This window comes from Macaca mulatta, chromosome 12 (assembly GCF_049350105.2).
Source record: "Macaca mulatta isolate MMU2019108-1 chromosome 12, T2T-MMU8v2.0, whole genome shotgun sequence".
Taxonomy (NCBI): domain Eukaryota; kingdom Metazoa; phylum Chordata; class Mammalia; order Primates; family Cercopithecidae; genus Macaca; species Macaca mulatta.
In genome coordinates this window covers 115,446,425-115,518,513 of record NC_133417.1, presented here as the reverse complement: position 1 = coordinate 115,518,513, position 72,089 = coordinate 115,446,425, and the positions used below count along the sequence as shown (strand labels likewise).

At 36.6% G+C, this 72,089-nt stretch overlaps 1 protein-coding gene and 1 pseudogene across 4 annotated transcripts; both read left to right on the top strand.

The window, feature by feature from the left end:
• Positions 1 to 43,790: 43,790 nt before the first annotated feature.
• MYL1 (myosin light chain 1) lies at positions 43,791 to 69,981 on the top strand. Of its 4 annotated transcripts, none has more exons than XM_015110883.3 (7): positions 43,791 to 44,323; positions 57,641 to 57,668; positions 61,599 to 61,742; positions 65,749 to 65,922; positions 66,370 to 66,447; positions 69,070 to 69,112; positions 69,668 to 69,981. In XM_015110883.3, exons 1-6 carry the CDS (start codon positions 44,198 to 44,200, stop codon positions 69,096 to 69,098), a joined length of 579 nt encoding a protein of 192 aa, XP_014966369.1. In that variant the 5' UTR covers positions 43,791 to 44,197; the 3' UTR covers positions 69,099 to 69,112; positions 69,668 to 69,981. The 4 variants fall into 4 exon arrangements, with proteins under 4 accessions (XP_014966369.1, XP_014966367.1, XP_014966370.1 ...); XM_015110881.3 differs by having other exon boundaries at positions 69,656 to 69,981; XM_015110884.3 differs by lacking the exons at positions 43,791 to 44,323; positions 57,641 to 57,668 and adding exons at positions 56,400 to 56,621; positions 57,364 to 57,388 and having other exon boundaries at positions 69,656 to 69,981.
• LOC144333469 (ATP synthase F(0) complex subunit f, mitochondrial pseudogene) lies at positions 52,411 to 52,829 on the top strand (annotated as a pseudogene).
• Positions 69,982 to 72,089: the final 2,108 nt, after the last annotated feature.

Sequence of the window (72,089 nt, the reverse complement as noted above, 5' to 3'; positions counted from 1 at the left end):
TAAGGTATTGCTGAGAAAGTAAAAATGGAAGCATATGTCATTTGCTAATGTCCTTGAATGTTCAGTGTTTAATTTTATTTTGGGAACCTCTTGATCTTGGGACAGCTGTGAAGAAAGAGCCTCCCTCTCCTAACTTCCTGGAAGAGTACTAAATGATAGCCATATTCAAACCAGAACTGAGATGAGGAGCAATCTTTGTTTCTATTTAGGATTAGGGAGAGTCAACACTATAAAGATATATGTTTCTTTCTACAAATGTCAGGGAAATAAATAGAATAGAGCTATGGAGCGCTCAACATTTTTACTTCAGAAGTTTTATAGAATTGCTAAGTGATTTTATTTCCCACAAGCATGATTCTTTCAAGTATTTTTCTTATTCAGTACTTTTTCTTTTATTTACGTATTTATTTATTCAATGAACGTATAGTAAACATTCACTATTGCCAGAGCACTGCTAAGTGCTCATCACGGTACAGTTTCACAGACGCTTAACATTCAGGAATGCTGTTAGTAGGTTTCTGCTTTCATTCACACACAAGGCAGGAATGGACATTACTGCTCCTCCCTTGCATTTTGGCTGCTAGCTCTTGTTTCTCTCTGCATTGGGCCTTGCTGTCAACAGTATGGATCTTTAATTAGTTCTCTTTAATCTGCATGAAGTGATTCAAAAGTAGTTGGCACTATACGTGAAGTAGGAGTAAGTTTTGAATCATATTTTGAGTCTCTCTCATACAGGAAAAAAATATGATTAATTTATTATGAAGAAAATTCTAAAGTACCTATAGAAATTTAATCTGGGCCAGGTGTGGTGCCTCATGCCTGTAATCCCAGCACTTTGGGAAGCAAAGGCGGGTGGATCACCTAAGACAGGAGTTCGAGACCAGCATGGTCAATATGGGGAAACCTGTCTCTACTAAAAATACAAAAATTAGCTGGGCGTGGAGGCATATGCCTGTAATTCCAGCTACTCGGGAGGCTGAGGTAGGAGAATCGCTTGCACCCGGGAGGTGGAGGTTGCAGTGAGCCAAGATCACGCCACCGCACTCCAGCGGTGGGCAACAAGAGCGAAACTCCGTCTCCAAAAAAAAAAAAAAAAAGAAATTTAATCTGCAAATATCTAAGCACTTGTGTTGTGGTAAAAGTACAGCAAGTACAACAACTAACTACATCATATACAGGAGAAAAGCTAGCCTCCCTCAGAATGTCCCTTCCCCCAGCTCTTCCTCCCTTCACTTTGCAACACTAAAAGGCACATAGAGCAGAAGTGTTTCAAATTATTGTTGAATATTTATATTTTAAAGTTAAGGCCAGGCACGGTGGCTCACGCCTGTCATCCCAACACTTTGGGAGGCCAGAGGTGGGCAGATCACTTGAGGCCGGAAGTTCGAGACCAGCCTGGCCAACATGGCAAAACCCTATCTCCATAAAAAATACAAAAATTAGCTGGATATGGTGGTAGGTACCTGTAATCCCAGCTACTTGGAAAGCTGAGGCATAAGAATCGCTCGAATCCAGGGGGCAGAGGTTGTAGTGAGCCAAGATCGTGCCACTGCACTTCAGCCTGGGCAACAGAGCAACACTCTATCTCCAAAAATAAGTAAGTAAACAAATAAATAAATAAAGATTATTGAGAATATGTGGAGGAAGCAGTTTAGAAATTTTAAAAGGTTAATTCTATCTTTTGTGAACCTGTATTTATTTCTAAGGGGCTTTATTTTTAATACCTCAATTGTTATATCTAAATCAAGCATTATAGCCAAACGGTATTGTATGCCAAAGATTACTTAATGTAACTAACTCCTTTTTACAGAAGAAAGCGAGAGAGGAATACATGCAACTTTTCACAAAGTGATCACATGAATAGAGTGAATACAATGTTGGAAGCAGTGGAATTCCATATAAAAAATTATAGAAACTCCAGTAAAATAATACTGCATAAAATGCTATTTGCACATACACTGAGTGTTGTTATACCTCTATGCCAATTGTCAGCACTTTATTTGGATTTTTAAATTTTTAAATATGCTATAAAGTATAAGTATACCTACCATTTATCACAAGAACTAAAACATTACAAATACATTTAAATCCCTCTATCTACCCATCCCAGATCCTATTTACTCTCATTCCCACTTATAAAGAAAATTTCTATCTTGAACTTTAGGTTTATCATTTTCATTTTTTTGTACTTTTATTCTGTCCATTTAGACCCTAAACAATATTGTTTTGCATATTTTAAGCTATACAAAGAGTTACTTGCTACGTATCCTTCTATAACTTGCTTATCTTTCATAATGTGTGTGAGATGCATCTGCATTGATATCTGTACTATGCTATTCATTTTTGTTCCTATAGAGTATTTAAATGCATGAATTATATCAAATTTCATAATTTGTAATAGTTTTTGTTTTTATCCATTTGTGTTTTTACCATCTATACTTTTGAAATTTTTTCACGATAACAATGCTGCAATGCATAGTTTTTGTGTTTGAGTATCCCTAATGTATATACTCAGGACTGGAATTAATGGGCCATAGGATATATATAATTTCAACTCCACTCGATATTGTCAAATTGATCTACAAAGTACTTATCATCCCCAAAATATATACTTCCACAAACACTAGATGAGAGCATTCCTAATTTTAATTTTCTGGCAGTGCTCTAGAAATTCTTTTTAGCAAAACATAGCCATAAATCACTTAAATAAGAATCATATTGAATAACATCCTTATGATATAAAATGTTTTTTTGTGCTTTATTGCTAAAGTTGGATCTCAGAGTTTTTGAGCCTTCTAAGGAATGACAACTTAGATAGGCATTATTGGATTGTGGATAATTTGAAAATTTCAAAAGTACTTTACAAATAGGTGGAATATAAATTTAATAACAGTAATGGTATCCATAGGAATCCCCTTATAGAATAGTTTGGTGATGGATTATGACTAAGGCGAGCAGGTAGAAGATCAGATCAAAAATACTCATTCTGCATCTTAGGCATTACAGCTAATGATTGGAATAAATCACACCAAATGCAAATACATATTTTTTAACCAGGGGAGAATAAAGGGATAAAGCTATCCATGAGTGAAAAGGAAAGAATTGTCTGATTTATGTTGAGTGAATTTCAAATCCAATAAGCATCTACCCAGACTATGAAAGGTAAAAGTTAATAGCATGTTTAATTCTTTGCTATTAAAATTAATGTGCATTTCTGAAGGCTGAAAATTGTTTATGTAAGTCACAGCAAAAAGCCAACACTCAGTTTCATGAGGCAAAAAGACCAATCCCTTTATTTATTCCTTCATTCTCTCATTCAAAAAAATTACATTTGCAGAGAAACTTCTATGTATTTGGTATTTATGCTAGGCACAGTGATAAGCCCAAGATCTCCATGCATGCAGAAACTGATATTGACAAGTACAAATTATATTGTTTTCTTGCATGCAGATCTCTACTACATTGTCTCTGTGTTGTCAGGTGTCTCTTTATTTGAGCTTTGATATTGCTATTGACTGACTGACTGACAGAAACAGGATGAAAAGCTCCAGAAATCAACGGACACAACCATTTAGGGATTTGTGGAAGGCATCCACCAAAATGCCTCCTGGCATTCATACCCTTTTGTAGTTTCCTCCCACATTGACTAGGACGGACATGCATAACAAATCATATATCAAGAAGCAAATGTGGGTTGACTCCTGAAGCAAGGTCAAAAAACAACTTTGTAGCTTCAGCATGCTTTCTTAGATAACCTGCTCTGGAGGAAGCCAACTGCCATTTTGTGAAGACGGGTAAGCAGCCATATGAAGAGACCCATATGGCAAGGAACTGAGCCCTCCTGTCAATATCCAACCCCAACTTTCTAGTCTACTGAGTGGACCACCTTGAAAGTGGGTCCTCCAGCCCCAATCAAGTCTGCAGATGAGTGAAGGCCTGACATCTTGATTACAATTTCATAAGTCAGAACGACTCATGTAAGCTGGTCCTGAATTCCTGATACATAGAAACTAAGATAAAAAATGTTTATTATTGTTTTAGGCTGCTAAGATGTGAGGTAATTCACTATGCAGCAATAGATAACTAAAATAGGATTGGAAAGTCAAAATAAGAACAACTCTCTTTCTCCCTTTCTCTAAAGCTATAATGAATGTTTCTCTTTACTTTTTCTATATAAGGAATTATAACAGCTTGGTGTGGTGTCTGGTGCTATAATTCCAGTTACTTAGGAAGCTAAGGTGGGAGGATCACTTTAGGCAAGGAGTTTGAGACCAGCCTGGGCTACGTGGCAAGACCCCATCTCTAATAAAATAAAAAATTTGAAATTTGCTGGGTGTGGTGGCATGCAATTATGTTTTCAGCTACTTGAGAGGCTGAGGCCGGAGGATTGCTTGTGCCCAGGAATTTGCAGTTGCAGTAAGCTATGATCACACCACAGCCTAAATGACAGAGCAAGATCCTATCTCTAAAAAATTATATTACACTTAACGATATAATAACTCATTTTGTACCGGTATTTGATCATTTTGCCCAAATTTTAGCTAAATCACCTCAGGCCTTTATACAGGTCACTAAATTGCCTTCAAAATTAACCTTTCTATCAATGGGATAATTATAAAGTGATAATACCAAGATATTATAGTATCATAGTTTTAAGAAAATGTTTAAAGCCTATAAAGTTGAAAACAAACAGCAGTTTAAATTTACTATAGTTTACTACAGAAAACTTGACACATAGAAGAGAATACTTCTCTGGTGACAAGATCTGAAAATGCTTTTGACTGAAAATATCTAGCATTATATTGTGTGTACATCCCAAGTTGAAATGGAATAGAAGCTTGAGGCTGCCATAAGCTATGATTGCAGCACTGCACTCCAGTCTGAGCAACAAAGACAAAGCAACTCTGTCTCTAGAATAAAAAGAATAAAAAAGAATTGTAATGGTCTCCCAGAAGGGAAAGCATGTAAGTATCTATGTCACTTGCCTAAAAATAAACTTAATATAGTATCTTAGTTCATTAGTTTGTTTAATGTTCCTTATAATAGAATACCTGAAACTGGGTCATTTATAAAGAAAAGAAAACTCTTTCTTATATAGTTACAGAAACTGAGAAGTTTAAGGTCAAGGGGGTATATCTAGTGAGGGCCTTCTTGTTGGTGGGCTTTTTGCAGTATATCAAGGAGGAGCAAGGCATCACGTGGCAACAAACCTGAGTGTGCTAATATGTTAGTTCAGATCTCTCTTCCTTTTCTTATTAATCCACCAGTTCCCCTCCCATGATAACCCATTAATCCATTAAACCACTTGTCCATTACTCCATGAATGGGTTAATCCATTCATGCAGGCAGAGCCCTCATGATCCAATCATCTCTTAAATACCCCAACTCTCAATACTGCCACATTGCGGATTAAGTTTCAACATGAGTTTTGGAGGGAACATCCAACCCATAACATACAGTAAAAAGCAAATGGATCACTGATTCTTTACCTCATTCAGAAATATGCGTTGAGCACTAAGAACCACCAAAATAATGAGTAGATAATTGCACTTTGAATAGATCATTAAAAAGAAGACACTGGAATTCAACAGAGGAGTGACAGAAAATGCCTAAAGCAAGAAAGGAGAGGGAAGCGAAGCAGTCTGCTCAGCCAAGATCAGCTGGGAAATGGGAATGACTCCCCAGTGTGGGGAAAGAGTAAGTAATAGACCTGCAGTGGGCCACATTCCAACTGTGGACTCCTGCAGTCCCAGGCACGGGAGATCCCCAATCCCTATGCAAGCCCTGAAACTAATACATGGAGCTGCCTGGAGATTACACAATGAAACTGCTCCAGGGAATGAGTTTTTACTAGGTCCCCCCTTCCCCCAACTCCTAAGCATCAACAGCAAGGTGCCATTTTAAGAGCACAGCACACAACAGGCTGTGAACTATCCTGGGCCCAGCAGTAGTAGGGCTAAGTCATGAGCAAAGTGCAGGCTGCTGCTACTGCTGTGATTAAAATGCAGTGAAGGCAACGGCTGCTGCCAATGGGGCTGAGGCAAGAGCAGGGCATGTGTTCCCTAGCCACCAGCCTTGGTTGCCATCACTGAAGGTGGCCCTATCCTCCTCAGTGACAGGAATGTAGTAAGCTGCTGCCACCCCCTGCTTGAGCATTCTCCTGGAGGCCTGGGAATCTCCTCACCCCTACTTACCATAGCAAGTACCCGCACGCACCACTGTGGGGCCCTAAGTCAAGCCCGCTGAGCTAAGCTTGAACCCCCAGCATGCCAAAGCATGCAGTCCGGAGGCCTGGAGATTAACAAGCTCAGTCCACCAACATTGGCACCTGAGTATTTCTCCCATAGCCTTGAGGTTGAACCTACCCACCCTGTCACTACCACCACAGCTGGCACCTGCCTGCACATGCCATCTACGGGCACGGAGACTGGTCTGCCCAGCCCATTTCAGCCCCCATTAACAACAGCACATAGCACTTGGGATCCAGAGTGGTACCATCATGCACACCATGCCAGCTACTGCCATCATGCATGCCATGCCAGCTAGCCAGTGGACAGAGAACACACCCACCTCCCCAGACCACTGCAGTTACTATTATCATCCAAGTAAGCCATCTGGAGGCCCAAAAGTTGGCCTGCCTGGACCCACCGACACTGGTGCCAGCATACCCCACCCTGGGGACCAATGAAGGGTCCAATTAACGCACTGCTGTTACCACTGGTAAATTCTTGTCTTAAAATAAATTAACTGATTGTTTAAAGAAAGGGATGTTTACAAGTCAGAAAGTTGAGGCAAGTTGAAGATTGTGAAAGTTGTGAAAAATGTTATAAAAGGGAATGTATGCAAGAAATGTTGTATAATTTAAACGTAATTGGGCCTCCTGAATGTAAAACTACTGAAGAAACAGTTTATGTGTAAGCTATGTAAGGAAAGTAAAATACACTTTTGGTAAAAGAATTATGAGCCATAAGAATATGGATTTTTATCTACGTTAAAAGGTTAATATATATATATTGTTTTGAAGGTGTAAGCAAGTTTTGAAACACTAATTGTAAAGGAAATGTTGTGTGTAAGCATACTGACTAAAGTTAAAAAGGTATCATCCAGTTTTTCTGTGAACTGGACATTAAAATAAAAGCATGACAGGTTTTTTTAAAGCACTAACCTGCTCTTTAAGAAAAATTATAAAGGGTTAAACAGAGTCTATAAAAATCTTACCTTATGGTCAGACATTAAAACTGGATAATGTCTACAAGGTTTTATTAAAATTGAGTTGAGCATTAATAGCACACTAATATAAAGGTAAAATTTAGCTTATCTGGTATAAAATCACACAGGAAGCATTGTCAAATATAAAATGGCATTTGGCTTTATTTGGTCTAAAAACTAATAAAAATAGATGCTAAAGAAAATTCAGAAGGAAAACGGAGAAATGTTACCCAAACCCCTTATGAGGGAAATCTTGTTCCAACTGCATCAAGGGACCCATTGGGGGCCCCAAGCCATGTGTGATGCAGTCCTCAGAGTTGATGGGTGCATAGAAATTTATACCCTAGCCAAATAGGTTACAGACAGTTGCTTACTAAAAGATTACCCCTTAGAGGAAGGAGTCTAGGCTTAAGGCCATTTCAAAGTATCCAGATTGATTATACACAGATGCCTCCAATTGGTTATCTAAAGTATTTATTAGTGATAGTAGATCACCTTACTCATTGGGTAGAAGCTATTTCCTTTTCAAGTACAACTGCTAATAATGTAGTCAAGGCATTAGTTGAAAATATTATACCCAAGTTTAGATTCATAGAAAACATTGATTCAGATAATAGGACTCATTTCATTGCACATGTCATTAAGAAATTAGCCCAGATACTGGAGACAGCATGGGAATATCATACTCCCTGGCACTTCCCTTCATCAGGGAAAGTAGGAAGGCCTATTACTCTGTTGAAAGTCCAAACTGCTCCCTGAAAAGACATACACCTGTCCCTTTTTGGGATGCTTTATGGATTGCCTTATCTACATTCTACTGCTGATCTCCTACATTTGAAACAAAAGGTCAGTTTCTAAGAAATTATATACTTGGTTTATCTCCCACTTTCCCCTCCCTTAGAACTAAAGTTCTTTTAGCACAGGTGCCACCCCTAGAGTTTCCAGCACACCAACATCAGCCTGGGGACCATGTCCTTGTCAAAAGTTAGAGAGAAGGAAAAACTTGAACCGGCCTGGGAAGGACCTTGCCTAGTGCTCCTATCTACTAAAATCACAGTCCAGACAGCAGAAAAAGGATGGACCCATCACACCTGAGTCAAGAAAGTGCCACCCCCTCCAGAGTCTTGGGTCATAGTCCCAGGGGAAAACCCTACCAAACTAAAGCTAAGAAAAATTTAACTCTCTTTCACCTATACTATTACTCCTTCTTTCCTTACTCTATTGCTGACCACCTAGTTATTAATGTAACCACGCCAATTTTGCCTCAAACTATTACATTTGATGCTCGCCTGGTTATACCCTGTGGAGACTTGACAAGTCAGAGGCAACTCTCCACTTCAGAAAAGTATCTTTATCCTTCCTAGTTCTCCTCAGACTAAAAATCTGTTAACTGGGATAAGTTAGTTTGAGAAGAGTTTGACAAATATTCCAGTATAAACTGGAAATCTTGTCCTCCTAGAGCAGAGCTTCTCTGCCAAAGTTGGTCCAATGCTCTATAAAATACTAAAAAGCAAAGAGAACCTCACATGGGTCCTTTGACCCCCATGTTTACATAAACGCTGTTGGAGTTCCATGAGGAGTACCAAATGAATTTAAAGCCCGAGATCAAATAGCTGCAGGATTTAAGTCAATAATTTCGTGGGTGACAATTAATAAAAATGTAGATTAGATAAATTTTATCTATTATGATCAGCAGTAGTTTATTAATTACACCAGGGATGCTGTCAAAGGGATAGCAGAACAATTGGGGGCCACTAGCCAGATGGCCTGGAAAAACAGAATGGCCCTAGATATAATATTAGCTGCAAAAGGCAGTGTTTGTGTTATGATTAAAACTCAATGTTGTACCTTTATCCCAAACAACACTGCCCATACTAGGAGCATAACAAGGGCCTTACAAAGACTTACCTCTTTATCCAATGAATTAGCTACAATTGTGGAGTCGATAACCCTTTCTCAGGGTGGCTAGAAAGGTGGTTCAGTAAATGGAAAGAAATCATAGCCTCAGTTCTTACTTACCTTTTAGCTGTAATAGGTGTACTCATTCTTGTTAGATGTTGTGTCATACCATGCATCCGTGGGCTAGTGTAAAGACTGATAAAAACAGCACTTACTAAAACCTTCCTTAATTCTCCTCCACTTTATTCAGAGAAGCTTTTTCTTTTAGAGAATCAAGCAGAACTAAGCCAAGACATGTTAAGGAAGGTTGAAGAGAAAAACTGTAAATATTCAAGATGGGGGATTGTTAGATATAGTGAACTCCAAGTTTCTCTTCAAAGAATCAGTATGTCATTATGTTCAGCTCTCCTATTCTTTGATTCTCCAGTTCTCTTCACCCCCTTGCCTCTAGTTTCAGTAAACAACTTTCCTGCCAGTTCTAATCACTAGTTCCCCTGGTCACCTGCTTTGACCTGAGTTAACCCTGGCTACCTGCTCTGTCTTGAGTCACCCCTGGTTGCCTGCTCTGTCCTGAGTCACCCCTGGTCACCTGCTCTTACCTGAATTATCCTGGGTCACCTGTTCTGTAACCACCCTTCCCATCAAACTACTCTGGCTCGTACCCTTGCTCTCTTTAAAATAGCCAATCAAAATTAACTTAGACTGCGTGGGCCAACCCTAGCCAATAGGGGAATAACACAGCAGTAGGGGCAACCTGTGTCAGGAATAGGAAACCCTTCCCCTCCCTTGTCCAAGTGTGTTCTCACCATTACTCCATCCATGAGTTGCACTCTTCTATAGAAGTAAAAATTGCCTTGCTGAGAAAATTAAATTTATGTTTGAGTGCTATTTCTTTGCAGCACCAAGGAACACGCATTTGTTTCTAACACAGGGCAGGGGCTTCCAGGTCAATGTAGGTGAGAGACAAATGATTGCATTCTTATGAGTTTCTGATAAGCCTTTCCAAAGGAGGCAATCAGAATATGCATCTATCTCAGTGAGCAAAAGGATGATTTTTAATAGAATGGGAGGCAGATTTGCCCTGCGCAGTTCCCAGCTTGAATTTTCCCTTTTGCTCAGTGATGTGGGGGACGCAAAATATTTTCCTTTCACATCATCAAAATTACCCTTCATGAATGAAGTAGAAATATAGTATTTCCCGAATGAGTAAAAGCTGAGGGAATCCATCACCACTTGACTGGACCCTACAAGAAATGCTTAGAGTTTTATTTCTTTTTTCCAAGATGGTGGATTAGAGGCTTTCAGCATGCCTCAGCCACTTGGAAATAGCAAGACAGTACATAAAGATAAACTCTGTGAGATTTAATTCAAGAAGGAAAATGAGAACCACTGGAATCATGAAGACACCCAGATCCCAGAGAGAATGGCAGCAAATTGTCCACATTATGGCATCCAGATGATAAAAGTGAGTGAAGCCCTAGTATATTAGAGGGGCAGTCAGCCTTCCTCTGTGATTCACCTTTCCACTGGGGTTCCCACTAACCCAGGTTGAGGAAGAGCAATGGTTTCTCCCAACCCCTGGAGCTAACTTGGGGAGAGGCTTGGAGACACTGTGAGGGAAAGACACCGTGAAAAGCTGCAGACGTTTTCTCAGACCTGGGACCAGGAGCAGGATGCCATTTTTAATCTAGGTGCATAAAAAGTCAGCCATTCTTTGGTAATCCAGAAGCGTGATTCTGTGGGCATTTTCATCTCGGGCCAGAGATTAGAGCTTGCTCTGAAGTGGAGTAGCCTTTCTACAGTTCTATAGCCAGAATTGTAGAAAGCACCTCAGCAGTAGGTTCTGAATATGTGCTTTCTCCCATTGCAAGCCTAGGACAAGAGGAGAGCTGCTACAGCTGCAGTTTCTCCTGGGCAGTGAGACAGCTAGGGCCAGCTTGGTGAACTAGAACTAATCTGTGTGTGCCACTGCTGGGTACCCTAGCCTGATCCCCTGAGGTCATATACAGAAGGGCTCTCTCCACTCTATGCCCAGGCAGACCTCCAGTCATATGGAGCACTCATTCATTTGCTTCAGCAGCCTGAGCAATCCCATTCTTCCTGGGCATAGGTCATAGTGCAACAAGGCCCTCACTGTTCCACAGCCAGGCAGATCTCCAGGCATTTGAAGCACCAACCAGCTCACCTAGATTGGCAGCCTGAACTACCCTATCCTTCCTGAATAGAGATCCTGGTGCATAGAGGCCCTTTCTGTTTCACACCCAAGCAGATCTCCAGGCATTTGGAACACCAGCTTACCTACCTAGATCAGTAGCCTGAGCTGCCCCAAGCTTCCTGGACTGAGGTCTTGCTGCAGAGAGGCCCTGTCTGCTACACACCCAGACAAATAACAAGGCCTTCAGAGCATCTGCTTGCCTAGTTCAGCAGCTTGAGTCACCCCATTCCTGCTATGCAGAGATCATGGTGTAGAAGCCAGCCCAGGCAGATCTCCAGGCATCTGGAGCACCCACTGTCCTGGATTAGGAGTTTAGGCCACCCTGATTCCATGCAGAAAACATGGGGCTGTAGAGGTTTCCTAGCTCCACACCTAGGCACACCTATGGGCACTTGGTAGTTGCCAACTGGATTCTTCTTTAGCTCTGGTCCAGCTCCACCTGTCATGGCCCCTGATCCCCCAGGGCAGAACAGAAAGTTCAGAACAATGTGCATGTCCTGAATCAGCCCATTGCCTGAGGCAATAGATAGCCTCAGCCAGTAAATAAAGCATCGTGAATCAGCCCATTGCCTGAGGCAATAGATAGCTTCAGCCAGTAAATAAAGCATCAAGTATATACCTACCATGTTGGCTGCAGCCAGCTCTTACTTATAAACACCATCTACTGGCTTGTAGATTGAACTGCACAGCCCAATGTAAAATCTGCCAGGAGAAGTTCATGGGGCTATAGAAGCAAAGCAAAAGGACCTTACCTATAATTCTCTACAATCATACTCTCAAGAGAGGAGCAAAAAGGGAAAGAAAAAGAATACAACAAGAATAATACTATAGGGAAAGAAGGAAAAAGAAAATTCCTACCCACACGAAAATAATTATGAAAATTAGAAGTGCCGGTCTCCAGATGAGAAGAAACCAGTGCAAGAATTCTGACACCATGAAAAATCTGAATGTAGTAACACCCCCAAAGGATCACACTAGCAACCCAGCAATGGTCCATAACCAAAAATGGAAACCTAGAAATGACAAAGAATTCAAAAGCGTGAATGGCAAGGAAGCTCAATGAGATCTAAGACAAGATTGAAAGTCAACATGAAGAAACTTCTAAAGCAATCTAGGAAATGAAGGAGGAGATGGCCTGGCACGGTGGCTCACACCTGTAATCCCAGCACTTTGGAAGACTGAGGCAGGCAGATCACGAGGTCAAGAGATCAAGATCATCCTGGCCAACAGGATGAAAACCCCATCTCTACTAAAAATACAAAAATTAGCTAGGTGTGGTAGCACATGCCTATAGTCCCAGCTACTTGGGAGGTTGACGCAGGAGAATTGCTTGAACCCAGGATGGGGAAGTGGAGGTTGCAATGAGTTACAATCATGCCACTGCACTGCAGTCTGGTGACACAGCAAGACTCCATCTCAAAAAAAAAAAAAAAAAAGGAAATGAAGAAGGAAGATATAAGATCCTGAAAAGAAATCAATTAGAACTTCTTTTTTTAAATGAAAATATCCATAATTTATTGAGAACCTAATGAAGCTCAATGTTATCTCACTTGATTTTTTATTTATGTATTTGTTTAAGTAGCATTAGACAAATCATTGATGCAGAAAATTAACAAAGAAAACATAACTCCATCAAAAAGTGGGCAAAGGATATGAACAGACACTTTTCAAAAGAAGACATTTATGTGACCAACAAACATATGAAAAAAAATTCGTCACTGGTCATTAGAGAAGTGCAAATCAAAACCACAATGAGATACACAATGAGATAATGCCAGTTAGAATGACGATCATTAAAAAGTCAGGAAACAATGGATGCTGGCGAGGCTGCGGGGAAATAGGAATGGTTTACACTGTTGATAGGAGTGTAAATTAGTACAAACATTGTGCAAGACAGTGTGGCAATTCCTCAAGGACCTCAAACCAGAAATACCATTTGACCCAGCAATCTCATTACTGGGTATATATCCAAAGGATTATAAATCATTTTACTATAAAAACACATGCACACATATGTCTACTGCAGCACTATTTACAATAGCAAAGACATGGAACTAACCCAAATGCCCATCAATGATAGACTGTATATGGAAAATGTGGCACATATACACCATGGAACACTATGTAGCCATAAAAAAGGATGAGTTCATGTCCTTTGCAGGGACATGGATGAAGCTAGAAACCATCATTCTCAGCAAACAAACACAGGGATAGAAAACCAAACAGCATGTTCTCACTCATAAGTGGGAGCTGAATAATGAGAGCACACGGACACAGGGAGGGGAACATCATACACCAGGGCCTGTTGGGGGGTGGGGGGCAAAAGGAGGGAGAGCATTAGGACAAATGCCCAATGTATGTGGGGCTTAAAACCTAGATGACAGGTCGATAGGTGCAGCAAACCACCATGGCACAGGTATACCTATGTAACAAACCTGCATATTCTGCACATGTACCCAAAACAAAGTAAAATGTAAAAAAAAATTAAAACTGCAAATCAACTCCCAAGGGAACCTTCAAAACCATGTGAATACATAGAAATTAAATAAACTGCTCCTGAATGATCATTGGGTCAAAAGCAAAATCAACATGGAAATTAAAAAATTCTTCAAACTCAACAACAATAGTGACAAAACCTATCAAAACCTCTGGGATACAGCAAAGGTGGTGCTAAGAGGAAAGTTCATACCCCTAAATGCCTACATCAAAGAGATTAAAAAAGCACAAACTGACATTCTAAGGTTACACCTCAAGGAACCAGAGAAACAAGACCAAACCAAACCCAAACCCAGCAGAAGAAAGGAAATAGCCAAGATCAGGGAAAAACTAAACGAAATTGAAGCAAAAAACGTACAAAAGATAAATAAAACAAAAGTCTTGTTCTTTGAAAAGATAAATAAAATTGATAGATCATTAACAAAACTAACCAAGAAAAGAAGACACAATATCCAAATAACCTCAGTAAGAAATAAACAGGAGATATTAAAACCGACACCACTCAAATACAAAAGATAATTCAAGGCTACTGTGAACACCTTTATATGCATAAACTAGAAAACCTAGAAGAGATGGATAAATTCCTGAAAAATACAACCCCCCTAACTTAAATATGTAAAAATTAGATACCCTGAACAGACCAATAACAAGCAGCAAGATTGAAATCGCAATTAAAAAATTACCAACAAATAAAAGTCCAAGACCAGATAGATTCACAGCAAAATTCTACCAGACATTCAAGTAATAATTGGTACCAATCTTATTGACACTATTCCATAAGATAGAGAAATAGGGAACCCTCCTTAATTCATTCTATGAAGCCAGCATCACCCTAATACCAAAACCAGGAAAGGACATAATCAAAATGGAAAACTATAGACCAATATCCCTGATGAACGTAGATGCTAAAATCCTTAACAAAATACTAGCTAACTGAATCCAACAACATATCAAAAGGATAATCCACTATAACCAAGTGGGTTTCATACCAGCGATTAGGGATGGTTTAACATATGCAAGTCAATAAATGTGATATAACACATAAACAGAATTAAAAGCAAAAATCACCTGATCATCTCAATAGATACAGAAAAAACATTTGACAAAATCCAGCATTCCTTTTATTAAAACTCAGCAAAATTGGCATACAAGGGACATGCGTCAATGTAATAAAAGCCATCTATGACAAACCCACACCCAACATAATACTGAATGGGGAAAAATTAAAAGCATTCCCTCTGGGAATGGGAACAAGACAAGGATGCCCACTCTCACCACTCCTTTTCAACATAGTACTGGAAGTCCTAGCCAGAACAATCAGATAAGAGAAAAAAATAAAGGGCATCCAAATCAGTAAAGAGGAATCAAACTGTCACTGTTTGTTGCTGATGATTGTTTACCTTGAAAACCCTAAAGACTCCTCCAGAAAGCTCCTAGTACTGATAAAAGCATTCAGGAAAGATTCTATATACAATATTAATGTACACAAATCAGTAGCTCTTCTATACACCAACAGTGATCAAGTTGACAATCAAATCAAGAACTCAACCCCTTTTCCAATAACTGCAAAAAATAAATAAATAAAGTACTTAGGAATATCCATAACCAAGGAGTCAAAAGACTTGTACAAGGAAAACTATAAAATGCTGCTGGAAAAAATCATAGACAACACCAACAAATGGAAACACATCCCATGTTCATGGATGGGTAGAATCAATATTGTGAAAATTACCATAATGTCAAAAGCAATCTACAAATTTAATACAATCCTCATCAAAATACCATCATCATTCTTCAGAGAATTAGAAAAAAGCAATTATAGAATTTATATGGAACCAAAAAAGAGCCCACATAGCCAATGCAAGACTAAGCAAAAAACAAATCTGGAAGCATCACACTGCCTGATTTTGATTTTAAACTGTACTATAAGGCCATAGTCACCAAAACAGCATAGTACTGGTATAAAAATAGGCACATATACCAACGGAACAGAATAGAGAACACAGAAATAAACCCAAATACTTACACCCAACTGATCTTTGACAAAGCAAACAAAAATATAAAGTGGGGAAAGAACACTCTTTTCAACAAACGATGCTGGGATAATTGGCTAGCCACATGTAGGATAATGAAACCGAATCCTCATCTCTCACCTTATACAAAAATCAACTAAAGATGGATTAAGGACTTAAATCTAAAACTTGAAACTATAAACATTCTAGAAGATAACATTGGAAAAACCCTTCTAGACATTGGCTTAAGCAAGGATTTTATGACCAAGAACCCAAAGGCAAATCCAATAAAAACAAAGATAAATAGCTGGGACTTCAACTAAAGAGCTTTTATATGGCAAAAAGAAGGCAGCAAAATAAACAGACAACCCACAGAGTGGAAGAAAATCTTCACAATCTATACGTCTGACAAAGCACTAATATCCAGAATCTATTACAAACTCAAACAAATCATCAAAAAACAAACAAACAAACAAACAAAAAAAACCAGCAACCCCATCAAAAAGTGGGCTAAGGACATGAATAGACAATTCTCAAAAGAAGACATACGAATGGAATGGCCAACAAACATATAAAAACTTCTCAACATCGCTGTTAAGGAAATGCAAATCAAAACCACAATGTGATACCACCTTACTCCTGCAAGAATGGCCATAATTTAAAAATCAAAAAACAGTAGATACTGGCATGGATGGGGGGCATCAGGGAGCACTTCTACACTGCTGGTGAGAATGTAAACTAATACAACCACTACGGAAAACAGTGTGGAGATTCCTTAGAGAACTAAAATAGAACTACCATTTGATCCAGCAATCCTACTACTGGGTATCTACCCAGAGGAAAAGAAGTCATTATACGAAAAAGATACTTGCACATGCATGTTTTCAGAAGGACAATTCGCAATTACAAAATCATGGAACCAACCCAAATGGCTATCAATCAATGAGTGGATAAAGAAACTGTGGTATATATATGCAATGGAATACTACTCTGTCATAAAAAGGAATAAACAAAGAGCATTCACAGCCATCTGGATGAGATTGGAAACTATTATCCTAAGTGAGGTACCTGAAGAATGGAAAACCAAACATTGCATGATCTCACTGATATGTAGGAGCTAATTTATGAGGATGCAAAAGCATAAGAATGATACAATGGACTTTGGAAACTAAGGGGGAAGGGTGGGAGGAGGGTGAGGCATTAAAGACTACAAATAGGGTGCAGTGTATACTGACTGCTCAGGTGATGGGTGCACCAAAACCTCACAAAATTACCACTAAAGAATTTACTCATGTAACCAAACACTGCCTGTATCTCAACCTACAGAAAAATAAAATTTAAAAAAATTGAATCAGAAAGAAATTGAAACCCCGAAAAGATCCATAAGGAGTTCATAAATGGAATCAGTAATAAAAAACCTTAAAAAGCCCCTGACCAGATGGATTCACAGCAGAATTCTACCAACCATATGGAAAAGAGCTGGTACCAATTCTACTGAAACTGTTCCCAAATATCAAGGAGCAAGAACTCTTCTCTAACGCATTTTATGAAGCCAGCATTACTCTGATACCAAAACTTGGCAAAGACACACACACAAAAGAAAACTACAGGTCAATATCTCTAATGAACATAGACACAAAACTCTTTAACAAAATGAGTAAACAAAATTCAACAGGACATCAAAAAGTTAATTCACTATGATCGAGTAGGCTTCATTCCTGGGATGCAAGGTTGGTTCAACATAGGCCAATTAATAAATGTGATTTATCACATAAACAAAATTAAAAACAAAAACCATATAATCTTCTCAATAGATACAGAAAAAGCTTCCGATAAAATTCAACATCCCTTCATGATAAAAAACCCTTCAGAAATTAGGCGTTGAAGAAACATATCTCAAAATAGTAAGAGTCATCTATGACAAACCCAGAGCCAACATCCTGCTGAACCAGCAAAAACTGAAAGCCTTTCCTTTGAGAACTGGAAGAACACAAGGATGCCTACTTTCACCATTCCTATTCCACATAGTATACTGGAAATCTTAGCTAGAGCAATCAGGCAAGACAAAGATAAAAGGCATCCAAACAAGTAAAGAACTCAAAGTATGTCTCCTCATGGACCATACAGTTTTATACCTAGAAAACCCTAAAAGTCTCCTGGAACTGATAAACAACTTCAGTAAAGTCTCACAATACAATATCAATGTAGAAAATTCAGTTGCATTTCTACACACCAATATCATTCAAGCTGAGATTCAAATCAAGAATGTAATTCCATTTACAATATCAACACAAAAACACTCCTAGGAATACATTTAACCAAGAGGTGGAAGTTCTTTACCAATGAGAATTATAAAACACTGTAAAAACATCATAGAGGACAGAAACAAGTAGAAAAACAATCCATGCTTATGGACTGGAAGAATCAATATCCAGAGTCTGTAAGGAACTTAAACAATTCAACAAGCAAAAATCAAATAACCCCCCTCACTCAAAAAATGGTCAAAAGACATGAACAGACATTTCTCAAAAGGAAGCATACAAGCAACCAACAAACATTGGAAAAAATGCTCTAAATTACTAATCATAGAAAAATGCAAATTGAAATCACAGTGAGATACCATCTTACATCTGTCAGACTGACTATTATTTAAAAGTAAAACACACACACACAAACACACACATATTGGAGAGGCTATGGAGAAAAGGGAATGCTTAAACACTGTTGGTGGGAATGTAAATTAATTCAGCCACTATAGAGAGCAGTTTGGAGATTACTCACAGAACTTAAAATGGAACTACCATTTGATACAGCAACCTCAATACCTGGTATATAGTGAAAAAAAAAAACAAATTATTCTCATAAAAAGACATATGCACTCACATGTTCATTGCAGGACAATGCACAACAACAAAGACATGGAATTAAGCTAAGTTCCCATCAACAGTGGGTTGAGTAAAGAAAATGTGGTACATATACACTATGTAATATAACTTGGCTGTGTCCCCACCCAAATCTCATCTTGAATTGTTGTTCCCATATTCCCCACGTGTCATGAGAGGGATCTGATGGTAGATAATTGAATCATGTGGGTGGTTCCCCCATCCTGTTCTCATGATAGTGAGTTAGTTCTCACAAGATCTGCTGTTTTATAAGGGACTTCCCCCTGCGCTGGGCACTCATTCTTCTTCTTCCTGCTGCTGTATTTGCTTCCCCTTCCACCATCATTGTAAGTTTCCTGAGGCCTCTCCAGCCATGCTGAACTCTAAGTACATTAAACCTCTTTCCTTTATAAATTACCCAGACTTGGGTATGTCTTTATTAGCAGTGTGAGAATGGACTAATACACCATGGAATACTATGCAGCCATAACAAAGAATAAAGCTGTCCTTTGCAACTGGATGCTATTATCCTAAGTTAATTAACACAGGATCAGAAAAATCAAGTACTGTAAATTCTCACTTATAAGTTAGAGCTAACCATTGGGTACTCATTGACATAAATACAAGCAATAGACACTGGTGACTCGTAGACAGGGGAGGGAGGACAGGGGGAAAGGGTTGAAAAACTACCTATTGGGTACTATGCTTAGTACCTGGTTGACAGGAATGTTTGCACCCCAAGCTTCAGCATCATATAACATACCCAGGTAATAAACCTGCACATAAAACCCCTGCATCTAAAATAAAAGTCAGAAACAAACAAACAAAAATATCCAGAAAACAGAAATGCTTAAGGGAGTGATACACCTGAAAGTGAAAGAAAATTATCTACTATCCATAAAAACATGAAAATATAAAAACCACTGGTAGAGCAAACACAAACAAAAAAAGAGAAAAGACTCAAATATTACCATTACAGAAAACCAGCAAGCCACGATGATAAGCAGAAAAAGAGAAAGAAACAAAGGATATACAAAACAACCAGAAAACACTGAATAAAATGACGGGAATAAAGCCTCACATATCAATAATCCTCAATGTAAATGGATTAAAACTTCTCACATAAAAGATATACACTGGCTGAATGGATTTTAAAAATGTGGCCCAACTCTATGCTAGCTACCTTTAAAGACACATATAAATTGAAAGTAAAGGGATGAAAAGAGATAGTGCATGAAAAGGAAAACCAAAAGCGAGCAGGAGTAGCTGTACTTATATCAGAGAGAAAAAAAACATATTTTAAGTCAAAAACTGTAAAAAGAGACAGACAAGTTCATTATACAATGATAAAGGGATCAATTCAGCAAGGGCATATAACACTTCTAAACATAGGTGCACCCAACACCAGAGCATCCAGATATATAAATCAAATATTAGATTTAGAGGGAGAGATAGTTTCCAATACATTGAGGATTTCAATACTGCACTCTCAGCATTAGACAGATTATCTAGACAGAAAATTAACAAATTAACAAAGAAACTTTGAATTCTGCATTAGACCAAATGGACCTAATAGACATTTGCAGAGCATTTCATCTAATAGCTACAGAACACACATTCTGCTCATCAGCCCATGGAACACTCTCCAGGATACATCATTCTCCAGGACAGAAAACAACCCTCAACAAATTTTTCAAAAATCAAAATTATATTACGTATATTCTCAGACCACAATGAAATAAACGTAGACTCCATTAACAAGAGGGGTTTCTGTTGTTGCTGTTTCCAAGATTGTGGATTAGAGGCTCTTAGCATACCTCGGTCACCTGGAAGTAGCAAAATAGTGCATAAAAATCAGTTTTTTGATATTTAATTCAAGAAGGAAAATGGGAACTCACCAGAATACTAGAGGACACTCCAAGCCCGGGGAGAAGGTGGGCAATCAGACCCAGTGATAGCAATCAGCTTATAAAAGTGAGTGAAGCCCCAGTACAGGAGAGGGGCAGTCAGTCTCCCTCTGTGACTCACCTTCCACTGGCGACCTGTGTAATCAAGGCCATGAGAGAGCACAATTTTTCTCTCAAACCCTGGAACTAACTTGGGTACAGTCTGAGAGACAAAGAGAGAGAGACCAGGAAAAGCTGCAGACATTTTCCTAGATCTGAGAATGAGAGGAGGACTCCATTTATAATCCAGGCTTATACAAAGATAGTCATTGTTTGGCTACCTGGCAGCAGTAGCCATTGCAGGCACTGTGGTCTCAGCCCAGAGACTGGAGTGTCTGCTTTGGAGTGGGAGCCAGAATTGAGTGGCACACGTCACATACACTCTACCAGTAGGTGCTGGAATTAGACTCTCTCCCATTACAGGCCCACCGCAGGGGGAGGGTTGCCCAAGTTGAAGTTTCTCCTTGGTGGTAGACTTGCAGCCACAAACAGCTTTTGCGACCTGTCTGCCTGTGTCATTACTGGAACCTGTCTGCCTGTGTCATTACTGTGTGCCCCAGCCTGCTTCACTGACCAGATAGGGGAGAGTGCCTCACCAGCTCTGAAGAGTAATATGGGGGCAGTCCCCACTTCCCCAGATATCTAAACCTCAGTGCAGACAACCCCTAAGAGAGGAGAACCACCCAACAAGGCATGCCTTGGGTCAAAGGAAGCACAAGTGTGATGCCAGTCACTGCATGGGGCACCATTAATGCCTGTGAACAAATCTGGGAAGAGGGTCATCCATCACTCAACCCTCGCTCCTCTCCCCATTCACTGCTGTGAATGTGGCAGGGCTCCTCCTATTGGGTCCTAGAGGTGATAGGCTGAAAGAGGCCACTTTTCCAGCTTCTCCAGCAGCTTCACCTCTGCCAAACGGAAGTATACATTGAGGGAGGGTGTTTTTCCTCACTTCTCTGTCACCATTGCCCAGGCCAATGGCAAGCACATGCAGAGTAAGAGTCAACCTGTTGGCTCATAGTCTTTCTCAAGTGCCATCTACTGTACTGCAACCTGAATTACACCACTATATATACTATATATAATAGTATATATGGAATATATAGTACACCTAATATATAGTATACATTAAATAGTGTATACATATATAGTATATACATATTATATAGTGTATATTATATAGTATATATTATAGTATATATAATACATGTCATATATGATATATAGTATATATAATATATAGTATATGATATATATTTTATATATATCTCTCTCTCTCACCACAAGAAAGTCACTGCACAAACCTAACTGCAGCCAAAAGACCCATACAGATATTTGGTCCTCTAAAAGCACCCAGAAACAAAACCAAGTGATTATACACACATACACCAGAGTCACACCCTCGAGGGAAAAAGAATAAAAAGTCAAAAATCCCAATCCAAATGATAGCAGCTTCCAAAAAGAAGTGTCAGCTCCCTGTGTTCAGAGGGAATCAGCACATGAACTCTGGCAGTACAAAAACCCAGAGAGTTTGTCACCTCCAAAAGACTGTCCTAGCTCCCTAGCAATGAATCTTTTTTTTTTTTTTTTTTTTTTTTTGAGACAGAGTCTCGCTCTGTCACCCAGGCTGGAGTGCAGTGGCGCTATCTTGGCTCACGGCAAGCTCCGCCTCCCGGGTTCGTGCCATTCTCCTGCCTCAGCCTCCCGAGTAGCTGGGACTACAGGCGCCCGCCACCTCGCCCGGCTAGTCTTTTGTATTTTTTAGTAGAGACGGGGTTTCACCATGTTAGCCAGGATGGTCTTGATCTCCTGACCTTGTGATCCGCCCACCTCGGCCTCCCAAAGTGCTGGGATTATAGGAGTGAGCCAACGCGCGGGGCCCCCTAGCAGTGAATCTTAACCAGAATGAAATGTCTGAAATGAGAGGTGCTGAATTCAGAATCCAACACAAAGAAAACAGGAAAATGATCCAGGATCTGAAAGACAACATAGCTATATAAGAAAGAACCAAACAGAACTTCTCGAATGGCAAAATTCACTTAAGGAACTTCAAAATACAACTGAAAGCCTTAACAATAGACCAGACCAAGCAGAAGAAAGAATTTCAGAGCTCAAAGACCAGTCCTTCAAATCAGTTAAGTCAGACAAAAATAAAGAAAAAATAATTTTTTCAACATGAGCAAAGTCTTTGAGAAATACAGAATTATGTCAAGTGACCAAATCTACAACGTGTTGGCATTTCTGAGAGAGAATAAGAGAAAGTAAGAAACTTGGAAAATATATTTGAGGATATAATTCAAAAAAATTTCCCCAGTCTTGCTAGAGAGGTCAACATGCAGATACAAGAAATCCAAGTGTATTAGTTAACTTTCATGCTGTTGATAAAGACATACCCAAAACTGGAACAAAAAAGGTTTAATTGGACCTACAGTTTCACATGGCTGGGGAGGACTCAGAATCATGGTGGGAGGCAAAAGGCACTTCTTACATGGCGGCTGCAAGAGAAAAATGAGGAAGAAGCAAAAGCATAAACCCCCATGATATCCATCAGATCTCACGAGACTTATTCACTCTCATGAGAATAGCATGGGAAAGACTGGCCCACGATATTCAATTACCTCCCCTTGGGTCCCTTTCACAACATGTGGGAATTCTGGGAAATACAATTCAAGTTGTGATTTGGGTGGGGTCACAGCCAAACCATATCACCAAGGAACTCCAGTGAAACACTATAGATAATGACCATCCTGAAGGCACTTAATCATCAGACTATCCAAAGTCAACACAAGAGAAAAAATCTTAAAAGCAGTGAGAGAAAAGGACCATATTACCTATAAAAGAAAACCCATCAGACTAAGAGGCAGGTTTCTAATTTTTAACATTCTTAATGAAAAGAAATATCAGCCAACCATTTTATATCCTGGCAATCTAAGCTTCATAAATGAAGAAGAACTAGAGTCTTTCCACACAAGCAATTGGTACCAGAAATTTTTACCACCAGATGAGTCCTATAATAGATACTTAAGGGAGTTTTAACCATGGAAGTGAAAGAATGATATTCACTACCAGAAAAGCAGATGTAAAAACATAGCCCACAGATACTATAAAGCAACTATAAAATCAAGACTACAAAGCAACTAACAACACTATGATAAGAACAAAACCTCACATATCAATACTAAGCTTAAATGTGAATGGCCTAAACACTCCACTTAAAAGACAGAGTGGCAAATTGGATTTAAAAACCACCCATCCTTCTGCTGTCTTCAAGAGACCCATCTCACATGTAGTGACACTTACAGGCTCAAAGTAAGGGATGAAGAAAGTTCTATCATGTAAATGAAAAACAAAAATAATAGAAATCTTTTTTATTATTATACTTTAAGTTCTGGGATACATGTGCAGAACGTGCAGGTTTGTTACATAGGTATACACGTGCCATGGTGGTTTACTGCACCCATCGACCCATCATATACATTAGGTATTTCTCCTAATGCTATCCCTCCCCTAACCCCCCACCTGCTGAACGACCTTGGTCTGTGATGTTCCCCTCACTGTGTCCATGTGTTCTCATTGTTCCACTCCCACTTATGAGTGAGAAGACATGGTGTTTGGTTTTCTTTTCCTGTGTTAGTTTGCAGAGAATGATTTTTAGCTTCATCCATGTCCCTGCAAAGGACATGAACTTGTCCTTTTTAATAACTGCATGGTACTCCATGGTATATATGTGCCACATTTTCTTTATCCAGTCTGTCATTGATGGGCATTTGCATTGGTTCCAAGACTTTGCTATTGTGAACAGTCTTGCAGTAAACATATGTGTGTATGTGTCTTTATAGCAGAATGATTTCTAATCCTTTGGGTACACACACAGTAATGGAATTGCTGGGTCAAATGGTATTTCTGGTTCTAGATCTTTGAGGAATCGCTACACTGTCTTCCACAATGACTAATTTACACTCTCACCAACACTGTAAAAGTGTTCCTATTTTTCCACATCCTCTCCGGCATTTGTTGTTTCCTGATATTTTAATGATCGCCATTCTGACTGGCATAAGATAGTATCTCATTGTGGTTTTGATTTGCATTGCTCTAATGACCAGTGATGACGAGCTTTTTGTCATATGTTTGTTGGCTGCATAAATGTCTTTTGAGAAGTGTCTGTTCATATCCTTTGCCTACTTTTTGATGGGGTTTCTTCTTGTAAATTTGTTTAAGTTCTTTGTAGATTCTGGATGTTAGCCCTTTGTCAGATGGATAGATAGCAAAAATTTTCTCCCATTCTATAGTTGCCTGTTCAATCTGATGATAATTTCTTTTACTGTGCAGAAGCTCTTTAGATTAATTAGATCCCATTTGTCAATTTTGGCTTTTGTTGCCATTGCTTTCGGTGTTTTAGTCATGAAGTCTTTGCCCATGCCTATGTCCTAAATGGTATTACCTAGATATTCTTCTAGGGTTTTTATGGTTTTAGGTCTTATCTTTAAGTCTTTAATCTATCTTGAGTTAATTTTTGTATAAGGTGTAAGGAGGGGGTCCAGTTTCAGTTTTCTACATATGGCTACCCAGTTTTCCCAACACTATTATTAAATAGGCAATCCTTTCTCCATTGCCTGTTTTTGTTGGGTTTTCAAAGATCAGATTTTTGTAGATGTGTGACTTTATTTCTAAGGCCTCTGTTCTGTTACATTGGTCTATATATCTGTTTTGGTACCAGTACCATGCTGTTTTGGTTACTGTAACCTTGCAGTATAGTTTGAAGTCAGGCAGCGTGATGCCTCCAGCTTTGTTTCTTTGCTTAGCATTATCCTAGCTATACAGGCTCTTTTTTGGTTCCATATGAAATTTAAAGTAGTTTTTTCTAATTCTGTGAAGAAAGTCAATGGTAGTTTGATGGGGATAGCATTGAATCTATAAATTACTTTGGGCAGTATGGCCATTTTCACTATATTGATTCTTCCTATCCGTGACCATGGATTGGTTTTCCATGGTTTGGGTCCTCTCTGATTTCCTTGAGCAGTGGTTTGTAGTCCTCCTTGAAGAGGTCCTTCACATCCCTTGTAATTTTTATTCCTAGGTATTTTATCCTCTTTGTAGCAATTGTGAATGAGAGTTCACTCATGATTTGGCTGTCTGTCTATTATGGGTATATAGAAATCCTTGTGATTTTTGCACTTAATTTTGTCTCCTGAGACTTTGCTGAAGTTGCTTATCAGCTTAAGCAGATTTGGGGCTGAAACAATGGAGTTTTCTAAATATACAATCATGTCATCTGTAAACAGAGTCAATTTGACTTCCTCTCTTCCTATTTGAATACACTTTATTTATTTTTCTTGCATGATTCCCCTGGCCAGAACTTCCAATATTATGTTGACTGGGAGTGGTGAGAGAGGGCATCCTTGTCTTGTGCTGGTTTTCAAAGGGCATGCTTCCAGCTTTCTCCCATTTAGTATGATATACTGTGAGTATGTCATAAATCGTTCTTATTATTTTGAGATAGGTTCCATCAATATCAAGTTTATTGAGAGTTTTTAGCATGAAGCGGTGTTGAATTTTATTAAAGGCCTTTTCTGCCTGTACTGAGATAATCATAACTGATCCCAAAGAAATACAAACTACCATCAGAGAATACTAAAAACACCTCTATGCAAATAAATTAAAAAATCTAGAAGAAATGGATACATTCCTGGACACATACACCCTCCCAAGACTAAACCAGAAAGAAGTTGAATTCCTGAATAGACCAATAACAAGTTCTGAAATTGAGGCAGTAATTGTTAGCCTACCACCAAAAAAAACCCAGGACCAGATGGATTCACAGCCAAATTCTACCAGAGCTACAAAGAGGAGCTGGTACCATTCCTTCTGAAACTATTCCAAACAATAGAAAAAGAGGAGCTTCTCTCTAACTCATTTTATGGAGACCAGCATCATCCTGATACCAAAATCTGGCAGATAACACGACAAAAAAAATTTCAGGCCAATATCCCTAATGAATATTGATGCAAAAATCCTCAATAAAATACTGGCAAACTGAATCCAGCAGCAAATCAAAAAGCTTATCCACCATGAGAAAGTCAGCTTCATCCCTGGGATGCAAGGCTGGTACAACATACACAAATCAATAAATGCAATCCATCACATAAACAGAACTAATGACAGGAGTCACTATTCCTATGTCAGATAAAACAGACTTTAAACCAACAACAGTAAAAAAGGACAATGAAGGGCATTGTGTAATGATAAAGCATTCAACTCAACAAGCAGATTTAACTATCCTAAATATATATGTACCCAACTGGAGCACCAGATCTGTAAAACAATTACTTCTAGATCCAAGAAAAGGCTTAAATTGCCACATGATAATCGTGGAAGACTTTAATACTTCACTGATAGCATTAGACAGATCATTGATGCAGAAAACAATGAAATCCTAAACTTAAATTTAACCCTTGACGTATGAGAGTTAATCGACATCTACAAAATACTCCAACAACCACAGAATATACATTCTTCTAATCTGCACATGGAACATAAACTAAGATTGACCACATCCTGAGTCTTAAAGTAAATCTCAATAAATTCAACAAAATTGAAATCATATCAAGCATCTTCTTGGACCACAGTGGAATAAACCAGAAATCAGTACCAAGTGGAACTCTCAAAACCACACAAATATATGGAAACTAAAAAACTTGCTTCTGAATAACTCTTTGGTAAATGATAAAACTAATGCAGAAATTTAAAAATTCATTTCAACAAATGAAAATAAGACACAACATACCAAAACCTCTGGATGCAGCAAAAGTAGTGTTAAGAGGAATATTTATAGCACTAACCACCTACATCAATAATATAGAAAAATCTCAAGTTAAAAATCAAATATCACACCCAGAGGAACTAGAAAATCAAAGACAATCAAAACTCAAAGCTAGCAGAAGAAAAGAAATAATTGCAATCATTGCAGAACTTAATTAAATTGGAGACCAAAAAAAAAAAAATCACAAAGGGTCAATGAAATGAAAAGTTGGTGAAAAGATAAACAAATTGATGGACCTCTAGCTAGATTAATAAAGAAGAAAAGAAAGAAGAGATCTAAATAAGCACAATCAGGAATGACAAAGGTGATATTACAACCAATCCCACAGAAATACAAGAGATTTTCAGAGACTATTATGAACCCCTACATATATAAACAAATTAGGAAACCTAGAGGAAATACATCAATCCTGGGAAACACATAATCTCCCAAGATTTAATTAGTAAGAAATGGAAACCATGAACAGACCAATAATTTGTTCCAAAGTTGAACCAGTAATTTCAAAAACCTACCAATCAAGAAAAGCCCCTGATCAGATGGATTCACAGCTAAATTCCACAGGACAGGCAAAGAGGAAATGGCACCAATTCTACTGAAACTATTCCCAAAACTTGAGGAAGGATTCTTCTCATACTCATTCTATGAAACCAGTATTATCCTGATAAAAAATCTGGCAAAGACACAACACAAAAGAAACCCATAGGCCTATACTCCTGAAGAACATAGATTCAAAAATTCTAAACAAAATACTAGTAAACTGCATTCAGCTGTACATTAAAAAGTTAATTCACTGTGATCAAATGAGCTTTATTTTGGAGATGCAAGAATGGTTCAACATATGCAAATCAATAAATATGATTCCTACTCACCGTAGCAAAGACATGGAATCAACCTAGTTTCCCATAACTGGTCAATTATAAAATGAAAATGATACACCGTAGAATACTAGGTAGTCATAAAAAAGAACAAAATCATGTCCTTTGCAGCAACATGAAAGCCATTATCCTAAGCAAATTAATGCAGGAAAAGAAAACCAATACTGCATATTCTCATTTATAAGTGAGAGCCAAACACTGGGTACTCTGGACATAGATATGGGAACAATAGACACTGGGGACTACTGTGGGGAGTGAGGAAGAGGGTAAGGGTTGAAAAACTTAACTGTTGGGTACTGTGCTCACTATCTGGGTGATGGGATCATTTGTAACCCAAATCTCATCATCATGCAATATACCCATGTAGCAACTTGCACACATACCCCTGAAACTAAAAAAGTTGAAATTATAAAAAAATTTTAATGTGATTCACCATATAAACAGAACTAAAAACCATCTCAATAAATGCAGAAACAACTTTTGATAAGATCTAACATCTCTTCATGATAAAAACTCTCAAAAAACTAGGCATTATAGGAACGTGCCTCAAAATAATAAGAGCCATCTATGACAGACCCACAGCCAATATCGTACTGAATGGACAAAGTTGGAGGCATTCCCTGTAAGAACTGAAACAAGACAAGGATGTCTACTCTCACCTCTCCTATTCAACATAGTACTGGAAGTCCTAGCCAGAGCAATCAGGCAAGATAAAGAAATAAATGGCACCCGAATAGAAAGAGAAGAAGTCAGATGACCTCTTCACTGATGATATAATCCTATATCCAAAAAAAAAACAAAAGATCCTGCCAAAAGACGCCTAGGCCTAATAAACAACTTCAGTAAAGTTTCAGGATATAAAATCAATGTATAAAAATCAGTAGCACTTCTATCACCAATAGCCCCTGTGGAAAGGAGTTTGGAGATTTAAAATCATTCTGCAAAAAAAAAAAAAAACCTGCACTCATGTTTATCACAGTAATATTCACAATAACAAAGACATGAAATCAATGTAGGGGCCCATCAATGGTGAATTGGATAAAGAAAATGTGGTACACATACACAATGGAATACTACATAGTTATAAAAAAGAATGAAATTTCCTTTGCAGCAACATGAAGGCAGCTGGCGGCCATTATCCTTAGCAAATTAATGCAGAAACAAAAAAGCAAATACCACGTTCTCACTTATAAGTGGGAACTAAACACTGGATCCACACAGATATAAAGATAGAAATAATACAATGAGGACTGCAAAGGGAAGTTGGGGGGATGGAAGGTTGAAAAACTCTCTGTTGGGTATTATATTTACTATTTGGGTAACAGGATCAATAGAAGCCCAAACCTCATCATTATGCCATGTAATAAACCTGCACATTTACCCCATGAATCTAAAATTTTTAAAAATGATAAGAGAAACTTTGGAAACTGTGCAAATAAATGGAAATCAAACAATAACAATATGCTCCTGAATGACCATTATTGGGTCAAAAAATAAATGGAGGAAATCAAAAATAAAATGAATGAAATCAAAATACAAAATGCCAAAACCTATGAGATACAGCAAAAGCAGTGCTATGAGGAAAGCTTATAGCCATAAATACCTACATCAAAAAATAGAAAGATTTAAAATAAACAATCTAATGATGCACCTCAGGTAACTAGAAAAACAAGACCAAACCAAACCAAAATTAGAAGAAAAATAAAGATCAGAGAAGAAATAAATAAAATACAGAAAAAACCCCAAAGAATTAATGGAACAAAAAGTTGTTTTTTTCAAACAAATAAAAAATTAACTACTTTCTATACTAACCAAGAAAAAAGGTGAAAAGACAAATAAACAAAATGGAAATAAAAAACATATTACACCTGGTACCACAGAAATACAATAGATCAGAGACTATTTGAACAAATATATATAAACAAACTGGAAAACCTAAAAGAAATGGATAAATTCCTAGACACATACAACCTACCAAGACTGAATAAAAAAAAATTAGAAAACCCAAACAGACCAATAACAAGTAATGAGATCAAAGCAGTAACAAAAAGTCTTCTAACAAAGAAAAGTCCAGGACCAGATGGCTTCACTGCTGAATTCTACCAAATTCAAAGAAAAACTAACACCAATTCTCCTCAAACTATTTCAGACATTGGAGAGGAAAGAATTCTTTCTAATTCATTCTACCAGGCCAGAATTACCCTCAGCCTAAAATCAGATAAGAAAGCAAAACCACCACTAAAAATACTGTAGACTAATAGCCCTGATGAACATAGATGCAAAATGCAAAAATCCTCAACAAAATACTAGCAAGGTAAATCCAATAGCACATCAAAAAAATAATACACCATGATCCCTGGTATTTATCCCAGTGATTCATGGATAGTTCAACATATGCAAATCATTGAATGTGACACCTCACATCAACAGCATGAAGAATAAAAACCATACAATTATTTCAATGAATGCAGAGAAAGTATTTGATAAATTTCAACATCCCTTCATGATAAAAACCTCAACAAAGTAGGCATAGAAGGGATGTACCTCAACATAATGGAAGGCACATATGACAAACCCATAGCTAAGATAATACTGAATGAAGAAAAGCTGAAATCCTTCCCTCCAAGAACTAGAATAAAACAAGAATGCCCACTTTCACCACTCCTATTCAACATAGTGCTAGAAATCCTAGCCAGAACAATCAGGCAAGAGAAAGAAATAAAAGGCAGCCAAATTGGAAAAGAGGAAGTCAAATTGTCTCTCTTTGCCAATAATATAATTTTTTGTCTAGGAAAACTTAAAGACTTCACCAAAAACGTTTTAGACATGATAAATTCAATAAAGTTTCAGGATACAAAAATCAATTACAAAAATCAGTAGCATTTGTATACACAATAATGAAGTAGCTGAGAAAGAAATTAAAAATGCAATACCACTTATAATAGCTACAAGAAGATAATGAAATACCTAGGAATAAATTTAACTGAGATAAAAGACCTGTACAAGGAAAACTAAAAAGTACTGGTGAAAGAAATTGAAGACACAAAAAATGGAAATACATTTCATGCTCATGGATCAGAAGAATTAATATTGTTAAAATGGCCATGCTGCCCAAAGCAATCAACAGTTTCAGTGGAATCCCTATCAAAATACCGATGTCATTTTTCACAGAATTAGAAAAAACAATCCTAAAATTTTCATGGAACCAAATAAGAGCCCAAAAAGCCAAAGCAACATGAGCAAAAGGAACAAAGCTAGAGGCATCACATTACCTGATTTCAGCATATATTACAAGGCTATAACTAAAACAGCATAGTATTAGTAAAAAAAAAAAAAAAAAAAAAAAACAGTTACATAGACTAATGGAATAGAATGGAGAATCCAGGCCAGGTGCAGTGGCTAATGCCTGTAATCCCAGCATTTTGGGAGCTCGAGGCAGGCAGATCACTTAAGACCCAGAGTTTGAGCTCAGTCTGGCCAACATGGCAAAAACCCATCTCTACTAAAAATACAAAAAATTAGCCAGGCATGGTAGTATGTACCTGTAATCCCAGCTACTCGGGGGGTAAGGCAGGAGAATCACTTAAACCTAGGAGGTAAAGGTTGCAGTGAGCTGAGATTTGCCTCTGCTCTCCAGCCTGGGCAACAGAGCAAGACTCTGTCTCAGGAGAAAAAAAAAAAATAGAGAGAATCCAGAAATAAATCTATGTATTTACAGCCAACTGATTTTTGACAAAGGTGCCAAGAACACACATTAGGGAAATGACAGTATCTTCAATTAATGGCGATGGGAAATTTAGATATCTACATGCAGAAGAATATAGATATCTTCTATCTAAGCCCCTATCTTCACTACATCAAATAATAATTCAAGGTAGATTATAGACTTAAACATAACATTTAGAACTATAAAACTACTAGAAGAAAACGGAGGGAAAACTCTTCAGTACATTGGTCTGGGCAAAGATTTTACAGCTAAGATCTCAAAATCACAGGCAACAAAAATTAAAATAGACAAATGGTAGCATATTAAATTAAAAAGCTTCTGCATATCAAAAGAAACAACCAAGAGAGTGAAGAGACAACCTGTTAAATGGGAGAAAATATTTGTAAGCTATTCATCCATCAAGGCATTAATATCCAGAATAGATAAGGAACTCAAACAACTCAACAACCAAAAAACCCCCACAAATAATCATATTAAAGTGGGCAAAGGACACAGATATTTCTGAAAATAAGGCATACAAATGGCCATATACAAATGGTATATGAAAAAAATACCCAACATCCACTATGCATCAGAGAAATGCAAATGGAAACCACAATGAGATATCATCTTACTCCAGTTAGAATGGCTGTCATTAAAAAGACGAAAAATACCAGATGCTGGTGAGAATGCAGACAAAAGGAAACTCTTACCTGTCGATGGGAAGGTAAATTAGTACAACCACTATGAAAAATAGTATGATGATTTCATTAAAAACTAAAAATAGAACTACCATACAATCCAGCAATTCTACTTCTGAGTATTTATCCAAAGGAAAAAGAAATCAGTACATGAATATCTGTACTTGCATGTTTGTCTCAGTCCTAGTCACAATGGCAATAGCACAATAGCACTATCCAAACATCCATTTGTCTGTTGATAGACACTTAGGTTAGAATCAATTCAGTAAACAATATAACCATGAGCACTGTCTCATGGAATTTATGGTCTAAGTGAGATGGACAATAATCAATAAATGATGCAAGTATTATAAGCTATGAGTCCACCAAATGAAGTATTGCAATATGGGATGAGAGGAGTGTGAAACCCCTCTGAAGAGAGGACTCACTTCTAAGGTAAGACCTGAAAGACAGGGAATAAAAGCCTTCATCGAAAGAAAGATTAGAAGAACAATTCAGGAAGAAAGAACATCATATCATACCAAAGAATGAACTGAAGAAGGCCAGAATGACTGTATTCCAATATGTGAGGGGGAGAGTGACACGAGATGTTGTGGGAGCTCATCCATTCCTCATGAATATTCTAGGAAACATAAATCACTGGGAGGGGACATACTAAAAAAATAACTCTACTCAAACACTGGTCTGCTTTAGATAGGCCCCCTCCTTTACACCTAAAGAAGTATTTACAATTTGAGGGAAGAAATGGAATCAGACTAAGCATAAGACATGAAGACTCACAACCTGTTGGTTCCTCATCCTCCATGCTCCAACTAGGTGTTTCTCCCTTTGCCAAGATATCTGGAATTTCCAGACTTGCAATATTAATGCACAGCCCTGTACATGGTCTTATATACCTACGATAAGAGAGCCCAGTCATGAAGCCAGAGAAATGCAAAATAAGAAATTTTGCTACAATTATTTAGCAAAAGTTAAAGAATATGAAGACTAAATCTGAGGGAAACCCTAAGGTATATTGGATTTAACCATTATTGGAGACATAAACAGGTTTAGTCAGAAAGTTTCTGGTGCATCTCAAGGAATTATGTGACAGCTTTAGAGTTTGAAGACCACATTTCTTGAGTGTTCAGACTTAAAATTCTGTCTTTGTGTAAGACCTTTCAGACTGTTTGTTGAAGAAAGAGACTGTGAAATGTAAGGCCTAGAAGTCATATTGTAACGTTGCAGGCTAGCCAGGTGTTGAGGGACCCCTTGCTATTTATTTGGCCATGTTGTAATGCCCTTTCCAATCCCAAATTCAGTCTTGCTTCTAGAGGATTATTGAAATGGGACTTGTGAGATATATAGTCTCTTTCAACAAACAGCAATATAATTCTTCCTTTACACATTCCAGGGAAGAAAAAAAAAAAATCTCCTTTCCAGTCGGTACACAGGCTGTGATGCACTGAAACTACCTGAATCCTAACTGCCAAAAGGGCACCAGGGAGGATTTTAATATATGCAGTACCAGTGTGTCAAAAGCAGCATCTTACGAGAGATTTAATCTGTTCATTTGAAAGAGTGCGACACAAATGGTCCCGTGGGGCTCACCTCCAGGGCTGCTGATGTTTTCACACTTGATGAGAATCAATATGTGTGCTTGATCTTGACTACAAATATTTCATTAGAAGCTGAGAAAAGGGCCCCTGCTACCCCATTTTGCTTTCTTCCCGGCTTTACTGGTCCCAGTTTCTTCCATGTCAGAAATGCCCATCACATTTCATATAAAAGAATGCATCCAGCAAATTAAAAAGCTAGAGACCTGAAGTGGAAATTAATAATTACAGGGAAACAGGTGTCTCACATTTTTAAAATCCTGGCCCTGGTTTACAGCAGCATAAGGGTGCCCTTTGTGCTGTTTCCTCCTCTAGCAGAACTGCTCCAAACACAAGGACCGGGGCTGCCAGTCCCTCAAGAATGCCTAACGTGCCATAGGGTGGCCTCCTGGAGACATGAATACTCTCTTGGGCCCGAATTAGAAAACCTTGACCAGGACAAGTAGAAGCAAATGCACTGTCAGCCATGGGCTATTCTTGTCCCTGCAGTTGTTGCCCATCTTCAAAATGGAGACAGCCAGACTCATGCTGTCTGAAGACCCTAAGACAGGCTTGACACAGGGTCCCTCTGTTTTTTATCCCACCCAATGTCATTCATTTTTACCTTGGAAGGCAGTATTATTTCTTCTCCCTATCAAACTTTGTATTAAAGCATAACATACATTTGGAAAAATGCAGAAATCTTAAGTGTACAACTTGATGAATTATCACAAAGTGAACAAATTTGTGTAACCAACAGCTCCTTCACTACCCGATCCTCCTCTACACTACCCAACACTCCTCTCCACTACTATCCTGTCTTTGAATACCATCAGGTAGTTTCTCTTAGTCTTGAACTTTATATAAATGGAGCCATAACACTATGTGAGACTGATTCATCTTACTACATGTACCTGTAGTTTGTTCATTCTTATTGCTGGGTAGTGTTCCATTACAAGGATATATGATATTCTATCCATTTTACTGCTAATGGGCATTTGGGTTGTTTCCAGTTTTGTGCATTTATGAATATCATTGCTAAAGATGTTTATGTACTTTTTTTTTTTTGAGATAGAGTCTTGCTCTTGTCACCCAGGTTGGAGTGCAACGGTGTGATCTCAGGTCACTGCAACCTCTGCCTCCCAGGTTCAAGCAATTCTCCTGCCTCAGCCTCCCAAATAACTGGGATTACAGGTGCCCACCACCACGCCTGGCTAAATTTTTGTTTTTTTAATAGAGACAGGGTTTTGCCATGTTGGTCAGGCTGACCTCAAATTCCTGACCTCAGGTGATCCACCGACCTTGGCATCCCAAAATGCTGGGATTACAGGCGTGAGCCATCATGCCCAGCCTATGTACATCTTTATGCATATACATACACATCTGTGTGGGACATATGACTATGAGCGAAATTGTTGACTTTTAAGATATGCACATGTTTAGTATTTATTCTTGGCCTTTTTGTCCTGGATGGTGCTTTTCACTTTATTTCCCAGAAAAATATCAGCGGCCAAAATGTCTTTTGCCAGTTTCTTCTTGGAATTATGCTAAATATTGTAGGATGATGATGAGTTAATGAGCAGTCATTGCCCTTGTACATTTCTGCTCTCAACTCCTTCTCAGGAGGCAACCAAGAAGGATTTCTGATCACTAGTCTGACCATTTGGTTACTGTTCTCTTACTGCCACAGCCCCTTTTCTTGAGGTAGTCCCTGCATCGTGTGCCCTTCCTTGCCATGGTCTGGGATTTTCTGTCCCTTTCATACTCCCTGCCTCTTGCCAGAATCACATACTACAGCATCAGAATTACCCAGTGAAGCAATCTCTGAGCAATTTTAATCACTATAAATGTCCTTCCTTGAGAAATCCTACACCCCCACCTCCAGGGGAAGCAGCATGTTAACCATGTAAAGAATCACGCTGACTCAATTTCTACATGACTTACTATCTGCTTCATAAAACAAGATTCCTGAGCACTGGTTCCAGGCTGGCCCTGGACACATCATGACCTCTAACAAGGTAACTCTGAGAGCAAAAGAAGAAAAATACCAGTCTTCACTTACACAAGGATTGGATTTATGAAGTGTTAAAGAAACAATACTAATTTAAAACTTAGCGATGAAAGGAGTGTAAACATTAAAAAAAAATCATCTTTATTATTCAGTCCCAGTCCTTTATCAAGCTTGCACTTAAACACCCATCTATTCTTAAAAGGAAACAGTTTACATTTTAGAACATTTTTGGAGTACCTCATAGTCCCCAGTTAGAAAGTTATTTATTTTTAACTGAAAATTATTTCACTCATCCCTGATAGTCACACATAAAGAACAGCTGATGGCTATTCTCTTAATAGCAACATTTTATCAATTAAAATTGCTTTTAAGCCACCATTTTCTTCCTTCAACTAAATACCTCCAAAGCCATTAACTTCTCTGAATGGGTTCTAATAGTCAATTTTGTTCATCTTCATTCTTCTCTTCTAATTATTCAAATATTCAAAATTATTTCTCTGGCTCAGATTTTGGGGCTCCAAACTGTCTTGAATCATTTAAGTATATCTGGCAACACCAAAACCCATAACATTCTTTCATTCATTTATTCATCCATTCCTTTAAAAAATGTTTTGAGCTTACTATGAGTTGGGAGCTGGAGATTCATTGGAGAACCAGAAAGATTAGTCCCTGATCTGATAAAGCTCGCTTCCTAAATATATTAGAAAACAAATAAAAATTTAAAAATTATAAAGTCCATGAGAATAATAAAAATAGATGCTGAGCTAAGTAATAACTGGAGTAGGAGTAGCATGATTCCATTAGGTCTTTCAGAGAAAGTAACATTTGGATTAAAATCGAAACGATCTTGGGTAGTAGCCGTGAAAGAGTATATAGAAAAAGTGTTCTGAGAAAATGGTACAGCAATGTCAGGCACTGAGGAGAGAAAGTCAGAATGGCCAGAATATAACCAACAAGCAGGCAAGAACTCAGAGAAGTTCAGGGAGACAAGTGGGGACTAGAGCAAATCCAGCCTTGTTGGCCATTGTTAGGAGTTCATCTTGTAAGTTCCAAATGTGATGATACCATTAATGAATAATGACATACATAAACTTTTCTCAGATAAGTGCTAGGCTTATGATTACTTAGTTATTGTGCATTCTTCCAATTTGTGTACACCCAAGATCTCCCTGCCATTGGCATTGCTAACATTCTAGTAATTATTTTGCTTCTTTGAGGCCCTCTTCTTCTAAAACATAACCTTCAATTGGATCCTTTTTTTTTTTTTTTTTTTTTTTTTGAGACAGAGTCTCGCCCTGTCACCCAAGATGGAGTGCAATGGCGCAGTCTTGGCTCACTGCAACCTCTGCTTCCTGGGTTCAAATGATTTCCCTGCCTCAACCTCCAAAGTCACCCACCACCACGCCCAACTAATTTTTCATATTTTAGTAGAGACGGGGTTTCACCATGTTGGCCAGGCTGGTCTCAAACTCCTGACCTCGTGATCCACCCACCTTGGCCTCCTAAAGTGCTGGGATTACAGGCATGAGCCACTGTGCCCGGCTGTATCATTTTTTTTTTAACAAGGCAAAATGTAATTCTACTACAACTGAATAGCTGAGGTGTGATGCTCGTTGTTTTTCACATGTCATTATCCTTCCCTTAGTCATTACGAAGTGGTAGGGTTTAGATTTCATTAAAACTGGGTTGTACTTCCGTTTTTGACACTTTGTTTTTTGTTTTATGGGTGTTTTTATTCTGTTGCCCAGGCTAGAGTGCAGTGGCATAATCATGACTCACTGCAGCCTCCAACTACGGAGCTCAAGCGATCCTCTTGCCTCAGCCTCCCTTCAAGGAGGGACTACAGGTGTGCACACCATGGCTGGCTTGTTTTTAACACTTTTACTGTGGGCAACTAGCATGTAACTTTACCTCTGAGTCTTTTTATCCATAAAGTGAAAATGATAATACCTACCTCAGAATTGTGGGGATTAAAGGAAATGGAAATGTTAACCCTCAACAGATGGCCACTAATAATACACTTTTCAAAAAGCAAAAACCATAGAACTTTGCAGTAAAAATGAGACACTGGATTTTACCCTATCCATTCTTCTAATTTTATATTTAAGCATCTCTGAAGCTAAAATAATTGTCAGTAGTCACACAGCTAGTAGCTAGTTAGGAATAAACCAGATCTCACTAAATCAATATTCTAATAGAAAAATAATTCAACCACCTACTATTTGCTTTAGCTTTGAGGTTGGGCTTTATGAACTCCATAATTATTCTCTGAATCAATCACAAATGCAGTCTGATTCTTAATGAGGCAAGTTGAAATTGGAAAAAACTGTGGTCCAATAAATGCTACTTATTAGGGCTTGGGAGATTCAGAACCATGAACTCTACTTTTTACTCAATTTGTTAAGGGGGAAAAAGTCAATAAGATGATGTGGTTTCTGTATATATTTCATCCACCAAATGTGGATTGTGACTTATAGACAGCTCAGGAGAGGAAATAAACCTTAGTTGACCGAAGAACCTTGGTAAGCAAATTATTGGAGATAGTGGATGTGTCAACTTAGGGCCGAAATCTTGAGGAGGAACTGTGGTGTCATTAAATAATGTGAAAGCCACTTACTTCAAGTGCTTACTATTGAAAAGTTTTCAAGTAGTTATCACACACATGAACTGATTTATGTAAATGTAAGGGGAAACAATCCTGAGTCTTAATTGCAGGTTTAAAAAGTTGGCTTTTACATATGGTTTTGCTTATATTTAATCTTTATTGTTGACTTTTTAATTTTTTATTTTATTGTTTATTTATTGTATAAGCAAAGTGTAGTCAGAGAAGAAAAATAAAAATATAGATTAGCAAATAAAATTAACTCATAATTCTACCACTCAGAAATAACTATTAACACAAGTATGCACACACAGACACACACATGTTAATTCACACACTTAAATTCTTATTTTGCTCTATGACAAAGGGAATTAACATAAGCTTTTAAACCTAATATAGTACTTCATTATATCAAAAAAATTCATAAAAATGAAAAAGATATTTCATACTATACACTTCAAAATTTCACAATTATTGTGCTAAGTACTTAATTACCCAACAATCCCTTTTCTTCAGGAATGTATAAAGGCGTTATGACAACAAATTCAACTATAATTCAACAAGCTTTATTAAACACTTTTAATTGTTCCAATATTTAAGAAAATATAAAATAAGGACTATATTTTTAAGGAATTATTCCTGCAAGGAGCACACAAAAATTTCAACTTGGGCAAAATGATTGATAGGAAGCAAGAAATACACATTGAATTTCTGATCAATGTCCCTCTTCAGTGTTTCCATTACAAAGTGGCAACAACACTTCCTAACTCCTCCTTCATAACAGTATTATAAAAGCAGATAAATTTCATTATGCACTTTGCTCTCTCAATATTTTTTAAAGTTTGCTGTCACCTACTTGCTATTCCAGTCCTCTGGATAGATGGAATTTCTACTATAGTTTGCAGACACAGAAGATGAATTTTTAAATTTTATATATCTAGAGAGAAATCAACCTTTTTGTGGGGTAGCAGGAAGGACAATTGATGAAGCCACTTTTAACCTACTTTGTAAGTTTGGGCTCTTTTACATTTTTTTCTAACTTGGTTTAGTATCTCCTTAATACTACAAGGTGCCTTATACACTGCTGCTTCTTTTGCTTGGAGTTCTCTTCCCCTTCCCTTCACCTATAAACTCCCCTCTTCCTGTGGTTCCCAATCCAATTATCCCTTCCTTAAGGAGGCCTTTGCCAATGCCTACAAGTCAGTTTTCCCAGCTCCCATGTTTGCATATTCCCAGTTTATATCCTCTTTCAAATATCTCAGTTTTCCAAGGGAACAAGAACCAAATTCATCTTGTTCAACCAGTAATACTAATGCCTATCATATAATAGGTGAGAAATATATGTGGAATGAGTGAATGCCTGTGGTTGCCTGGTCAGTGAAATGAAGGAGAAATACTGGTCGCTCTCATTTCCCAGGCCCAACATTTCCAAACAGAAAATAATTATTTTATCTTAGCCAAAAGAACCGAAAAACTTATACTATCATACAAGAAATAGATTAATAACGTGGCAAAGCTTGGCTATGTGGCAAAAGAAACACAATGGATTAGAGATAGACTACAATAGACCAACTTTAGTAATGATTTTTTTTTTCCTTTTGCCATTCCCTGCATTTTGGTATCTAAAAAAACTTAAGCAAATGGTACAGTTAAGTATGAGGAATACTTGAAAGATCTGGACACACAGCATGTCAGCTGTCACCAAGAACATGAATCCTCAGCTGTTGCCCTTTTTTTCTCCTTAGAAGTAAGTCCTGTCATACAGCACTATAAAAAGGAGGGGGCATGTCAAGAGAAATTTCATTTTGTTCTGATTATCATATTAAGTTACTCATGATCATTGTTTCAGAACACCTCTAAATTTGTTCTCCACGTGTAATTTCTATGAAACTAATAATGCCTATGTGACATATATATACATTGTGTCCAATAGGATCAACCATTTCAAAAAGACCTCAGTGCTATAAATTGTGAATATTTTTAGACTTTCCTTCTATAATATACCAGACCCCAAACACAAAGAATGTTGACTAAGAATGAGATCTTACACCTCTTTTCTTTGAAGTTTCAGATTTTCTACGTTTTGTTGTTGTTGTTGTCATTGGTTTGTTTTAGTTCTTTGTTGTTTTTTCTAAAATAAACTTTTTATTTTAGAATACTTTTAGATTAGCAAAATAGTTGAGAGGAGAGTTCAGAGAGTTCTTAAGTATCCCACACCAAGTTTTCTCTATTGTTAACATCTTACAGTATATGGTACATTTGTCATAACTAATGAGCCAATATTGATGCATCATTATTAGCAAAAGTCTATGTTTTATTCAGATATGCTTAGTTTTCACCTATGTCTTTTTTGAGATGGAGTTTCACTCTGGTCACCCAGGCTGGCGTGCAGTGGCATGATTTCAGCTTACGGCAACCTCCGCCTCCCGGGTTCAAGCGACTCTCCTGACTCAGCCTCCCGAGTAGCTGGGACTACAGGCATGCCACCATACTCAGCTAATTTTTGTATTTTTAGTAGAGACAGAGTTTGGCAATGTTGGCCAAGATGTTCTCCATCTCCTGACCTTGTTATCCGCCCTCCTCGGCCTCCCAAAGTCCTGGGATTACAGGAGTGAGCCACAGTGCCCGGCCACTAATGCCCCTTTCTTTTCGGGATTCCATCTAGGATACTACATTACGCTTACTCACGATGTTTCCTTAAGCTTTTCAAGGCAGTAAAAGCTTCTCAAACAGTCCTTATTTTGGTAACATTGACAATTTTAAGAAGTTATTGTCAGAAATTTTGTAGAATATTCCCATAATTTGGGTTTGATGGGTGCTTTTCCTCATGATTAGACTGGGCTATGGGTTTTTGGTGGTCAAAGACTACCTCAACCATATGGTCAAGGTTAACATCAAAGTAATGTCATGCCATGCTAAGAACAGATACCCTTGATATGATAAGAATGGTACTTTGTGATTTCTACTTTGAGGGAAAAATTCTACACCAACATATATTCCTCTGTGCATTCACAAATCAGTAATATATGTAGTTAATAACACAAAGGGATTTAGATATATAGTAGAATCAAGCAATTTCCCTTCATATTATGAAATAAAGTGCTCCTATTTCAAATTTGGGGTATTTGAGTTTTTAAGCCCAAGATCATTGGTGACATTACTAATGTAAAGCATATTTGGAGTGAGTGGATAAAACATATGGATTAATATATTTTATATTGTTTTAATTTCTTTTTTGAATGCAAGGAAGATCAAAATATTTTTGCCCAGAACACATAAATCTCCTTTATCTGTTTAACTTTGTCATAGATTTTAAGGGGTTTGTGCACATGAAACAAAGTATTGATGCAAACTATGAGTTAAAGCAAAATATATCTATCTATCAGTAATTGCAGAAAATCCCAGTCTATCTTTGAATGATCCAAAGGAAAACTGGTGAACAAATTTCTGCTATTTATGAAGATATTTCTGTTATAAACATAGCATTATTTTTAAAATCTATTCTGATTATTTAAATATGAGAATATTCTAGGTAAAATATGTTCAGATTCTTCTGTCTTGTATGTAAAAAATGAGCACCAGCAGCTAAATTTAGGTAATGATTGAGTCCTTGGTATGGGGAAACAAGGGAAGGAGCTATCAAAATGTTTTTCCTATAACATACATGGATAAAATAATCCAGTAGTTCATGCCACCATGTGAAATAGGAGACTGATTAATTGTGGGTCAATTGTAACTAAGGTGAATTATTTCTGCTCTGAGAGTCTTAATCTTGCTTAGTTGTGATATATGGCAGAAATAGTGACCTTCTCCAAGTTGGTGAATGCTTTTATATCAGACCCAAGAAAGTGGCTAATGAATCTATATCTTTAAACACAACTACATTTAACAATTAGAATATGTGTGTATTTATAATACATTTGTATACTTGTATGGATGTATATATACACACATAAAGTAAATGTATATGTGATGTATATATACCCTTTATATATCTAAAATGTATAAATGTGCTTTTAAAACCCAAACTATTTTTTAAACTAGTTAATAACTACTCATTAATTAAATATTTCACAAGTTAAAACAACAGAAATGAGAGTGGGATTGAGCAATAACTGATTACTAATTGTAATCCCCTCTCTGGGCAGAATTTACCACATGCAAAGTTATAAAGTGCCCATTGGTTGTTTTATATTTCTTAATATGAGTCTAGCCTTGCAAACGGAGGAAACCAAGGACAGAAAAGGAAAAACTTTCAAGTTACCACAACTTGCACAGTGTTGATAATTAAAGCTCTTTTCTCTCTTTATGTCTCTAAAAATGTATTTTGTCTCTCTCATATGGACAAAAGATTTATGTGATAATGAGACTTTGCACCATTTAGAAAATAAATATCTACTTTTATTGAAAGCTACTTTACTATTAGAAAATTTGTTTTGCAAGAAGGTAAATCTTGCTGTCATTTCCATCCATTTGATATGCTCCATTAAATTATACAAAGAAAGTTAAATTATAGGAAGTCATGTTGAAGTTATTTTAGCATAGAATTCACTACAATTAAAGGAGAGAAAGACTGCCAGAATCTGTGCTCCCTAGAAGGGAAGCCACTTTAAGACATGATGGGCTTTCCTTATATGTCTGCTTTTTTATTTTTAACCACCACCACCTCTTTGCTGACCAACACTTCCTTGCAAATTATGGCAATGAGGGAGGAGCATGAGCAAAGAACCTGTGTGAAAGTTGGTGATACTCCCTGACAAAATTCCAAGTTGAAATGGAATCCTTCAGTAAAGTCTCTTAGGCAAGGAGGGAAAAAAAGATTTACGAGTTCAGCAGAACTGTAATTCTACCAAGAAAAAGTACAGTCAATCTACCTCACTGTCATCAAAGGATCTGAAGCTGGCACTGTCATATTTCTTTCTCCTTTATATATGGAGGGGGGGGGGGAAGGAGAGAGAGTTAAAAAAAAATTGATGAAGCCCTGACCCTTTAGATTCCATTTATAGTCTGAGCCGGAATGCCATCCCCCTTGACTAGAGAACTATCCAATCCAGCCGCATGTGTCAAGATTCTATTAGGCACTAAGTGAAATATATATGCATGCCCTTATACCGTTTAACACTCTGGGTCCACCTTCAAGACACTGGGCTGTGGATCAACCGAACCACCACTCCTCTTCCAAGAATCATTTTGACAGGTTCTTTTGGAGGAACTCCTTCTCTTTTTAACCCACCCTTTAAAAAAAAAAAATGGCACCAAAGAAAGACGTGAAGAAACCTGCGGCCGCGGCTGCCCCGGCACCGGCACCGGCACCTGCACCTGCCCCTGCCCCAGCCAAACCCAAAGAAGAAAAAATTGACCTCTCTGCCATTAAGGTAACTAAACGGATGAATTGTGTGGTCACTGAAACATCTTTCAATAGTAAAGAACTCTAGGAACTTGCAAAGGCGTGTATTTTTCATTGAGAGGAATAGCATTATTTAATGAACTGGTAGATTTTGAAGAAGAGAATTCTGCTTTAAAAAATGAATCCCAGCATATAATTTCAAAGATTATTAGAGTATGGTATCATATGTGAAGCCTGTGCTTGCTCTACTTTTTATTCTCAAGTTTCCATTTTTCCCTAAATTGCACTTTTACTATTTAGGAGAAAAGTATATATATTTAACGGTGTTGCACTTAAGAATACTTAAACCAGTGTTTGGGTTTTAAATAAAATCTCTCTGGAAACCAGATCCCTTATCTTACAACTACATCAAAAGGAAAGTTTTAGCCCCTACTTATTTCCAGAAGTTTAAAAACAGCTGATGGCCCAGTTGTCCTGTATGTATTTGACAGCTGCTCTATTTTTTGCAATTCAAGTTAATTCTCCCTTCAGCTTTGCCTAATAAAATTTGATATAACACTAAATGAGATCTCAGTGCAGAAAATTATGCACTCAAGTGTTTCAGTGACTGTAACTGTCATCTTGTTTATTTGTTCACAATATTTAATTCAGAATTTGTGAGTTTCTTCTAAATGAAACTAACAAAAATAATTATAAAACTTGTTATTGCATGGCTTTTAGCTTATGTCTTAGAGTATTTGCATACTGATCTTGAACTAAGAAAAATGTGATTAATTATTGTGTCAACACTTTGCTGTGATCAAAGTTCTCAATTGCCAAAAGATTATCTGCTTTTGGAAAATGGATACGTCTGTTAACTTCCAATGATGTGACTCATTACATGTGCACCTTCTCTTCATTCACTGAGCTCTGATTGGCTCATATCACAATTTGAAAATTTTAATCTAAGGAAACCTGCCTTATATGGAAAACCAATGAGCAAAAGTACCCATGAGGTGATCTTTCCACTTAAACCAAAAGTTGTATACATAATAAATCTCAATTTTGCCAATTTACCATTGTTTACTTGTGACTATGATGCTGACCCGTAAACAAACATTTCATTATTTAATATAACTGAAGAATTTTTTAAGACCCAAAAATATTTAGTTAGATCATCCTTAGACATTATGTAATGAAGTTAAATATATTCATAATTTGTATAACATTCCAGTTAAACATGAAATTTTGTTTAAAATATAAGTAAATTATCACAAATATTTAATCTTTAGCTTGTAGGTATTTGAAGTATTTTAAAAAATTGGTCATAGGATATAATATTGGTTAAGAACTGTTCTTAATGTATATCGATTTAGGAGGACATAAAATGCATGTCAGCTCTTCTGATAAATGTTTTTCTACCTTGAGGACTGCATGTATACAGTTCTTTAAGAGGAAACCAAATTTTTCATCTCCAGCAATCCTAGTTAATGTATCCTTTACATATGCATACTGACTACATTACACAGTGAGATCATAGCCATGATAGTAATTCTGACTGTCCCTCATCTTTAACTCTTCACTCTATAGTAACATTAGAAATATGAATCAGTGTCAAAGCTATTCCTTTTTATACTTATTGTGATTTATAAAACAATGTCATCTTTTTGTATCTGGTATTACAAACTTCTGGAAAGAAAAGAAGATGTACCTCTTTACCTAAGAAGCAAACAAAGTGTCTAATAAAAACAGGCATTAATTTTCTTCCCTGAGGACTGTGTAAGAATGAGTACATAAATAAAAATGTAGTTTGGCAGGTGAGAGATCTCCAAGAAAAGACAAAACATCTCTTTTCTAATCCAGAAATTAAGCCAATTACTTATTCATAGTCAGCAGAGAAACAACACTTTTCAGAATCTTGAAAAATTGTTTATTCTTCTGTCAATATGTTAAATTGAGTTGTACAAGCTCAATACTGTGTAATATTGTGAGGATACAATATGAGTTTGTACAACTAAGCAAAAGAAGGAAATACCCCTGGAGTGTCTCTGTGAGAATGGGGCATGCTCCATCTTTATTATTTCATTGCAGAACAAGAGATGTGATGGATTCCAGTAAGGGACACAAATCAAAAAGAAGTTAAATGACTCTTGAAGAAACAAACAAACAAAAAAATAACCTTTATCTTCCATTCAGAAGGCCCATTTGTAACAGACAAAAAAAAAAGAGAAACAAACGGAAACTAACACACTTTTGTAAAGAAATGTAAATGTCTTCAAAGCTTTGTGTTCATTAATATGAAATAAATCAGTGCATATTTAGATGTATTCTAGCACAGCCAAGAAACTGATACAACTTGAGAATTTTATAAACTTTAGTTTTATCCCAGGAGGTAACAGGCCTAATTAAAACATACATTAAAACATTTTACATTATGATGCTTTTAATCACTTAATAATGTTTCTAGATATATTACCTCATAAAAGCTATACAATTTTTTCAAGCGGAGAAAATGAACTTTAAAGAAATTAATAAACATACGAGTGCATGTGTCTTTATAGCAGCATAATTTATAATCCTTTGGGTATATACCCAGTAATGGGATGGCTGGCAGCACTATTCACAATAGCAAAGACTTGGAATCAACCCAAATGTCCATCAGTGACAGATTGGATTAAGAAAATGTGGCACATATACACCATGGAATACTATGCAGCCATCAAAAAGGATGAGTTTGTGTCCTTTGTAGGGACATGGATGCAGCTGGAAACCATCATTCTTAGCAATCTATCACAAGAACAGAAAACCAAACACCGCATGTTCTCACTCATAGGTGGGAACTGAACAATGAGATCACTTGGACTCAGGAAGGGGAACATCACACACAGGGGCCTGTCATGGGGAGGGGGGAGGGGGGAGGGATTGCATTGGGAGTTATACCTGATGTAAATGACAAGTTGATGGGTGCAGCACACCAACATGGCACAAGTATACATATGTAACAAACCTGCACGTTATGCACATGTACCCTACAACTTAAAGTATAATAATAATAAATAAATTTAAAAAAAAGAAATTAATAGAGCTGTTATATGCATTCATTAACTTCCCAAAAATTCAACAAAGAACAAAACTTAATTGGATTATAAACTTTCTTTCATAAATCATATAAGATTAGAAACTTAGCTGTCCCTTAGACTTTGAGTAATGCTGTAGTTTAATCATAACTGCCTTTGTGTAGTACTATAGTCACAGCCATGGTAAAATTTAATTTCTCCATAGTATTCCCAGCTAATATCTATGTTTCATATTGTAACATACTATATTTAATAGCCATATATTTGATTCCTCGATAAATCTTGAATAATCTTGAATATAATTAATTAGTTTTATCACCTTCTTAAATGTGCTTTCCAACCTGATTTCCTGGTTAGTTATTAGTTTACAACATTTCTTCAATTGTTCTGACACAAATTTTATGATACTCTCTGAAGGAATGCTTACTTGATGTCCAATCCTAATGGATTTTCTATGAGTACCCTTTTCAACAACAAAGTACTATTGATATTTGAACACTAAAGTTATTGTCCTTGGTGGTTCTAAGCACTCTTTGCCTTCAGAGAGCTAATACTTCCAGTAACAATGCCAGACCAAAAGAACACAGCCTAACAGAATCCGTTACAGGAATTAAAACCCAGCATAAGTATGGTTGTAGGTTCAAAAACAAGAATACACATTGTTCAAAACTGCAACCAAGTAAAATAATGAAAGTAATAACATAACCATGTGCCTAGATTCTAGATCTTCAATGTGTAAGTAAATTTTCTGCATGATGCATGCATTGTATGGCAGTATTGCTGTGAGGTGATGGTATTGTGAATTATGTCTCTCACTGTGCTGTTTGAGTTTTAATTCTCATTGCATTCACCACTTAATCAGGTCAGCCCTGACTAGATATTGTGAGCGGTATTATAAAACATGGTAAACGTACAGAATGCATTGACAGAAACTATCAAATAAGAAATCTTGCTTCAACAATTGACCACATGCTTGGGAAGATTTAAACTTTCAATTTAATGTATAAGGTAGAAATCTAATGTTCCCAAATGCATCTACTTACTGATGGGGATTCAATGGAGGCAGATAGTTGTATATGCATTGTGGCACCCAATTTGTTTTGGCCCAGGTATAGGATTACTTTTGTTCACCTGTAAGTTCTTTTTTCTTATTTTTAACAAGACTAATATAAATCCAGTTTCCTTTAGAAGAATTTCTGAGAAAAATCAAATGAAGTCATGCTCCACGAAAGGCTCTGAAGTTTATAAAGCTTTTTGTAACAATAACCAATATTCATTGTGAATTTACTCTTTGCCATGTTATCTTATTTAATCCTCACAATATTACACTGAAGTTGTGGTATCCACAATTTGCAAGTAAAGAAACTGAGCTTAAAAGAGGGTAAGTGCTATACATATGATCAAATAAGTAGTTAAGTGATGGACCTAGGGTTTAACTTAGCAAGCAAAATCCAGAGTCAACTGTGTTAACCATATCCAAAACTATCACCCTCATTTATAAAAAGTAAGTTACTGTTTCTAAGAATGTGTAAAGGAGCCCTTTTTACTCTTAAGGGTATGAGGTAGAGTGGTTTTTATATTGCCCTGCACAGTCCTGTGTAACCAGAAGAGGGGATGACAGACACATCAGAGCAAGTTCACCAAGACTTTGACCTTGACCGTTCACTACTATTCTGTTCTCCATTTCCCTGTCTTAGCACCTGACAACTTGGGTGTTCTGTTTTACAGAAGGAGGGTGCAATATCAGGAACCTAGAAATATTCCTACTCCTTTTGTTCCATCTTCCTATAGGATATTGTAAATGGAAAATGGATATTTTTAAATGCTATTAGATATAATGAAACTGATTAAGATTTTTTAGTACTTTTGTTCAATTAAATACACATACATCAAATATGACCTTCAATTTTTGCCATCAGGCTAATATTCTAAGGAGGGTATGAGATCTCTATTTACAAATAAACAGCATTATTTAAACTGGAAATCCCAACCTATATTCTTTGGGATGGTATGCAGAAATACAATGCCACATGTATAATATGATAAAATCTTAACCCTAACTACTGTGAGTAAAAGAACACATGTAGTCAATTTCTAATTAGAAAAACATAGGTAAAAATATGTATAGGTTGTTTCTAACTTTTCCTTACATAATCTTAAAAGTTTGTTTTCTTTTACTCTGGCCTTTTAATAGTTCAAATTAATTTTTAATACAACTATAATGTTAGCCAATTGCAATATTAATCCATTTGCAATGTGAATATAACCTCAGGAGCAAATCAGAAATTATTTGACACTATTACTAGGTATCAGTATCACATTTCCTCTTTCAAATATCTATGCTGTAACAGAAGAGAACAGGTGGGGAGAAGTGGGAAAATATTAAAGGGCATTTTGTAATTTTCTCTAGAATTATATTTTGAAGGATAATGTCTTTGAAAGGAAAATGTAGCTTTGAAAATAAGAGATCTGTTCACCAATTAATAGTGAATAACACTTTTAAGTAAAACTAAATATTTGCGGGATAAGGAGACCATAAAGTGACCGTGCCAAATTTAGCTCTCGGCATTTTAGTGCTGCAAATGAACCCCTGGCAAGTTGTTTTTAGAACTCAATCCATAATTACCTAGTATTAAGCACCATCTGACTCATGGTGGAAAGGATTATATTTAGTCTGCTGATACTACACTTTCTTCTGCTGCTCTTCAGACTGAAATACTTTTCATATAAAAATAAGATCTTCTGTGGTTTATTTCTATATCAACTTCTACAGTTTGTTTCTTACCTTAAATCAGAATGTGAAGGGCAAAAATTACAATATAAAAGTAGAAATGGCTTCAATTATACTAGTTAAAAGGTATATTATATGGATGATAAATTCTGGCTATTCTGGTCACAAATTAATAACAGTGAAGCCAGAGAAGAAAAGCATCCCTAAAAATGTAACTACATCTTCTCAACTTTATGCTCTTCCTTTCACTGTGATAAAGTACCTATTAAATGCCCAGTAGAGTATGTCTCCTGTTTATGAAAAAAATCCAACTGGCTTGAATATGGTGTTATGAAGTTATGTTTTGCTTAATTCCTGTTTATCTAAATCACTTCAGACTAATATTACCCGTTGAATTTTTAGGCATCTTTCCTCTTCCATTAAAATGAGTGAGTTGAAGTAGATTCTACTGACAAAAGGATGGAAAACTCACAACCTTGAAGAAACATAAGAAATCCTAGAAATCGTGCAGTAGAATATTTTATGCTGACGAAACTATAGCCTAGATGAGAGAAGTTAATCAAAAGACACATGATTTATAAGAAAGCTAAAACAAAATTCCCAATCTAGTTCTCTTTCCATAAGTTCTCGAAGTCTCCAGAATGGCAATGCCAATATTCTTATCCCTGCTGTCACAAAAGGAACTTTTATTCCAAATAGGAAGAAGCAGATACTTATGTCTTAAAACACACAAAGAATTTTTTAAAATAAAAGAATGAACAAAAACACAATGTAGGTTTTTAAGAAATTACATGCAAACAAATGCACAAAGGAGACAAAAGTATGGGCAGCTCTCAAGAAACTTTAAATTTCTTTATCAATTATTAATCATGAGAAAGCTAATGAGAAAACAGAAAAAGTGTAACAGGTTGTGTTTCTAGATTTCTTATTAAAATTCACCTAGACTTAGCTTAGTTCCTGTAGGTCTGAATTGTTTTATTTTAATAATTGAGTTTTTGCTCTTATGTGACTGAATTCAGTTGACTAATCTAGGACTTCATAGCACAAAATTAAATATTTTATCTCAGAACAGATCAATTTATGCAATCTAACCATCTAATCTCTCTTATATTAGAGAAACTGGGCTGGTGCCATATTCTCAATACTCTTAATTTCCCCTGTTTATACCATATTATAGTAACTAGCCTAGATATATACTAGCCTAAGTATGTCCTATGTTGAAGTCAAAAATGCAAAAATATTTATTTCCTTTGACTTAAGTGAGTTATTCTGAAGCACAAAACTCCCAAGAGTTCCCAAATAGTGCTTTTCCTGGCCTTTTATGGTGGTTCCTAGAAACTCTGTGAGATTGGAGTGAAAATTAGGTAAAGTAAGTTTAAGGATTTATATACATCCAGGTCTTTGGTCTCTCTGCCAGGCGTTAAATCAGAGAGCATACAGCAGTGTTTTCTTTGATTGAAAACTGGCCCTGATTATATTAGCTTCTTTAGCCTTTCCAGTCATTAGTCCCCATTGTATGTTGCAAGGACCATCGAGTTCTTTGAAGAATGTAGTCCATGTTCCTTCCCAGGGCATTTTCTCCCAGTATTCAATATTACATGTCTCCTCAATTATCTTTAATTACAGCTCTTCTTCTTTTACTAAGGCTTACCCTACATCAATTCCAGAGCCTGTTTGATTAACAGCATTTTAATATTTTTTTCTATAATTCAATTCTTTCTGTTAGGTTGGTACAAAAGTAATGGCAAAACCGCAATTATTTTTGCACCAACCAAATAGATACATTGTATGATGTTTAATCAGTTAACTTAATCTCATTATTACTATTAGATGCTTCTCCAAGTAAAAATGAATTTGTAAACATTGTAATAAAAATTCTTTTTAGTAGCAGTATGTTGTAGACTACTATTACCTAAATCCAACATCATATGATAGCATGAATCATAAAAATGTGGAATGTAACTAGTTTACTAAGAGTCTAAGATAAATATGTAGGCTAGAATTTAAAAGAGCCTTAAAAAAAAAATTGGGGATTGGAAAATTAGAAGTCCAAGTCAAAAACATTTATATAAAATCCAAAGGAAGGTGCTAGAAATATAAAGGTACATATATCAATAATTCAAAATGAGCATGCTAACTTTGAGCAGGTGAAGTCTTTTCCCTCATGGTACACAACCTTCTAGAGAAGAAGTTTATATCTGAAGGGGGAGCTTAGGATATACATATTCTAATGATTTTAACTTAATGAAAATCTATTGAGCTTCAAATATAGGCAAGGTATTCTACAGAGAGTTATGGAAGGATAAATCCTAAGAATAAGGCAAGCATACAGCGGACACCAGGACTCCAAGATGGCGTCAGTCCTACCAGTGAAGGACAAGAAACTTCTGGAGGTCAAACTGGGGGAGCTGCCAAGCTGGATCTTGATGCGAGACTTCAGCCCTAGTGGCATTCTCGGAGCATTTCGAAGAGGTTACTACCGGTACTACAACAAGTACATTAACGTGAGGAAGGGGAGCATCTCGGGGATTACCATGGTGCTGGCATGCTACGTGCTCTTCAACTACTGCCTTTCCTACAAGCATCTCAAGCACGAGCGGCTCCGCAAATACCACTGAAGGGGACACACTCTGCACCACCCCCTGACCCCATGACCTTGGCCCCAGCCCCTCCGTGAGGAACACAATTTCGATCTTGCTGAATCTTTTCATACCCTAATGGGAATTAACCTCCAAATAAAAGATGACTGGTACATGTAAAAATAAAATAAAATAAAAAATAAGGCAAGCAAAGTGCTCTATTGGAGACAGGTTGGGGTAGGCTCACATCCAGGTCTACATCAAGAACAAATGACTTCGGGAATGGCCTAAGCTTCCCAGAAGCTTACAATCAAGAAGGTAAAAAATTTTCAGTGGGATGAAGACCTGGGTGATGTTGAATACTGGGGAAAACAGAGAGGAAATGTTTCTCTCAAGGGAAACAAATGTTATCAGGGCTTGTCGCATATTCAATTTCTAAAAAGAAGCAATGAGAGAACATTCCAGAGAGAAGAAAGGTAAATCTGATTTTTAAAACTATTTGATGACAGAGAACTCAAGCGAAAACCAGCCGACATTGTGTATTCATATTACACAATTAATTTGCCTTTGTTCAAAGGACTGATTACCCCATCGTTATAACCCCAAGGAAGAGAGAGAAGATAAGTTGTGCCATTTATGAAAGTAAACCAGACAGAAGAATCGCTTGAGCCTGGGAGGCGGAGGTTGCAGTGAGCCGAGATCGCGCCATAGCACTCCAGCCTGGGCAACAACAGTGAAACTCCGTCTCAAAAAAAAAAAAAAAAAAAAAAAAAAAAGTGTGCCAGAGAAAAAAATTGGATTTCCCGTTTATTCTATGAGCACAGAATCTAGTCTTCTAGTTTTTAAACTACAGTTTTTTTTTTTTCTCTAGACCATACTGTAGCCTTCCCTACTGTTGTCAAATAAAATGCTCAAATATTTATGTTGATTCTCAGTAAGTACCCAAAAAAATCCAAATGCATTCTCTATGTGACAAAGGTATGAAGAAAGACTAGGGTGAAACAGTTAACAACTGCATATCACTTAACTGCTTCTATTTTAATAACAAACTTTATAGTATCCAAGTCATTAGGAATAGCTAATTCATAACATAAATACAACTTTTTTTTTTTTTTTTTTTTTTGAGATGAAGTCTCACTCTGTAGCCCAGGCTGGGGTACAATGTCGCGATCTCAGCTCACTGCAACCTCCTCCTCCCGGATTCAAGTGTTTCTCCTGCCTCAGCCTCCTGTGTAGCTGCGACTACGGGCGTATGCCACCAGGCTCGGATAATTCTAGTATTGTTAGTAGAGGCGGGGTTTCACCATGTTGGCCAGGCTGGTCTCAAACTACTGGTCTCAAGTAATCTGCCCACCTAGGCCTCCCAAAATGCAGAGATTACATGCATGAGCCACCACACCTGGCATAAATAAAACGTTTTATTTTATTTTATTTTATTTTATTTTATTTTTTTTATTTTGAGATGGAGTTTCACTCTTGCTGCCCAGGCTGGAGTGCAATGGCACGATCTCGGCTCACCGCAACCTCTGCCTCCGGAGTTCAAGCAATTCTCCTTCCTCAGCCTCCCAAGTAGCTGAGATTACAGTCATGCGCCACCACTCCCGGTTAATTTTGTATTTTTAGTAGAAACACGGTTTACTCCATGTTAGTCAGGCTGGTCTTGAACTCCCAACCTCAGATGATCCGCTTGCCTCGGCCTCCAAAAGTACTAGGATTACAGGTGTGAGCCACCACACCCAGCCCTAAATACAAATTTTAAACTTACTTTCCAGTTTACTCAATAGATTTTACACAGATTAACCATATTTTATATCTAGGCAAGGACACTTTTTTACCTGAAAAAAATTATTAAATATGAAAATAATTATGTTTAGTAGGGCAATTTTGATGGTTAATTTTGTATTATTTATAGTTATTAGCTCAGCTAATGATATATGCTAGTTCTCAATAAGACAATTCAAATTTAATAATGTAATTACATAAATATAATTAGAAAGCTAAAAAAGAACACAAAGGTAACATGGTAGGCTCTGATGCTTTCATTTATGTCAAAAATTGTAAGATTCCAAATCTTGTAATATTCAAAGCTTACACATTTCCACCTTTGTCTTTCCCTTCCATTTGCCCCTAATGATTCAAAGCATTTTTAATTTTTCTATTAAATTTCAGTTCCCAATAACCTTTCAAAAGGTCAAGCTATTTATGAAAATGTTTACCTGGATACTAATAATTTTAAAATTATATTTTCAATCTTCATTTTGGGACTCAAGATTCTATGAGATTTTTTTCACTACTTATAAACTTAGAGCCAGAAGAGATGTGTATATTAAATGCTGATTTCTTCTGAAATGGTTTGAGGAGAAGCTACAAAGTATATGTCTTTCTAGAAGTGACCATCCCCTTAAAAACAGTTGCTGAAGCAGTACTCAAGTTACAATTAATCTCCAATATACATTATGCCTGTGAGCTGCTTTAAACATGTAGAAAACTGATAAATATTTTGTCTGAACTTTAGCGGACATCCTAGGAGAATCTTTCCCTGTGCCACTTTTCCCAATACCATTTCCAGAAGGGAGTTGCCCACTACTTTCAGGTAAGCTACCATGAAAACCCATTGCTGGCCAATCCCCTAGATACCTTTAAAATTCTAAAATACAGTTTTAGCTAGGCAAGGTGACTCATGCCTGTAATCTCTACATTTTGGGCAGGATGATGGCTGGAGGCTAGGAGTTCAAACTAGCCTGGGCAACCTAACGAGACCCTGTCTCTACAAAAAATCAAAATAAAAATTAATCGGGTGCAGTGGCACATGCCTGTAGTCCTAGCTACTAAGGAGTCTGGGGTGGGAAGATCACTTGAGCCCAGGAGTTCAAGGCCGCAGTGAGCTGTGATTGTGCCATTGCACTCCAGCCAGAGTGACAGAGCAAGACTCCGTCTCAAAAATAATAAAATAAAGTACAATTTTGCATTCCACAAGCTCTGCCTTGCATTCTTTTGCCTTCTTGGTCTAGGGGCTGAGCCATAGAGTATTTGCCAAGGCAGAAGCAGAAACAGAAACAGCATGTTCTAGTAAGAACTTATGCGTAGTTAAAAAAAAAAAAAATGTATAGGATGAGAGAAAAAGAATGTAAAGATGATCTATCAGCTTTTCTGCTCAGAAAAACTTCTGAAAATAAAAAAACATGACTACTCAGCCATTATAAAGATAACAAGGAGGGAGGAAAATAACCAGACCTAACGTCAGGAGACTAAAGGAGAATGGTGAAAAGCAGAGATCAAAACTATTCCTGGTTTAGATTATGCTTGCAAAAGAGTGATCTTTAATTGGAGATTGCAAGACCCAACCAGATTGTCACTTGGGTGCACCCTAAGAAACATGCAGAATGTGCACGGCCTTTTCAAGTCCTCTGAACTTTACCATAAATGATAGCACTTCAGAGGATGTTCCTTCTATTATAGCAGTTGCCATTTGAAACCCCAAACCAGTCCCATTCAAAAACTTGCATTAATACCAAAACTTGCTGACTAGAAGTTTTCAAAATCCACGGTCATCAAGAGAAGGGTCTGGCCCAAGACCTTAAAGAACTTCTAAGCTCTTCTGCCATCGAACAAATAGGAAGCTTCTTAAAAGAAGATGCTCCAAGAGAACTTCCTGGAAATAAAGACCATAAAAGTACTGACAGGCTTCCATCTCACTATGGCTGTCCACTCCCAGGTTCTAGTCACCTAAAAATAGCTCTCAGGGTACAGATCCATCTTTCCCTTTGCCCTAAGAAAGCTAAAGAACTCTCCAAGGGGTGTGGCAACTTATCTCTGAAACCTGATGCTAGCTGTGAGGTCAAAGCTTGCCCAGAAATAAAAGGAAGCCTCAGCCAGGGAGGACCCCACTCAGGGACCGGAGCAACCCTCAACTCACTCTTCGGCTTTCCTGCTGTGTTGCAGCCCAGCCACTCCATCATGGTGGGTCGTATGAGACAATGATTTGTCATTTATAGGAGAAAATAGATAGAGGATATGATCTTACTGAGAAGAAAGATAGGCAAAGAATGGAACTGAGGAGAGAACATATTCAATATGAGTCTTTAGTATCTACTTTTGGGTTTTGTTGAGATCCATTAAAGATAGAAGAAAATAATTAGAGCTGTTTATCAACTGGAAAAATACATGTTACTTCCAAGAGCTGTGCTTTATGCTTCACCAACTCTTGCTGTATCACATAAGATTCATTATACCTAAATTTAGAAGAAAAAAACCTGTAGCTACAGCAAAATATTATACCTTAAAATACAATCCAGTGATGCTGATAGCTAAAACTAAGTAAACAGCTTTTGATGCATTGGGTTTTGTATACTTTTCTTTAAGTACTGGCTAAATAGAAGACAGACTTAAGGTAGTCTTTTTAATGGGTATATCTGTACTCAAACAATGTGTATCTTATTAGACATATCTTAAATATACCGTAGATTTTCCTAGAAGTATTAAATGTAGCATTTGTTAAATCATTAAGATACAGAAAGATATTCCCTAATTATCTTTTGCAATAGCTTTTTATGTTCCTAGATTCAAAAGTGTCCTAAGGCAACCTTCTTATGCCAAGACACCTACATAGCTTCCTAAAAATCTCAGAGCAACCAACACTCATTCTTCTGTCAATGCATTTGAAAAAGTACTTGTTTTTTCTTTCTCTTCCTCGCCACTGCAGTCCTTCAGTGCTGACCAGATTGCTGGTAAGTGAATTGAGTTTCTCTGCTACAGATGTAGGCACAGCACTGCCTAGTTTCTGCAATATTACTTATCTTCAAGGCATGTTTCATTGCAGCTCAACCTATTAGTGTCCAAGCTATGCCTGAACTCTGAAAAGTAGGCTGACTTTTGGAGCTTACTTTGAAGATTACTCAGGGAATGAGCGGGATACAACTAAAAATCAGAACATTTTTGTTTGGTTAAAACATTCTTTGTGGTCAATTTCTTTCTAACAGATCGAGTTCTCTAAGGAACAGCAGGATGGTAAGTTTAAAAGCTATGGTTGTTAAATGTGCACACTCATAAAGATGGCATGTGTGAAAACCAACTCCCTTGGGATGAGATTAGCTCTTCCTAATTATCCCCACTGGTGTTGCCATTCTAAATATAAATTGCTCTCGATCACTCTAAATATAAATTAGCTCAACCTGAAACCCTCGCTGATACTCAGTAATCAAAGGTTTAACAAGATAAGCACCACAGAAGAGGCCCTTATATTTACTGATACCTAAATAAAACCAATTTGATACAATAGATAATACCATATATAGAGAGAGATTTTATATATATATATAGTAGATTTTAGATGGCTAAATTGCTAATATAATCCCTAAAGAGGGATTTGACAAGTCTGAATTGTCAATTTGAAAAATAAAATTGATTATAAAACTGCCCAATTACTAAAACTATATCATTTCAATGGATAACATAGTGAGTTGTAGAATAAAAATGAATTCAGAAACAAAGAAGAAGGATTAATTTATCATAGAACTATAGAAGGAACATTAAATGTATCCTGGTTTAACCCCTCCCTGAGACATGCAAGACAGAGTCCAGAGATGTGACAAGACTTTGTCAATGACTCAAAGAATTAGTGCCAGGATCAAAATCTGACATTAGTTTAAGTTGATTAAAAATTTATTTTATAAAAACAATTACTAGCTAGGAGACTCGAAACTCTTAAGATTCAAGAGAATCTGAATAGTTTCCCTAACAAGTCAACTTTTTCACCTTTGGGTCTTTGGATCCGACAGATCCCATTAGTCCACAGGAGCTTGATGTTTTCTAGGAAGTACAGTGAGGAATGTTTTACGGAGTGAAAGAGTCACATATCTAAATGAACTGAGACATAAATAAACTTATAGATGGAAGGAGGAGAAAAAATTAGCTTCAAAATATTGTATAAATTAGAATATCAGTCATAAGTAGTATGTCTATATTACATATATTATTATATGCAAAATATAAATAATTATAATTATAGGTGATTAATAAGAATCTATTCAAATACTCAGTTCTCTACCTAAAGGATTCCTATTCTTAAAGTCTGTTTCTGTGTCTGAAATAGTTCATATTTGAACACAAATAGAGAAAAAAGGGATATTTACTGTAGTTCAGACTCGCATCTGCATCATGGTTGATGGCCTCATGTAGACAGATTAGATGATTTAGTGACTCATAACTCAAGATTATTTGAAATTATAACATGAAGGACTTTTTTCTCATTGAAAACAGTTGGTGATTCTACTATAATTTGTTTGATTTTTAATGCATTTTACTAGTAGTGATGCTGCTACATTGTCACCCGCTGCATCCCAGTCCTCTCAAATGGCTCATTTACAGTTGTTGTGACCAAACTATTGTAGGATCAAGCAAGGGAAGACTTAAAAACCCTTGCAAGGATGCGAGGATTTAATGTTGAACATTAAACCTTTTATTCCGTCTGTGAAATAGATTTCAGACACAGAAGTTCAGTAAACATGGGTGTAGCGTACTGTTTTCTTTGTGGCAGGAAAACAAATGCCAGCATTTTAAATGATGTGGAAAACCTATAGTTTCTTAAATGAAAGTATTCTTTAGTTTGTTTCATTGTTTAGCAGTTAAAGAATTGTGTTCATGGCTGCTCTATTGGAATCTATCACAGGATTGAAGGAAAAGGGGCAAAAACTAGAAAATTACAGCATTCTAAAGGTCTAAGTCTTGTGCTGTCCAGTAGACACTAGGCGCATGTGGCTATTTAAACTTTAATTAATTAAAAATAAAATTTTAAATCCATTTTCCTCACTTGCACTAGTCACATTTTAGTGTTCAAGAGCAACAGTTAATAGTCACCTTTTTGGGCAGCCCAGAATGACAACAATTCCATTATTACCAAAAAGTTCTAGAACAATACTGTTATACACCAGAAGTTAGCAAACTTTTTCTTAAAAGGGCCAAATAGTAAATAAGTTAGGCTTTGTGGCCAGTATAGTCTCTGTAAAAGCAACTCCACTCTGTCACTGAGATGTGAAGAAAGCCATAGACTATTCATAAAATGGGAATGGCTGTATCCGAATCAAATTTTATTAAAAAGAAACAGGCAACCAGCCCCTGGAAAATAGTATAACCAGTCCTGGTATTAATTCTTCAAGAGAATAACTAAAGTTTGGGTTAAAAATCTGGAGTAAGAAAAATAGTGTCTTTCTGGTCTCTGCCTTTAAATCACCAAAAGTGTTAATGTCAGAGTGATTCTATTACAGCCCATAAAATCCTCTTTCCACTTCGGCATCTGACCAGGGTAATAGTGAACCTGCTGAGCAGTCTGTTCATGAAAGCCTGAAGCCAGTAACAAGAATAGTTCAGTTTCACATGTCCCTTAGAAAGATGAAAAATAATATTTGACTAATGACTTCTTAGTGCCTGCAGCAAGTTTTCTAGCGTAGGGAATTGATCTGTAGCCAAACTGCATAGAATTTGAGGGGGAGGTTTTTAACAAATAATGGTAACATGATCTCCAGTGAATTGTGAATATAATGTCAGTGTGATGTTAGATTAGGATATGGAGGAATAGTAAGATGGAATATTTTGCTGAGTAATCTATCTAGACAGCACCTTTTGATCTGAAACCACTGATAGCCTAAAAAATGCTTTCACTTTTACCAATTTATTCAAAAACGATTTTTTGAGTATTGTTGATATTAACTCCAAGTCACCGTCAGTACTTTTGGGTTTCCCAGAAAATGTAATCTAGTTTATAAGTCCTAATTAAAACGGTTTTCCTGGCCCCCAAATTCATAGTAGCACCCCTTTCTGTCTTTGATATACATTTCTAAACTCTTTGTCACTATAATTTTGAAAGTCAAACCAGTTCTATCAAAAGAGAATGATGAAATTTAGAGAAAGTAAGCAATGCAATTATTATTAGAATAGAGAACACTTTAAAATATGATTCAGAAAAGAATGGGAATGGCTGTATATACTTAATATACACACATGCACACAAAATGAATCAAGCAAACTGGGAAAATGTGACTAAAATTGATGGAGCCTACCAACGTGAATATCTTGGTTGTGATAATATAATTTTGCAAAATGTTACTACTGGAAGATACTGGGCAGAGCATACAGGAGATCTTTCTGTATCATTTCTTACAACTGCATGTGAATCTACAATTTTCTCCATAAAATTGTAATTACAAGGCATACCGAAATTCTGAAGTAGATATAGCAACATATGTCATATGTATTATTTGAAAAAACAGTAAAGTATAAAGAGATTCTCACAGCAACAATGGTATTATCATACCAAAACAAATATTTCTCCTTCTGAATTGATTACACCTGGAGACTAATAGAGTCACACATTAGTTAACAAACTATAGAATGTATGGATTTGTCTCACCTTTCTAAATTTTTCCTGAAAAATAAAGGTATTCCTGGAGAAAACTGGTTAAAGGGATAACCTAGGAAATTTGTACCTCAAGAGGAGGTTTTTCTATATAATTTGGAAAGTCTGAGTTAACCTCACATACCATGAGCCTGATTGAAAATTTGTTCTTTTTGAAATTTTGTTAATCTTGTTAATTATATGAGAGATTATTAAAATTTCTCAGGGCCTTAGAATGTTTTTTAACCCAATCCTGCTTTCCAGGCAGGTAAAGAAAATATGAATATGACTAGGAGCCCCAATTTCCATATCTGATTAACAACAACAGGCAACTTAAAGTTGGAAATGCTGCTTTAAAATAATCCCAAAAAGAAATGCTAAGTTTTTGCCAATGATAGTTGGAGATACAAAAAGAGAATCCAGGAAAACAACTTGCACAGTTGGCAAAAGTTGTAAAACAGAAGAGTTTGAACTGAATTTTTGATTGAGTTAGATTTAATAGGTTAGAGGAAGAAAAAAAGCACTCTAATGCTTCTTGCTTTTTGCAGAATTCAAGGAGGCATTTCTCCTGTTTGACAGAACAGGTGATTCCAAGATCACCTTAAGCCAGGTTGGTGATGTCCTTCGAGCTCTGGGCACAAATCCCACCAATGCAGAGGTCAGGAAAGTTCTGGGAAACCCCAGCAATGAAGGTAACCCATCAATTTTTCCAAGAAGTGTTGAAGTATAGGGAAGTGTGCAGCAGTGTGTGTGTGTGGTATGTGTGGTGTGTGTGTGTGTGTGTGTGAGAGAGAGAGAGAGAGAGAGATTGATTTAAAAATGTTTCACGTAATAGGGCTCAGTTTATTCCTGATTGTGGTAAGTGCGCCTCTTAGCCATATAGTCTCAGCCTTTTTCTTTACAAAATAAGTTAAACTTCATTTGAGAATTTGCAAGCATGATAAAATGTCAATGTTTAACATTAGATATTAGAAATAATATCTAATGTCAAATGTCAATGTTTAACTTTAGATATTAGAAATAATATCTAATGTCAAATGTCAATGTTTAACTTTAGATATTAGAAATAATACCTAATGCTATCATCATTTCAAATGTTCATAATTAAAGGCTAATGAAATAATATCCAAATCTGCACATTTTTTCAGACTTCAAATCTTCAAAGGCAAAAACACATTTTGGCAAAGATGTTAAATATGACTTAAAACACTTTATAAACAATTCTGAGTAAATTCCAGTGGCACAGTTCTAGAGAACTTCTCTGATAAAAGCTGTGGAAATGAAATTGGAACTTTGTCAAGCAACTGAAAAATACATGCTGCCTACCATGTGCTCTGTCCTTTGACACACTGCTTCTATGAGTGGACAGCAGCAGGGTGTCAAAAGACAGAGCACAGGGATAATCCTAGGAAAAAAATAAGTGAGAAATATAAGTGGCAAAATTGCAGAAGTCATTTACTCCATCCAGAAATCCAGTCATTATTCTAGAATAAGGAAATTACTTTTAATCCCAATGGTTTTACTGAAAAGCATAATAGTCTAACAGAAAATGACACTCAAACAAAACAGACAAGACACATTTGCAAATTGTTAGACAAGGGATTAATATCCAAAATGTATAAGAAACTCAACAGCCAAAAAAAAAAAAAAAAAACCCCACAAATAATCCAATCAAAAAATGGGCAAATGAACTGAATAGACATCCTTCAAAAGAAGATATACAAATGGCCAACAGGTATATTTTAAAATGCTCAACATCACTAATCACCAGGGAAACATGAATTAAAAACCATAATGAAACACCACCTCACCCGCTTAGAATGGTCATTGCTAAAAAGACAAAAAATAAATGCTGGGGAAGATGCAGAGAAAGGGGAGCTTTTATACACTGTTGCTGAGAATGTAAGTGCAACCATTGTGGAAAATAGTATGGTTTATCACAAAACTAAAAATAGAACTGTTATATGATCCAGCAATCCCACTACTGGGTATATTTCTAGAGAAAAGGAAATCAGTATGTCAAAAAAAAATCTGTATTCCCATGCTTATTGCAACACTATTCACGATGCCCAAGATATGGAATCAACTTAAATGTCCATCAACAGATGAATGGATAAAGAAAATATGAGATAGATAGATAGATATATACAATGGAATACTATTTAACCATAAAAAATGAAATTTTATCATTTGCTGCAATATGGATGAGCTTGGAAGACATCATGTTAAGTAAAATGAGCCAGGGACAGAAAGATAAGTCTACATGTTCTCACTCATATGTAGAATCTAAAAAATTTTATTTTAGAGAAGTAGCAAGTAGTGCTTTCTAGAGACAGGGAAGGGTAGAAGGAATAAGAGACAGCCAGAGGTTGGTTAATAGATACCAAAGTATAGCTAGATTGGAGGAATAAATTCTAGTGTTCTGAATAAATTCTCGTGCTCTAGTCCCTCCCGAGTAGCTAAGACTACAGATGTGCACCACCATACCCAGCTACTTTTTGTTTTGTTTTAATTTGTTTTGTAGAGACAGGGTCTCGCCATGTTGCCCAGGCTGGTCTCAAGCTCCTGAGCTCAGGTATCTGCCCTCCTTGGCCTCCCAAAGTGCTGGGTTTATAAGCATGAGTCACTGCACCCAACAGAAACCTTATTTTTAAATGCCACTTCCCAACTTACTAAACATCTATCTTTAATGAAGAGAGGAGGGAATAAGAGACAGCCAGAAGTCAGTTAGTGAATACAAAATTAGAACTAGATTGGAGGAATAGCTCTAGTGTTCTAAAGCACTATAGGATGACTATGCTAGCAGCAATTCATTTTCAGATAGCTAAAAGAGTTGATCTTGAATGTTCCCAATACAAAGAAATGATAAGTGTTTGAGGTGATCGGTATGCTAATTATCCTGATTTGGTCATTACATTGTACATGTATCCAAATACCACACTTTACCCCATAAACACGTACAATAAGTATGTGTCAATAAAAAATAATTTTTGAAAGAGATACAAAACTGAAGTTTTTCAAATAGATATTCAGGCTGTCTATCTTTGCCATTAGGAAACAGAGAGGGGCGTGAGATAACAAATAATCTTTTTCTTTCCCTTGACAACTGAAAATTCTTTGGAGACCTTCCTTTGTTAGAAAAAGAAAACTTGATTTCAACAAAACTCAAAATCAGCCTGCTGACTTCATTCTTTGGAAGGAAATATCCAATTATACCGTGCAGAAAAGCCGAGAGCATGAGATCAAGTGAGCAAGCAATAGGACAAACCCTATTTTTATTTTTTGTTTCTTTCCTTCTTTCCTTCTTTTCCTGAGGCAGAGTCTCACTCTGTCACCCAGGTGGGAATAAGTGGCATGATCATAGTTCATTGCAGCCTCAACCTCCCGGGCTCAAGAAATCCTGCCTCAGCCTTCCAAAGTGCCGGGATTACAGGTGTGAGCCACCACACCCAGTCAAATCTAATTTTAATTTTAATTTATTTATTTGAGATGGGGTCTCACACTGTCATCCAGGCTAGAGTGCAGTGGCGTGATCTTGGCTCACAGCAACCTCCACCTCCCAGGTTTAAGCAATCCTCCCACCTCAGCCTCCCAAGTAGCTGGAGACTACAGGCATGTATCAGCATGCTGGCCTTTTTTTTTTTTTTTTTTTTTTTTTTTTGTAGATATGGGGTCTTGCCATGTTGCCCAGGCTGTTCTCAAACTCCTGAGCTCAAGGAGTCCACCTGCCTTGGCTTCCCAAAGTGGTGATGTTACAGGTGTGAGCCATTGCAACCTGGCTGAAACCCTTAAATGTCACTTTCCAACTTAGCAAACATCCATCTTTCATAAAATTATTTGGTAAAATACTCATTTATTCAGCATTCAAATTTAATTTTTTAAATATTACTCAATATAATTTCAATGTAAAAGTATAAATAACATATAATAGAAATATAGAAGAGTAGTAAAAAGATTTGATTTGGTGAATACATAACTTTACCCATTTGCATACATCTGGATAGTATAAAATAGACTGTCTAGATTTTCCATGAATAAGATTTACCTTGTCAGAAGACAATAAAGGCCTATCATCTCCAGGCTTCTAAGGTACAAAGAAGTCGGGAGATCACAGAATATTTGACACACACTCTCTCCTTGTAAACTTCTTAAATTACTTAAAATTTAAAGAAAGTGAAGGCCCTCCAAAAGCTGGGGAAAAAGGTAGAATATGTACTGAAGTTAAGTTTTACTGTCTTAATCCACTAGTGAGTTTGTTGTATCTCAGTGCATTTTTCTATGGCTTGCAAGTATTTATGGGAAATATTAAATGGACAATACTAAAAATAAGCTACCACTTATTAAGCAATCAGTTTATCCTAGATATTATATTAAACTTTGCATTCATTACCTCATTTAGTTCTCACAATAACCCTATTAGTTATCTCTATTTTACAGATAACTTGAGGCACCAAAAGGTTAACTTGTGCACTGTCAGAGTTGCAAATGGTAGACTAGGAATAAAAGTTCAGGCACTGGAATTCCAACCCTCATGCTATTAACTATTACCATATTCTTGATATTTTAGCAATTTACCAGCTGAAATTTAAGCTGTGTCAAGGTTTTTCAGATAACCTAGAATAACTTTTGAAGTTTAAATTGTGACTCAGAGTTAGTATTATGGTAGCTAATAACCCTCAAAATTGCAATTTCTTACAGAGCTGAATGCCAAGAAAATTGAGTTTGAACAATTTCTGCCTATGATGCAAGCCATTTCCAACAACAAGGACCAGGGCACCTACGAAGACTTTGTTGAGGGTCTGCGTGTCTTTGACAAGGAAGGCAATGGCACAGTCATGGGTGCTGAACTCCGCCATGTTCTAGCCACCCTGGGTAAGGTAATTTATTTCAGTGGACTTAGTGAGACAGAATATATAGAAAAGAACATGACAGGAGAATCATGTCATCACCAAAATAGGAGGAAATACTACAAAGGGAAAATGGGGGAAAAAAATAGTCAAAAGTTAATGACCATTTCAATTGGCCTCAGTGGCAGTGAGTTTGGTGAAAATGTTAACTTAAAATATTGGTAATGAATAAGTAAAGGAAAGCATAGTAGTTCTTATAGGATACAGTTTGTATGACAAGGGATAATTTGTATTTAATTAACTCATTCAAAAACCAATTAGTTGACAATGTATTAAGTACCAAAAGAATGGGAAAGTCACAATTCCTATATGCCAAGAGTTTAGTCTCCAGAAGCCCTTGGCTGATGACCTATGGTGGATTTTGAAAATACCACGTGGACTTCTTTCTAAAAGGAGAGTTTTGTTTCATCAGGTGAAAAGATGAAAGAGGAAGAAGTGGAAGCTCTGATGGCAGGTCAAGAAGACTCCAATGGCTGCATCAACTATGAAGGTAGAATTAATGCTCACTGGTGGTTACAGCAACTCTTAACTGATCAGATTGATGATGGGCTCCTTTTGAACTTCTTTTCCTCTTCCTTCCTAATTGACATACATATGACAACAAATTGCATAACTCTAAAAAGATATGTGAGGATCTGAACATATAAATAACATTTATTCCAGTGTGTTTTAGCAATACTGTGCATTGTTTTTAAGCTTAAAATGTGTTTTCACATATATTTTTTGTTAGCTCTTCAAAACATCCCTATGAGATAGACAGGGCTGATGTCAGAATCAAATTTAATAGAATATTAAACTTGAAGAAATCTCAATGTCTTTTACTAGTATGAAGCAATTATGAAAATGAAACTTCGGGCCAAAGAGGTTTAGTTACTTGGTGAAGGTCAAACAACTGATGGTCAGGCTGGTACTAAAATTTCTTCTCCTTGTCTAGTGTTCTTGCTTTAATGAAAGTCATCCCACAGTTGCCAATTGTTTAAATCCTACCACCAAGTTATAGCAGCTTCACCCAGAGGGTGTGAAAGCAATGCACTACACAAAACAAAGATGCATAATATAATTTACAAATTTAATTTTTTTACATTTTTTTAAGAAAATGTAAAAATTTTTCTGTCCCCAAAGAGAATGAACCCAGTTACATATAAATAAAGACAAAAAGAGAAAAACATAGAACAGAAGAGAACAAGAGGGGAAGAAAAGAGAAGAAAGGAAAGGAGGGAGAAGAGGACAAAAAGAAAGGGTTTAGCCAAGCTTATCTTCACTGACAATCTTGATTAAACTTCTTTTAATTCTTAATTCTTAATGTGACAATTCTTTACATTTGGCTATTACTATAAATACACTCCATAGAGAATCATTCAATAAATATTGTTTGAACAAGTGGACAGTCATCTAGAAAATAAAGTCAAATCTGAATTTTATGCCAGGACAAATTTCAAATAATTTACATGTGAGATGTAAAAGCTAAAAACAAAGAACACAAAAAACACGGAAGAATTCATTTTATAACTTTGGAATGATTAAGTTTTTTCTTTCTAACAGTGACACAAAAACCAGAAGGCATTGAAAATGTTGACAAATTTAAACACATACTTTTAAAAGTCTATATGGCAAAAGCCACTAAAGCAGTCAAAAGACGGATAGCAAACCAGAAAAAAAAAATTGCAATTAATATCAGAAAGAGCTAATTTTCCTAATAAAAAAGAACTACTACAAATAAAATATCATATCCAATAGAAAATTAGCAAGTACATGAACAGACAATTCATAGGAAACAAAATGAAAAAATGAAAAACTACATTAATAATTTTTAAAAATGCAAATTAAAACTACACTGACGGCTGGTCACAGTGGCTCATGCCTGTAATCCCAGCACTTTGGGAGGCCCAGGCAGGCAGATCACTTGAAGTCAGGAGTTCCAGACCAGCCTGGCCAGCATGGTGAAACCCTGACACTACTAAAAATTCAAAAATTAGCTGGGCGTGATGGCGCACGCCTGTAGTCCCAGCTACTCAGGAGGCTGAGGCACGAGAATCGTTTGAACCCGGGAGGCAGAGATCACATTACTGCACTCCAGCCTGGGCAACAGAGCAAGACTGCGTCTCAAATAATAATAATACTAATATAAAACTACACTGCGACATCATTTTTCAATAAGCTGATTGCCAAAGATTAAATGTTTGGGCACACTTTGGGCTGAGTAGAGGGTATGGAAACAGGCAATTTCGTGTATTACTGATGGGAATGCATATTGTTAAAACCCCTAGGTGATGATGTGTTACTACTAATAGCAGCAAATCTACTTCTGGAGAGACTTAGTCTCTAGATATTCTTTCACTCAAGTGAGATGACCATATATAGATGGTTATTCATTACTGTGCTGTTCATAATGGCCAATTTTTTTTAACAATTTAATGTCCATCAATGTATAATTTCACCAACATATCAATGTGAAAACAATCAAATGTCCATCCATGTATCAACATGAAATTCTCTGCAGCCCTAAAAAACAGGGACACTCTTATGTACAGTTATAATATCTATAAGATAAATTATTAATTGAAAAAAGAAATACAAAACAGTATATAGAGTATGCCATTTTGTGTTAAAAGATTTTTAGAAACATATTTATGTGTTCTTGTATGTGCATAAACAGCTCTGTCAATTTAGCTATAAAAAGGGGAACCAGTTGCCTGGCAGACAGTGATGGGAAACACTTTGTTGTTATATATCCTTTCATATGTTAAAAAAAAAAAATTTTAACCCTAGCTGGGCACAGTGACATGTGCCTGTAGTCCCAGCTGCTTGGGAGGTAAAGCAGGATCGCTTGAGCTCAGGAGTTTGAGTCAAGCCTTGACAACACGAGACCCCATGTTAAAAAATAAAAATGTATGTGAATGTACCACTTATTCAAAAAATTAATTTGCAAAATCTGGGCAAAGGTCATAAATCCACTACTAAGAATTATGAGCTATACACCTTAAATACAAAAGAAAAGAAACTACTGTTACAGCTAAAAATAGGATTGAGCTAACTCATTAAACCTTTCTTTTATTACATTTGACTGTTTCCTAACTCTAAGTTGTCTATTTTGTCTATTTTGCCCCTACAGCTTTTGTCAAGCACATTATGTCTATCTGAATGGAGCTCTCAAGGTATATACCTGTTCCCTCTTTAATATTTAAGGCTTTCTTGATACTGTGTTTTTTAAAACTTGACAGCTTCAGTTTATATGCTGTAGATTAATATTAGTTCTTAATTAAGAGATGTTTATTTAATTAGAAAATACTAACACCTTGAGATGGGTTATTTAGAAATAAAGCATTTTTGCATGAGTGTATAAGCAAAACTTATGAGGTTTTTGTTTCCATTCATAAATTCTATCTTTGTGACTGTAATACAATTATGCAGTGGACTACCAGAGACTAGTTGATTAATTTAATTGGAACAGAACACTAATAAAAGCACAGGCAAATGTTTTTTGGATAGCTAAAGTAGTTTTTAACAGTTTCTGCTCTAGAAAACCATGTTATAACAGTCCAAATTCAAGCACTTGCAACCAGGTTCTTACAACTGGGAAATGGCTCATCTTTTAAGTGCTGGTTTGCTTTGTGCTTTTTATTCTCTTACACTTCACATTATTTCCTCGGGGGTTTTATTCCTGAAAAGATGCAATCAATATCTAATTCGTTTTCCAGTTTTCTTTACAGAACAAGCATTGTTTAGGAAGACTGGCTGGAAATTTATTTTAATCACACCCATGACAAACTCTCCAGATCTGTTTACCATCATTCAGAAAAACAAAGCAATCTGGACTGTTCAAGACTGAGCAACTCCCTGAATTTTTATACATCTTCAGTTTTTCTCTGAATTGTATTCATACCACACAAAGTATCTGCTGCTCTAGACGAGAAGAATAAAATATTGACAATCTCAAATCCAAGCACCATTCTTTATTATCTACTATGAATCAACAAACATTCTTAAAACAATAAATCAATAAACAATTTTGGTCAGTCTGGAATGTTAAAGTCACATTGCATTTTTTATTTTCTTAAGGAAAATAATTTTTAAAACTTCAATTATTTTGTTAAATGTAGAGAATATTGACAATTTATAAACTTTTAAAAGAAGAAATCACTGCAGTCTACATAGCAATAACAAATTGAATAATAAAGATAATCGTATGTTATTGAAAAAGTGAAATAGAAATCTGAGGAAATTCAAACTGGATAAGAGACATTTTTCTAAAAACTATGCAGGTAATTTAAAGCGAAAACAGTTTTCTTCAGATCTGTGTAAATCATTTTGTTCATGGCTTGAACTATTTCACTTCTAGTGACAATCTGGCCTATTAGAAAAGTCTAGCAAGACCTTGATCCTTCTCACTTAATGTCTTCAAGGATAAGATTTAGAGTGACCTTTCAGCTGTAACTTTTAAAAAAACCCTCTGGGATGGGACTGTTGCTTAAGGACTCAAGATCCTGTTTATTAATATTCTCTCTCCAACTATAATTCCCTCCCCTTTGCATGCCCATGTCCCAAAATATCAGTTCAATCTTTTAATAGATGTCAAAAGTGGTAAGACAAATTAGCAGAAAAGTTCATAGTATAAACTTTATTTAAGAATGCTATCACCTATCATTTTTTCTTTAGGACACAATCTGAGGGTAAAAAATTGACTATTTAGAAGAGATGAGTGGTCAATAGTTCTCCGTACCACCCTCAAAAGATAATTGTAATATACAGGATTATAAAATATTTGAAAAGTACCTGCCTGCCTATAGATCTTTGGAAGCTGAAACAACTTTCTCCTGATTTTGGGAGCTTCAGATCAACGTGTTCCTTCTGTCTAGCAAAGGTCACTCAGATTTCAGTGGCAGAACTTTGATTTCAGCCTCTGTTTTGTAGTTGATATGATGATGTTGTGACACTGCAATCACTCTTAAGGAAAGTGCACTATAGTCTCATGATCTTTAAGGCCAAGTTTCCCTAAGACCAGGAACTGGAAATATCGCACAGCATCATCCAGTAGAACTTTCTGTGAAAATGAAGATCTATATCTGCTCGGTCTTATATGGTAACCACTAGCCACATGCAGCAATTAAAATTTGAAACGTGGCCCATGTGATGGAGGAATTGAATTTTTAATTGCTTTCTTTTAATTAATTTAAATTTGAATTTAAATAGTAACATGTGGCTCTTGACTACTATATTGAACCACTGTTCACAGCTCTCAATATATATTTATCTGCAGGTGTTATACCAGGCAATTAAAATTGTTTGTTTTAATTACAAATGACACTATGTAGAGAAGTTGACTGGTACAAATAATTCAATCATAAAAGGCTCATTTTTGTTTTGGGATATGTGGCTAAATGTCATTTCTTCTATACTCCTTTAAAAATTTTTAATTAGAAAAATGTGATGTCTGCAAGGTATTACATTTTTAATCTCAAGTTTTATATTTAGTGATTCTCCCTCAAGACCTTATAAAACCAGTTTAACCCTCAATGGGATAATATCTAGTACATTGTCATGGGAACTAACCTTATTAAATTACCATGTGTGAAATGCCTGTAACTCAAGTAACAGCAGGTGCAAAATAAAGTAGCAGGCGGAAGAGTGACAGTAATTTTTAACATCTACACCAGCTGGCAAAAATGACAGGTGCCCAATTCCTCAGTCTTCAAAAATAACTTTTGAGAAGCCTATGCAGCATAAGCAAATATTTTCAAGCTTATTTTTTAGTTATCTTCAAGTTACCTTTCTGACAAAATGTAATACTATACACAAATTTTTGCTGAAAATTTGAAACTTAAAGAGTGCACAGGAACTTAATTTATTCTCTATGGACAAAACAAACTATTATTATATTGGGGAAAATTTTAATTTTTAGATTTCACAAGAAAAATTCAAGAAACATTGTCTCACACGTCCATGTGAAGAGACCCCCAAACAGGCTTTGTGTGAGCAACATGGCTGTTTATTTCACCTGGGTGCAGGCAGGCCAAGTCCGAAAAATGAGTCAGCAAAGGGTGGTGGATTATCATTAGTTCTTATACGTGTTGGGATAGGCGGTGGAGTTTCGAGCAATGTTTTGCAGGCAGCGGGTGGATCTCACAAAGTACA

Bases quoted from the DNA above. Each gene is read 5' to 3' on its own strand.
- MYL1 (XM_015110883.3), top strand. From the start codon at position 44,198: ATGGCACCAAAGAAAGACGTGAAGAAACCTGCGGCCGCGGCTGCCCCG. The intron at 44,324-57,640 runs GTAACTAAACGG...TCTTTCTAACAG, and splicing joins TTGACCTCTCTGCCATTAAG to ATCGAGTTCTCTAAGGAACA. The intron at 57,669-61,598 runs GTAAGTTTAAAA...TGCTTTTTGCAG, and splicing joins CTCTAAGGAACAGCAGGATG to AATTCAAGGAGGCATTTCTC.